Source organism: Cinclus cinclus, chromosome 1, assembly GCF_963662255.1.
Source record: "Cinclus cinclus chromosome 1, bCinCin1.1, whole genome shotgun sequence".
Classification (NCBI taxonomy): Eukaryota; Metazoa; Chordata; class Aves; order Passeriformes; family Cinclidae; genus Cinclus; species Cinclus cinclus.
Window position 1 is genome coordinate 26986758 of NC_085046.1, and position 72089 is coordinate 27058846.

Here is a 72089-nt window from a genome sequence, read left to right on the forward strand (position 1 = left end):
CCACATGGCACTTTTACAATACCATTTTCTTTCTTAACTGTTCCCTTTTCCTTTTGTTCACTTACAACCCATTGCAGATGAAATTATATGCCTGTCTTCTGCAGTTTAAACCTTCGTTTGTGCACTAATGAATCTAACTAGGTGTCATAGCAGGCTCTAATGAGCATCACTCGCTTTCATTTAACTCTGCAGCTTGCCATTACATACTTTAGATGATGTGTTGGTTTATTCATAGCAATCACTAGATATTCTTTTTCATTAGATAGATACTAGTTTTCCCTGTTGTGCCTTTCATTATTAAGGAAACTATGAAATGTTAATACTGGCCTCAAAACCCAGGGCAAAAAATGTGCCCCCAATCCTATTTGAAATGCAATCGCTTGTATTGCAAATGATCTTACAGATCTGAGCACAAACAGCTTGAATTTTTCTTCATTTATTTATGGAAGAATGAAAGAAAGAAAAATCAAGAAGGTGGCTCTGTATGACCCACTTGTCAGATTTACCTTGTTAACTGAATTTCTTGCAGTTAATTTAAGCAGCAGGACTGCAATTATAAAAGCATCCATAAACAACTATTAAGAATTACCATATTCCCACCCAGCTCCTCAGCTCAGATTTTAAACCCAGAAATGCTTATGCTTTTCAGTTTAACTCTGAATCAGTTTTGAGAAGGTTTTTCCCTGCAATCTGTTATTGTAAGTGCTTGGCTCTGAGAACAAGAATATTGCAGAGTAGCCCACAGCAACCACATTTTTGACAATATGTCAAATAGCGTCTATTAGACTTGACATAAAGCTTTTAAAAATATTAAAAACTATCTACTATCTATGCAGCTCTAGGTTTAGTAGAGCTGTTTAGCTCTGTTCTGATCAAACATATAATTGGTATTTAAATAAGTATCCTTCAGACAAAAAAAAGGCAAATAGATCATATTCCAGAGTTTACAGAACAACTATCATTTTTCAGACTATTTTATCTCATATCTACACTTGATTTAGGGTGCAGACCCTAAATTAAGATAAATGAAATCATTATTTGCATTTAAATTTCATTATTCTGTCACTTCACAAATGGAGATGATTCATTTAATTTGCCTGACAGGCACATCATCTTTGTATATAATCTGCCACTGATATTGTAATCCAAAACATGTCGCAGAGCACTAATGGACTTCAACAGATTTATGTTACTTCCTAAATCCTGCCAATAAACATTTGGCTAAATGATATTTTGGTTCATCGGTGCTTTAGTTCTACTACATATCCATACTCTGAGTGCAAAAAGACTCTTAAAAGCACAGTAATTTTTTTTTCTGTAAGATTAGTGAATCCAAAGGGTAATAATGGAGATTATCTTCAGTCCTGTTTAAAAATTCCTAAAATAAAGAATATAACAAATTTCTCACGTCTCTGAGTAGTAAAAGATGCAATCTTTCATTTCCCTTCCAGCCACATCGCCTGACTGGTTTAGACAGCCACAGTTATTCCTGAAACTTTTTCTTCTTCTTTGCTTGTCTGGTGGAATATGAACATAAAGCATACTGAGTATCAGTGCCCTTTAGATAACGAATTATAACAAGTAACCAGCCCATGCCTTCTGCTCACTGGAACACACATAAGGACTCTGCTCCAGCAAGATGAATCGCTTAAGGAGAAAGATCTAATTCCTGAGGAAGATGCAATTCCTAGTGAAGCATCTGTTGATATATTAGATAAACACAGATGTTAAATATGTCACTGGTTTCTCACAGTGGAAATGAGCAATAAGAAAAGACATACTTGTTGAAGAATTCAGTTCACAACAATTTGAATATGAAATGCAAGAATTCATCTCCATAACTATAAAACATTCAGAAATATTTTTCAAAACTTACTTCACAAACTTCATCTGTGCATGCATGTGCATTACAGAACTACAGATAGGTAGAACTTTGCAGAAGGCATTCCCCAGAAAATTCACACTCTGAGCAGGTTTAAAAAAAATATCAGCTGGTTTCTCAGGTAGGTTAAAGATTTGCAAAATCCATAAGAAAAACCTTTCCAACTTGAGTTGGACATCATATTTTTTCCTTTTTTTTTTTACCACTATCTGATCTAAGACTACCTTTCATTCAGACCAGAGTTCAGTTCTTAAAAGTTCATAAGGTTTCTTTTTTCCATAAATAAAAACCATTTAGGTGGAAAAAAGTCTCAAATTATAAGAGCACTTGCTAACATGAGGTTTGATTGCCCTTTTGCCAACACTAGGAAAAGTCAAATCTTCCATTTACAATCTCCTTTCCATTTTCTCTTCATCTTTTTAAGCATGTTTTCCTTGCTGTTCAGAAACTGTTAGCCTTTAAATTTAATATGTAATCAAAAATCCAATTTCAACTCAGAGTAACACACACAAAAAAAAAAGAGTAAATTTGTTACAGACTAGGGAGAAATAGGAAGGAAAATGCACTTCACTGGTAAAGCCTTGGTTATTTATATAACCTTGCACAAACAATCTGTGATAAGACTCTGAGATCAAGCTGTGACTCATCCAAGGTTGAAGAACCTAAGAAGTCTCTCAGTGTTTTTTTCTTTTTCCTGAAAAACAATTGAGAATTAGAAAGCAACTCCACAATTTCTGTGATTCCTTCTTGTTTGCCACAGAGCAGGAACTTATTTCTTTGATAGAAAATTGCTGTCAGAAGAACTCATTAATTCACTGGGTTTTTTATTAACTCCATATTACTTTCTCTGTATTTTCTTTTTCTTCCCCCTATAATAATAGTTACACCATTTTTTTTCTGATAACATGGTTAAAAGTTCAGCCATTTTTTCAATTATACAAAAAATAAAATGCCCCCAAAAGTCCCACTCATATTGTCTGTGTATATATTTTGTTAGTAAAGCCATATGCCAATAGAGAATTACAGATTCATGCAAATTGTTTGTTCTCAGGGTAGTTTACCTTTAAAGGGAGTAGGAGAATGATCACATCTTTACTGTGATCAGTTACAAAATAAAACTAGGGGAATTATGAAGAAGATTACAGAACAGATACAGCGTCACTTTGCTGACAGCACAAGTGGTTTTTAAAAGCTTGGCAGCATAACTTCAAATATTGAATAAAGCTGTAAATATTAAATTATTTTAACTATTCTAGAAATTAATTCATTTCTAAATCACATTAGCATGCAAAGATACAAAGGGTTTTTTTCCCCCAGTAACCTTTTTCATGTGTTCATTACTACTTTGCCCTTGGGCTCCTCTGTCTCTGGAGCGATTGGAGTTCTGCATTTTAGGTTAAATAAGAATACCAACATTGAAGAGTTAACTTAAAGTTACAGACAAACAAGAGGAATATTCCTTCTTATATGCAGGAAACAGAATTTTGCAAGAAATTATTGTAGAAAAACTTCTGAGCAACAAAGAATTCTGAAAATATTTTACATAGATAATTTTATGATGCATTTCCGACTTCCTTTTACAATGCTTTTGCCCCCACCACACCTGCTTCCTCATCTACATTCCATTACTCTAGTTCCCCTGCACAAAGAGGTAAAATATTATCCTGCACTAGAGGATAAAAGATTATCCATTGACAGTGGATCAATGAAGAATAGTGGAAATACAGTCTTAATAAAGATAGCTATATTATACACATTCTTAATTTAAAGAGACACCAAAAATTCACTGTTCCCCCAAATTGGATGTAGAAGGCTAATATAACTACAAAACTGCCAAATTACTGTATGTCTAAATTGGTGCCATTAAAAGAAAGAGCCCCTGCAGATAGAATCACACAAACACCAACAAACCAGTCTTTGTTCTCGCACAGCTGCTTCACTGTCACCCACCCTGCCACACAGAATCCATCACAGCTCGGGAGCTGGAAATCCATCAGCATTTAAAGGTAAAATAACAAGTCTGGGAAGGGAAGGGGTGGGAGGGGAGAGATAAATCACCCCCAGGCTTACACCTGGGATCTAAGCCTGCTTCTGCAGGTGCTGGTGTACCCCAGGGGGCTGATATCTAATTAGGCTCCCTGCTTATTTAGTGAGGGGGTTCTAATGAAACAAGATTTGCTAATTTAGCTGAATTATACATTGAGATTATTATGTTTTCTCAAAGGAATAAACTGGAGACCAAAAGTCACTTACTGGCCCTTCAGGAAAGAAAAGCCACACACATGCAAAAAATAGCCTTGTAGTCCTAACATAAATTATACTCTCCCACTGAGGAAGGAGGAAGGTTTGTGTAACATAGGAGAACCTGAAAACCTCTTTCAAAAAAGTGAGAATAAACAAAACACAAAAACAAACAAAAAAAATAGCCCAAAAGAAAATGAAAAATTTAAACCTGAACCATGCTAACTCAGGCCAGAGGAAAACTACAGTGAATTAGACCATGAAAATATCCAAATATTTATTTAGTTCAATTATCCTTATTTTGTGTTTCATAAGAATGTATAATAAAAGGAATAGCAGCCAGAGCATGACTTTCAAATTAATTTCAATTAAGTCTATAAACAAATAATGTATTAGCATTTCATAATTTTGGAAAGAGAAATTGGTCCATTAAGAGGTCAAATCCCATTCCACCATTTCCAGTTCAGCTCAGATCAGAAGTAAACTACAGCTGATACGAAACGTTACTCACTGACCAACATAAAATGAGTTGTTGGTCTCAGGCCAGGCCCTAACAGACAGTTATGTACCACACAAAACCATCTGTGCTAATTGCTCCCCTGAGCCTTGATCTTGCAGATGTTGGCACAATTTTATGCACATGAACATCGCTGACTCTAAGCCTTTCAGGTTTTGGCCTTATATTCAAAGTACCATCTCACATATATGCAGATCAGTACAAGTGTAAGCATTTCAGTATCAGAATACAGGCTGAGAACCTGGGCAGAGCTGTCCAAAAGGGAAAGAAGATAAAAAATTAAACTATACATTCTCCTATTTATGTGGGACTTCTAAATCTTAATAAGGGAGCTCTGATGAGTCTGAATCTGGCTGCTTATCAGCACTGTCCCTGTTCTGTGGATAAAATTGAAATCAGATTATGTAAATTCTTATTTAAAAAGAAAAAAAAACACAAAAAAACAAACAACGAAAACTCCCAAAACCAACCAAGCAAAATGTATAAAAATATAAATAATTGCATTACTAGAAAGGTTTCATTAAAAAAAAAATAAAGAAACCAACAGTGAATTGCTCAATGCAAGTTTCAGTGCTTTATCTCACCCAATTCTTTGGCTTTCCTTTCCAAAACACGTGACAGAAGCATTTACCACTTCATTAAGTCGTGGAGACTGTAATAATGATGCCTCTAATCAAAGTCAGATTGGCCAATAAATGAAAACTCCACACATATATATGAATAATGATTAATGTCCAATGCAGTGAACAGATTGCATTGCTCTGTGCAAACCACAGGAACAAAAAGACCATTTTGTCGCTGTGTCTGTAGGTACATGGGCAGATAAAAGTCCATGTAAGTGATCCTCTGGAGACTGCAGCATATTCTAATGCAACTGGTCTGCTTTTGTAGCTTATAGAAAGTTAGCTAGATTACACCTGTTACAATCTATTGGCAAATCAGTGATGGTTGTGTCTTGCTAATGCTAAGGAAAGAGCATTACTACCAGATCATATATTTCCTTCCTTCCCTCTGCATACAGGCATCTCTTACTCAAATTACAACAATGTACCAAACAAAGATAGTCCTAGCACAGGGCAGGTGAAGGGTGAGGCCCCTAAACAATTTGGTGCTGTGAGCTGTATGTCAGTCTGGGGCACCAGAACTGGCAGTCACCTCCTAAGCTTGAAAAACTGATGAGTCTACCTTATAAATGTATTTTAAAAATATGGCATTGAAAGTGGTTGAGTGATTCAGTGTTTATATAAATAAATAACTGGACTTCTATTTCCATCGGGAAGATGAGATTTCATATGCATTGGCCATTAAATGAATGAGGAAAAACTTATTCACACATCTTGGAAGCATAAGTGGAAGGAGCCCTTCTAGTGTATGAATCAAAGTTCCCATCACACATTTTAACTTGGCCATAATGTCACAGAGATGATACTTTCCTGTAATTATGCAATTGTCTTGAGGATTTTTTGAAATAGAGAAAATTCTTGAAATAACCACATAAATGTTGACAAATGGATGTTGTTAGTCACTTATTAGGAATAACAATTTATACAAGCAATGCAGATGCATCAGCACATAATGAGTTCATGCAGTATTGATTCCCCATTTGTTCCTAAGGGGGAATAGTGCTGTACTTGACAGCTCTCTATATTCACTGTTCAGTTGCAGTGTAGGATCACAGGTAGGGATGAAAATAAGCCACAGGAAACGTGGCCATGCAAATGGTAAAGGAAAAGAAAGAAGGGGCTTGATCTTCTTTATGGCTGAGGAAAACCACAGCTGTAAATTATTTTTAGTATTCTGAAGTGAAACTACCTTGTGTTTTATTCTGTGGTATTTCTGAACTTTCTGAGCTGTGGAGGCCACTGTGGTGAACCTTAATGTTCCCAGAAGCAGGGCTGTGGTACAGCTGCTGATAAGAATTGACTGCTATCTTGATATTCTCAGGAGGAGAATACCATGATGTTCATTCTGTAAGAGTTTCAGTTGATATTTAGTTCATCTAAGTCCATTACCTAAGTATCTTCTGTTTCAGTAGATGCAGTCAATCTCTCTCAAACAACCAATCTGACTCAGTCAATAGGATCATTACAATTGCATCATTCTTCATTGTTAGCTTCATGTTGCTTGTACTTGATAAAAGGTGAAATAACTGGCAGCAGCCAAACTGAGTAAATAAATATAGAACCAATTTTATCTGGCAGTCACATGTACATTTAATTGACATATATTGATTTACAATTGCCAGTAGGCTTTAAAGTGTTGTCCAAAGCCATAATCAGACTGCAAAGAAAACTCTTATCCATACACTTTACACAGATTACTTTAAGGGAGCTTTTTGTTACCCAAAACCAAACAAAATCAAGTTTAATCAATTTATGGCTAGAAAGTTAAAGAATAAATTGTTTATTTAGCCTTAACAGCTTAAAGAAACAAACAATAGAAAGATAAATTCACCCAACACATTCAATCTGAGGTATCAGTGATTATAAGCCACCAAAATGCTGAACTGAAAGAGGATTCACCAGGGCTAACTGGTACCACTGATGGCACTGATGGGATACTCAGACAGGGCACTGCAGAAGGATTCTCCCTCTGTTGAAGTCACCCTAACCCCAGGCAGCAGAAGTATTCTGCTATTGCTCAGCCTGAATTCGTACAGGCAGACAGCAGAGTTAGTGAATGCAAAGGGGAGAGACGGTTGTAATGATATAAACCTGTAACTCTTTATTATTAAGTTACATAAAACAAATAAATAAATAAATACATAAATAATTTGAGCAAACTTGGTCTTACATCCTTCATGAATATCTCCAAGTTTAAAAAACAAATTTCAGATTGTGATTTCAATGTCTTCATGCTTGCTTAGCTTCTCCTGAGATTTTCAAAACAAACTTAAACTCTGAATTTAAAATGTGCTTAGAATATCATCCATATCTAAAAGAAGACTTAGGCTTCATAATACATTTTATGTGCAGAGCCAGGAAGGCCCCCTGAGCATCACCTGCTACAGCTCTGAGTGGTGCCTGGTGCTCACCAAACATCACGTGTTTGGAGCAAACTCCAAACTACTCTTCTTGGGCGTTCAGAATTTACCCTTAATTGTAACACTTAGTAAGACCTATAAATGCAATGAAATAACTTAAACCTAAGAACAGGTGTGTGCTCAGCACACCTGGCACTCAGCTGCAGTACTGAACTTTCCACAAAATACTTTAGTAGGTTCCATATTTTAAAAACATGATTTTAAATTAGTATTTTTCACTACCGAATTCTAAACTTCAGTGAGATTGACACTATCCCAATGGTATCATAAAACATCTCCGTTTCCTGACCTGGATTCTAGTGAGCCAAACAACCTGGCTTCTCTTTAGTAGGTCAAAATGGAAAATAGTAATGGAAGCAAGCCTTTTCCAGACACTGTGGTGTCTTTTGATTCTAGTTTAAACCTTCTTAGAAGAAACAAAACATTCAGAGTATATTTATGTCTCTTTCTACTGAAACCTGTTTATCGATCTGGTTTTGGGAGAAATGACACATCTTCCTTCTGATCCTTGATGCATGAGGCAGCTAATTACCAGAAGTGAGGATAATGCCCAGACAGAGATTGGTGACAAGTGCTGCTCAGGAGCCCCTAATGGGACTAGTACTGTTTAATGTCTTCAGCAGCAGCTTGGACAGCGGGATTGAGAGCACCCTTGGCAGACAGCACAGGGCAGTGTGGTGCCATTGACATGTCTGAGGGATGGGATGGGATGGGATGGGATGGGATGGGATGGGATGGGATGGGATGGGATGGGATGGGATGGGATGGGATGGGATGGGATGGGATGGGATGGGATGGGATGGGATGGGATGGGATGGGATGCGATGGGATGCGATGGGATGGGATGGGATGCGATGGGATGCGATGGGATGCGATGCAATGTGATGCGATGCGATGCCGTCCAGAGGAACCTGGACAAGCTTGAGAAGTGGGTCCATCTGAACCTAATGAGTTCTGCACGTGGGCCAGCACAGCCCCGGTATCAAAACTGGGGATGAAGAGACTGGGAGAACCACTGCAGAGAAAGACTTGGGGATGCTGGTGGATGAAAAGTTGACATGACCCATCAGTGTGCACTCACAGCCCAGAAAGGCAAACATGTCCCGGTCTGCACCAAAAGCAGCGTGGGTAGCAGGGCAAGGGAGAGATTCTGCTCTGCTCTGCTCTGCTCTGCTCTGCTGAGACCCCACCTGCAGGGCTGCATCAGCTGTGGGGTCCCAGCACAGGAAGGACAGGGACCTGTTGGAGTGAATTCAAGGAGGGCCAACTAAGTTGATCAGAGGGATGCAGCACCTCTCCTATGATGACAGCTGAGACAGTTGGAGTCATTCAGCCTGGAGAAGAGAAGGCTCCAGTGGAGACCTTTCAATATGTAAAGAGGCCTATAAGAACGATGGGGACAAATTTTTAGTAGAGCCTATTGCAATACAACATGGGGTAAAGATTTTAAACTAAATTAGAGTAGATTTAGACTAGATATAAGGCAGAATTTTTTTTATTATGAGGGTAGTGAGACTGACACAGGTTGCTTTGACAGATGGTGGATGCCCCATCCCTGGAAATATTCAAAGTCCTTCTGGACTGGGCTCTGAGCAACCTGATGGAGTTGAAGATGACCCTGATCACTGCTGGGGGGTTGAACTACAGGACCTTTAAAGGTCCATTCTAACCTAAACTATTCTATGATTAAGTGTCTACAGTTCTGTGAAATTTGGCTTCTTTGAAAGGCCTTCTGACTTTGTGACAAAATAGTCCTTTCAGTGTCAGGGAATCACTTTCATGCATTACTGCAAATTTCCTAGTTCAAGGAGGTTGAAATAGCCTTTCCCATGCACTCAGGTTTCACTCTCCAAATTGTGATTGTTACTATTCTCAAAACATATTTAGCTGATCATATACTGAGACTGGAAATTATGTATTTGTCTTTTCTTCTAATCCTCTTACCCATGTAACCCATGACTATTTTTAGTGATCATCAGTTACACTTTATCTACAAAATCTGTTCCATCATTTGTTTTCTTGGAGGAATGCAGCCATTCTCACCCAAACTCCAATCTGATCAATACTAAGGCACTAAAAACATCATCTATATATAATCACACTTAGTAGTGGAATTAAATACTTCCAAACCTTCAAACTCAGCTTTTGGGTTTTTTGTGATACAAAACATGTTTCTTCACATCAGGAAAAATACAACTTTACAGCAAACTGATATAAACAGATATAAAAGTTTGGTACAGTAACCTGGGATGTAGCAACTTCAGGGTTTTTTTTCCTGATAAAAAAGCCTGATAAATTCTGCCTTCATTTCAACTATCTTTTTCCAGACAAATACAGAAAACAAAGTCTGTCTTTGTAGTTTAGTTGTCCCTTCTTCTAGCACCACACTGAAAATCCAGAAACCTGCTGGGAAAGACTTTGACCCTTTCCCTTCCCTTCCCTTCCCTTCCCTTCCCTTCCCTTCCCTTCCCTTCCCTTCCCTTCCCTTCCCTTCCCTTCCCTTCCCTTCCCTTCCCTTCCCTTCCCTTCCCTTCCCTTCCCTTCCCTTCCCTTCCCTTCCCTTCCCTTCCCTTCCCTTCCCTTCCCTTCCCTTCCCTTCCCTTCCCTTCCCTCATCAACAAGGACATGTGAGTGGATTTCAAATACAGGAATAAAATTTTCATTACTATATCCTTGAAAAGAAAGAGGATGAAAATAGATATGCCAGGCAGTTTAAAAGTGTAACATTCTCTAAATCAAAACTCTAGTAATTTTCTACTTAATTTTAGTGTTTTATCTATATGACACTATTTACAAGCTGATGATTTTCACACTTGATGTCAGACAGTATTGTATGTTTGAGGGATTACAGCTAGCTCATTCTGTCTGGCCCTGTGCTGCTTAACTCTTGAGCCATATATAAGCTTTGAGGTGTCAGCTGTCACAAATCAAGTGTCAAAAGTGTACATTTGGGAATAAAAATGGAGACAGAAAAACAACTTTTCAGTCTGATCATATTGATGGCAAAAGCTATGTCATTCCCAGAGATCCACAAGGTGGACTTGAAATAAGACATTAAATCAATGTGCTACTGTAATATATGAATAGGGCCCCTATAAACACACCTACATTTCAGACAGACACTTCAGACTTCCCTGCTGATCTTCCTTGCTGATCTAACTAACTTCAATTATCTCCAGAAAGTTTTCAAATTCTGGGACATATGTATGTTTATAAAATCATGATCACCACCTCTGAGAAGGACCTAAAAAGCAAGACCACAAATTACCCACATACTGACTTCATATAGACAAGTGCATCTGCCAACATGCAGCTCTTATGCTTGTGCACAGCAAAGACACGGTGTAGTCTCACAGACACAAGGGCATGGAGCTGGCTGTTAAGGTAAGCTAAGTCAGGTGTGGGCTCTAAGATCCCAGGGCTTTTTCCTGCTGCTGAATATGCTGCTGTTACCTTTCCCAGGTCCAGAAGTTTGGCTAGGCAGGTATCCCAGATGTGTGCTGACTGGCAAATGTGCACATCTGGCAGCACAGAGCAACCCAAGGAGGTGGCAGTGGCTTCACTGGCCCCTGCACACCCACAGGATTACACCACTGTAAAGCACTAACATGAACATGAACAAAACTGGTGACTTGATCATGCCTTACTTGCCAGCTAACCAGGCCCAGTACTTGATATCACACATACACAAGATTCAGGTCTGTGGTCCCTTCAGTCACCAACTAGCAGACCCCCCAGCCCCTCCAGAGCCAAGCTCACATCTTCTTACTCCACTCACTGGCTATTCCAGCAGCGCTGCTCACACACACACACACACACACACACACACACACGACCCCCCTGCCAGCTGACCCTTCTCTCCAGTCACTGCCCCTGGAACTGTGGGCCCCTTCAACTTGTGGCTTCGGTGTTCATGTGTCAGCATCCTGAATGCTCATCCCAGCCACCAGCTAGTATGTTGTAAAGCTCACTGTTGTTCAGACAAATCCACATGGGAACAATAGTTTAACTGCATGATAAGCTACGCTGAGGTAATGAAGCCCAAAGGTTTAGCCAGGGAACAGTACTGGCCAGCAGCTTGTTTCACTCGTGATTGATTCATTTTATTCTCCTCTCCCTTTTTCCACTCATTCCTCTTTGGTTCTTCACCATCTCTCGCTTTCCCTGCATTTGGCCCCATTTCTATATGTGATAGAATATTTTTTTTTCATCCTCTTAATCTGCCTCAGTAAGTTTTACAAGACTTCTGAATTCCCTTCAAGCATTCCATTAGAAGCTTGCACCTTCCCATGAGATCTATGATTATCTTGTTTCTTGCTTTCTTTGTTCTTTCAGCAACAAATTTCTGTTTGAACCTGTTCAAGGCCATGCTTCAGAGGTTCCTTCAGCAGCCATCAGTCAGTGTCCAAAGGACCCCTGTATTTCTCACTGCCTCACTCTCCTGTTCCTCAGTGTTTCTGTGCCAGTGTTTAATGCTCCTCTTGCTCCTTGTCCTTGTTTTTTAAGGAGACTAGTTGTTGGCTAGATATCTTTGCCCACCACAGTCCACCTGTCTTCACACTGGCATATCCTCCCTGAAGAGCATTATTCTTCTCACAGAGCATGAAATTGCATGAAAGAAAATCAAATCAGCAGACTGGGAAAATGTAAGCCAACTTTTTCCATATGTTTAATTTAAATTGAGAGATAAATTTTGTTGCTCTTCACGCTTGCTAACAGAAATGTCCAAACACTCTACTTTGCACATAAACATTCCCAGAAACACAGATTTCAGTGGCTGTGTTACATCAGTGAAATCTTCACACCTCCAAAATAAGCTGTGAACTTCTCAATTCACAAAATCTGTCCCTCAAGTATTTCGTTTCCCCTCCATTTTTCAAACAACATAATCAGTAATTATATGTGGTTTCAAACATCATCTCTAGGTTTTATTTTCTCATAATCTTATTTATTTACAATTAATGTAATCCACTCTGCTGTTTGCCTTAAGCACAAACATAAATGTAAATTTTCCTCTGAATGTTCAGGCTACTTGTATTACAACTCTAGTTCTAATTTCCAATAAATCAGTTATTAACTGAACTGCTTGTAATTAGTCAAAGGAGTATTTCTACCACTTTTTAAACCTTCCTCAGACTTCATACAAATGTTACACAGATGTCTTTCCATTCACAATTGGCATAAAATTATTTCTGACTATTTTAGATTATTTCCCAGTTATGGTCACATAATTTAGGATATGCATGCACATAGGAAACTGATTATTAAAAGATTATAGGACACACAACATACTAAACATCTAGAAATGAAGAGCACAGTTAGATCTACTTATTCTTAATGATTGTTGCTTTATCTGAGACACTAAACGTTTACCTGCAGGATTATAATTCTGTTACTGGATCCTCTGCTGAGACAATACTTAAGGTCAGCCAAAGCTCAGTGAGGCTCATAGGTGAAAAGAAAAAATGGAAATTCTCTAATCTATTTAGCAACAAATTCATATTATTTGTGGTATCCACTACTCAAAAAAAAAGGACAGAAAATGTAGAGGTTAATTTTTGAAATTGAAAGCCATAGCAACAGAGAAGCAATCAATTATGAATGAATAACACTCTATCTAGAATCAGACATCTGTGAGCGCTATGTACATATTGAAATAAGGATGATTAATTGAGGAAAAAAAAAAGTTTCATCTTTAAGAAACTAAAGTCTGTATTCTTCAAATCTCCACTGTGCCATTCAACAATTAAAGCTCTCTCCTGTATTGCAGAACAAAAAATGCATGGATATTTTTATACGGTATTACCATGATTAGAAATGGTATTACTCTTTGTTGGAATGGAATTCTCTGCTTCCGTTAAAATTAATTAAATTAAGTTGGGTATTACAGGAATGAATACATTGTCACTGTGTGCTGACTAAAGGCACTATTCTGTAGGAATGTATGCTTTGTAAAAAGTTCATCTAGGCTGTATTGCGTTACAGTAGCAAGGTTTTGGTAGTGGAAGAGGCTACAGGGGTGGCTTCTGCGAGAAGCTGACAAAGTTTTCCCCATCTTAACCAGACCCAGTGCCAGGCAGCTCCGGTAAAACCTGCTGTTGGTCAAGGCCGAACCAATCAGTAATGATAGTATTGCTTCTGTAATAAGGAAAAAGTTATTGTGCAGATGTAATTGCCACCAGGGAAGAGAGGTGTGAGAATATGTGAGAAGAACAGCTCTGCAGACAGCAGGGTCAGTGCAGAAGGAAGGCAGGAGCTCCAGGCATCAGAGCTGATGCTCGCCTGCAGCCCATGGTGCAGCCCATGGTGCAGCCCATGGTGAGGCAGCTGTGTCCCCCAGCCCATGGAGAGCCACGGGGATGCAGAGATCCACCCCCAGCCCATGGAGAGCCATGGGGAAGCAGAGATCCACCCCCAGCCCATGGAGGGCCATGGGGATGCAGAGATCCACCCCCAGCCCATGGAGGGCCATGGGGATGCAGAGATCCACCTGCAGCCCTTGGAGGAGCCCTACACCAGAACAGGTGGATGCCTGAGAGGCAAACCCATAGGAGACCTGTGCTGGAGAAGGCTCCTGGCAGGGACCTGCAGACCTGTGCAGAGAGGAGCCCATACTGGAACATGTCTCCTAGTGGGACTTGTGATACCATGGGGGACCCATCCTGGAGCAGGCTGTGCCTGATGGAAAGCACCCTATGGAAGAGGGACCCACATGGGATGGACTTACACTTGAGAAGTTCATGGAGGACACTCTCCTGTGGGAAGAACCCCATGGTGGAGCAGAGGAAGGATCCCTTTCCCTGACCAATGAACAACATGTGATGCACTGACTATAACCATCATTCCCCGTCTCCTTTCACTGCTGGGGGGTAGGAGGTAGAGCTGGAAAGGAGGCAGAGGTGGAAAGGAGAGAGGGGTGGGGGAAAGTTTAAAAATTTATTTCTCATTATCCTGCTCTCATTTTGTTAGCAATACATTCAATTAACATCCCCAAGTTCCGTTTGTTTTGCCTGTGACAGTAATTGGTGAGAAAACTCTCCCTCTCCTTATCTCAACTCATGAAACTTTTGCTGTATTTTCACTCCCCAGTCCAGTTGTGGAGAGGACTAAGAGAAAGGCTTTGGCATCCAGCCAGAGTCAACCCACCACACAGGCTGAACTACTTTTGCAGTAAGATGTTATAAGCAATAATAGCTTGATTAAATTATCAGTAAAATATTTCAATGCAGTTCTCATGACAGTAATGAAAAACATTTTAATAGGATTCTATTTTGCAGAAGTGAAAAAGTGGACAAAAAAGAAAACATAACAAAATTAACAAAAAAGACATAACAGATTATACTTATTAAGATAATCACAGGACAATTATATGATCATCTTTTCCATGACAAATTATTTTGATGGTCATGATAGGTTAGAATATTAATTTCTAGTTCCATCTCTTCTATATGTATCCCACTAAAATACTACAGAGCACATTACAACAGAAACATGAACACTGTCTCTGATATCAATTTGGCACAGTAAATATACCAACTAAAAATTATTATCAAAGTATTTTTCTAAAGAAATAAAATGAACTTTAGAGTATAAACTGAATAGTTGCTTAAAACAGATTTATTTTCATTTGCCTTCACAAATTATGATGCAGGTTTTTTTAAAATAAAAAAATGTTTTCTAATATAAAACTATAAAAGATGGACAAAGGGAAAAAAAGAGCTTTTGTTTATTAAATGAAGTATTAAAGCTGAAGACCACTTGAGTGAGCAAGACTGAAAAAATTACCATGGTCATTATGTGGTAGATGCTGTTAAGAAGTAAGGGAATTCAGGGTGTTCCATTTCTAAGACACAAATTTCTAAATCCCTTGCAAAGCTTCTGACTCTGGTTCAGTCAGTAAAAAGTAAAAATTGTAACTAATGGAAAGCTAAACCTCTAGAAGCATAATTAACCTCTGTGAACTGGTTGCCTCTATCTATTTTCCAAGAAATAAAAACTTGCATCTTCTGGCACCTTCACCTGGCAAACTTGCAGAACAGGCTGCGAGGGGCTAGACATGACCACAATGACAAAACCATTACATTGGTAGCGTTTTGAACAGCACTCCCAAAATACCTGTGTGTTTGCAGATTGGTTAGCTGGCAGGCTAACACAATGTGATTTTAACAGTTGACCAAACAGTTTATCATATACAATAGGTAGATTATCAAAGATGTCTTGACATATGCTACTGATAAACATGGTATTTACTGCTGCAATGCATACAATAAAGCACACTTAAGATAAAATGCCAGGAACAGGCTTTATGCTGTATGTGAAATATTTTCCTCAATGTTATCTGTTCACGTTTTTGCTCCTGATGCTGCACCTTCTGCTATCTCTGACTTATCTGTTACGGGTATAATTTCTCATATTTTTTGGCTCAGAAAAGTACTTCCTGTATCTGTAAGACTGACGCCATCATCAATATCTTTACATAAATAATGGAATAAACTGCACAGAAGGTTGCACAGATTGACTCTTGAGTCACCACGTGGGAAAGTCCTAAATGAAAGACAGAGAACTCAAGCCAGATTTCTCCCAAGGTGTTTTAGAAGAATGATATGGGAACTTTTTAAGTAAAAGTGGATTTTCTTGATGCTGATCAACTTAAATAATTTTTTTAAGAAATAGCACAACCTATGTATTGCATTGTGACATACTGATTTTGTTGTTAGTAAAGTGAGAGGCAGTCATCATCACATCACTTTCCAAATACATGAAACTAGATCTTATCAGAGATTTATGTAACTGTTGAGGGTTAGTTCTTTCTTTTTTTTTTCCCTCTGTGGAATTTTCCCCATTGTCATGCTAAGATACCTGTTGACTGGGCCCTGGTGACAAGGGGGAGGGGACAAGAGGGAAGAAGCAAGCCCCGCGAGATTCAAACAGCCAGAAGAGGAAGCGGAAGGCTGGGCCTCGGTCCATTTCCCCCGCGGAGTTCGGACGAGAAGGACGATCGCTGCCTCTCCTCCATCCCAGCGTCAGGAAACCACCATCGGACCCTGCCCGGCTGTCTTCTCGCTGTGAACTACCACCATCCAGCACTCTACTGAGCACCGGGACCCACACCGTGAGCGGAGAGCTCTCTCCATCTCTCTCTCCCCCTGGGACAGCGCTGCCATCACCCCCAGCCCTCCTGCGGCTCTGCGGGACCTGCCCACCCCCAGCACCGGGAACTGCAGCTCAGGGAAAAGGTGCCTGCAGCCAAAAAACACTGGGACTGAGTTACTGTTCTGTTTGTGGGTAATTTCAAAGCTGTTGTTGTTCTTGTTTGTCTTGTTAAATATACTAGTAAAGAACTGTTATTCCTACCCCCATATCTTTGCCTGAGAGCTCTCTTAATTCCAAAATTATAATAAGCGGAAGAATCATATTTTCTTTCAGTCCAAGGGGAAGCTTCTGCTTTCCTTGGCAAACACCTGTCCTTCAAACCAGGACAGATTTTGGCGCCCAACGTGGGGCCCGAGGGCATTGAGAGAAAAGGGTGAAAAAGGAATAACAGTTCTTGAGTTACCTCAGTTTTGTGTTAGGTGGCATCATGTTGTTCAGCTTACCGTGGTTTGGGCTCCATGTGGCCACAGCTCTATCTCTCCCATTTGCAATCCCTTACTTGAACATGGGTTCTATAACTCAGGCTGCTGTAACTATTATCCAGTTCCTTTTGTGGGCTGATAACGTGAGAAATTCATGGATTTTTAACTTCCTCTGGAAGGTGGGCACATGGATTCGGAGCTATCACACTCTAACTGTATGTTTTTGGGGCTACTTTAATAATGCTACATACTGTGAGGATATGACACCAGGGAAAATTTTGTCCCAACCCCTTACACAGTTTTTTGGGTCTGCTCCACCAGCTTTTGAGGGGTTCAAATCTCTTCTAAGCAGTAATGACATCATACAGTGGCTGACATTGCTAATAGGCCTTGTAAACCTGTTCTATTTAACATTCCGAGATGAGGGGAGATTGACTTGGATGACAACCCTGATACGTCCCCCAAGGAATAGGGATCCTGCCCCAGAGCCTGGCCCTGCCCCAGAGCCTGGCTCTGCCCCAGAGACTAAGGACTCTGCCCCAGAGCCTGACCCTGCCCCAGAGACTAAGGATTCTCCCCCAGAGACTAAGGATTCTGTCCCAGAGCCTGACTCTGCCCCTGCCCCAGAGACTAAGGATTCTGCCCCAGAGACTAAGGATTCTGCCCCAGAGGTTAAGGATGTTGCCCCTGAGCCTGATTCTGCCCCAGAGCTCACCTCAGAAAGGAACCATCCAGAGTGGGTGGGGTTTCTAGTGAAGGAGATGGGCCAAATGCTGAAGGAGTACCTTTCCCCAGCTCTTGAGAAACTCTCCCTCTGCCTTAAAGAGGGAGAACCTGATGGTGCAGCAGTGGAACCCACAAATGTTACATCTCTCCAGGCTCCAGCTGAACTGCAAGGGCACTCACAGCCAGCAGCAGTTGCCCCCGTGGAAACTAGAAAGTCTAAGGTGAAAACAAAGCACCTAGATAATAATGATCAGAAAGCAGGGCCCTCACAACCAGCAGGGGAGCCAGAGGTTGAGATCGTCACAGAGTCCCTGTCATACGAGAGTCTCCGTAATCTGCGTAAAGATGTTGTACGAAGGGGCCGTGAGGCTTTTACAACGTGGTTACTGCGGGTCTGGGACCTTATGGGTACAGGTGTGCAGCTGGATGGTACTGAGGCAAGGAATTTGGGACCCCTAACCCAGGACTCAGGTGTGGATCACATATTCGTAAGGGAACGAGGCCCCCTTTCCCTCTGGGAGCGGCTTTTAATGAGTGTAAGAGAGAGGTTTGTCCATAGAGAGAGAATGCAGGAGCACCACCATAGAATGCGCTGGAAAACCGCTGAGGAGGGGATCCAACAGCTGAGAGAAGTGGCAGTACTGGAGATACTCTTTGGGAGGGGTGGACAACATGACAATGACCCCAACAAGGTCAGGTGCACAGGGCAGATGTTGTGGAATCTGGCACACCTGGGGCCATCTCAATACACCACATTCACTGCAGCCATTAATGCTGACACCAACCACGAGACAGTGGGTTCTGTTGCCGATAAGCTCAGAAATTTTGAGAGTATAATGAATGGCCCAATGCAGGCTCAGGTCTCTGCCGTGATTAGGGAACTCAGAGAGGAGTTCAAGGAGGAGATAAGAGGGGTGAGGGAGGAGATGAGGAAGGTCAATGCAGCACCAGTGCAAGTCACAGATCCCAGAGTTAGAGCCCAACGTCCCCCAGCTAAGGAGAGAGGATACACCCCACGAGCTGACCTGTGGTTCTTTCTGCGTGACCATGGGGAAGACATGAGGAGGTGGGATGGGAAACCCACTTCTGCCCTGGCAGCGCGGGTGCGTCAACTCAAGGAGGGAAACACTAACCAAAGGAGCTCCACTAAAGTGAAGGTAGCCTCAACTTCCCATAACCAAGATGCAGGGTATTACAAAAGGGAGGATGATTTGTCAGATCCCCTTGAGGGAACCTCCAACATGTATGCCCAGGAAGGAAATAATAACCAGTGCTAGAGGGGCCCTGCCTCTAGCCAGGGAGAGGCACGGGAAAACCGGGTCTTTTGGACGGTGTGGATCCGATGGCCTGGCACATCAGAGCCACAAAAACATAGGGCATTAGTTGACACTGGTTCACAGGTCACCCTAATACCATCAGAACATGTGGGGGAAGAACCTGTTTCTATTGCTGGGGTGACAGGGGGATCACAGGAATTGACTTTGCTGGAGGCTGAGGTGAGCCTGACTGGGAAGGAGTGGTGGAAGCATCCAATTGTGACTGGCCCAGAGGCACTGTGTATTCTAGGCATAGACTTCCTGAGGAATGGCTATTACAAAGACCCAAAGGGACTCAGGTGGGCTTTTGGAATAGCTGCTGTAGAGGCAGAAAACATTAAGCAATTGAACACCTTGCTTGGACTGTCAGAGAACCCATCTGTAGTGGGACTCCTGAAGGTGAAGGAGCAGCAAGTGCCAATTGCCACCTCCACAGTGCACCACCGGCAGTACAGGACAAATCGAGATGCCGTGATCCCCATCCACAAGATGATCCGTGAGCTGGAGGGCCAAGGGGTGGTCAGCAGAACCCACTCACCCTTCAACAGCCCCATCTGGCCTGTGCGCAAGTCTGATGGAGAATGGAGATTGACTGTGGACTATCGTGCATTGAATGAAGTGACTCCACCGCTGAGCGCTGCCGTGCCGGACATGCTGGAACTCCAGTACGAGCTGGAGTCCAAGGCAGCAAAGTGATACGCCACCATTGACATTGCCAATGCATTTTTCTCCATTCCTCTGGCAGCAGAGTGCAGGCCTCAGTTTGCTTTCACCTGGAGGGGCGTGCAGTACACCTGGAACCGACTGCCCCAGGGGTGGAAACACAGCCCCACCATCTGCCATGGACTGATCCAGGCTGCACTGGAAAAGGGTGAAGCTCCAGAACATCTGCAATACATTGATGACATCATTGTGTGGGGGAACACGGCAATGGAAGTATTTGAGAAAGGAGAGAAGATCATCCAGATTCTGCTGGGAGCCGGTTTTGCCATCAAGAGGAGCAAAGTCAAAGGTCCTGCCCGAGAGATCCAGTTCCTGGGAGTAAAGTGGCAAGACGGGCGGCGCCAAATCCCCACTGAGGTCATCAATAAGATCACCGCGATGTCTCCACCAACCAACAAGAAGGAAACACAAGCTTTCCTAGGTGCCATAGGCTTTTGGAGAATGCACATTCCTGAGTACAGCCAGATCATGAGCCCTCTCTACCTGGTCACCCGGAAGAAGAACGAATTCCACTGGGGCCCTGAGCAGCAGCAAGCCTTTGCCCAGATCAAGCAGGAGATCGCTCATGCTGTAGCGCTCGGCCCAGTCAGGACGGGACCAGAGGTGAAGAATGTGCTCTACTCTGCAGCCGGGAACAAGGGCTTGTCCTGGAGCCTTTGGCAGAAGGTACCTGGTGAGACCCGAGGCCGACCTCTGGGATTCTGGAGCCGAAGTTACAGAGGGTCTGAAGCCAACTACACCCCAACAGAGAAGGAGATCTTGGCTGCTTATGAAGGAGTTCAAGCTGCCTCAGAGGTGATTGGCACAGAAGCACAGCTCCTCCTGGCACCCCGACTACCACTGCTGGGGTGGATGTTTAAAGGGAAGGTCCCCTCTACCCACCACGCCACCGATGCCACATGGAGCAAGTGGATTGCCCTCATCACACAGCGCACCCGTATCGGAAACCCAAATCGCCCTGGGATTTTGGAAATAATTACAAACTGGCCAGAAGGTGAAAATTTTGGTCTTGCCGATGAAGAGGAGCAAGAACAAGTGACCCGGGCTGATGAAGCCCCGCCATACAACCAACTGCCAGCAGATGAAACTCGTTACGCTCTTTTCACTGACGGTTCCTGTCGCATCGTGGGGATGAACCGGAAGTGGAAAGCAGCCGTATGGAGCCCCACACGACAGGTTGCACAAGCTACTGAAGGAGAAGGTGGATCAAGTCAACTTGCTGAACTCAAAGCCGTTCAGCTGGCCCTGGACATTGCTGAAAGAGAGAAGTGGCCAAAGCTTTACCTTTACACTGATTCATGGATGGTAGCCAATGCTCTGTGGGGCTGGCTGGAAAGATGGAAAAAAAGCTAACTGGCAACGTAGGGGAAAACCAATCTGGGCTGCTGATGAGTGGAAAGACATTGCCAGTCGGGTAGAGAAGCTACCCGTAAAGGTCCGTCATGTAGATGCCCATGTCCCCAAGAGTCGGGCTAATGAGGAGCACCAACACAATGAGCAAGTAGATCAGGCTGCAAGGATAGAGGTGTCACAGATAGACTTAGACTGGCAACACAAGGGAGAGTTGTTCCTGGCTCGATGGGCCCACAATGCCTCAGGTCACCAAGGCAGAGATGCTACCTATAAGTGGGCATGAGACCGAGGGGTGGATCTCACCATGGACAGTATTTCCCAGGTTATCCATGACTGTGAGACGTGTGCTGCCATCAAGCAAGCCAAGCGAGTGAAGCCCCTCTGGTATGGGGGGCGGTGGTCCAAATATAAGTATGGGGAGGCCTGGCAGATTGACTACATCACACTGCCTCAGACACGCCAAGGCAAGCGCTACGTGCTGACCATGGTGGAAGCCACCACTGGATGGTTGGAGACCTACCCTGTGCCTCACGCCACTGCCCGCAACACCATCCTGGGCCTGGAAAAAACAAGTCCTTTGGAGACATGGTACCCCTGAGAGAATTGAGTCAGACAATGGGACTCATTTCAAGAACAGCCTCATAAGCACCTGGGTCAGAGAACACGGCATCGAGTGGGTGTACCACATTCCTTATCATGCACCAGTAGCTGGGAAAGTGGAACGGTGCAATGGGCTGCTTAAAACCACCTTGAAGGCACTGGGTGGGGGGACTTTCAAAAACTGGGAGATTAATCTACCAAAGGCCACATGGTTAGTGAACACCCGAGGTTCCACTAATCGAGCAGGCCCTGCCCAGTCTGAGCCCTTGAGAACACCAGATGGGGACAAGGTTCCAGTGGTGCATATGAGAGGTATGCTAGGAAAAACTGTTTGGGTGAACCCTGCCTCCAGCAAAGAAAATCCAATTCGGGGGGTGGTTTTTGGGCCAGGGTGTACCTGGTGGATCATGCAAAGGGATGGAAAGACCAGATGCATACCCCAAGGAGACCTTGTTTTAGGGTGAACTACCTACAATATTGTGCCTGTATCTGTAACTGTATGGATGTCTATAATTTGAAGATTTTTAATTTGATTTGGCATGATGGTAGGGGAAAATTCGGGGTGGATAATGTTTAGGGTTAGTTCTTTCTTTTTTTTTCCCTCTGTGGAATTTTCCCCATTGTCATGCTAAGATACCTGTTGACTGGGCCCTGGTGACAAGGGGGAGGGGACAGGAGGGAAGAGGTAAGCCCCGCGAGATTCAAACAGCCAGAAGAGGAAGCGGAAGGCTGGGCCTCGGTCCATTTCCCCCGCGGAGTTCGGACGAGAAGGACGATCGCCGTCTGTGTCCCATCCCTGCATCGGGAAACCACCATCGGACCCTGCCCGGCTGTCTTCTCGCTGTGAACTACCACCATCCAGCACTCTACTGAGCACCGGGACCCACACCGTGAGCGGAGGGCTCTCTCTCCATCTCTCTCTCCCCCTGGGACAGCGCTGCCATCACCCCCAGCCCTCCTGCGGCTCTGCGGGACCCGCCCGCCCCCAGCACCGGGAACTGCAGCTCAGGGAAAAGGTGCCTGCAGCCAAAAAACACTGGGACTGAGTTACTGTTCTGTTTGTGGGTAATTTCAAAGCTGTTGCTGTTCTTGTTTGTCTTGTTAAATATACTAGTAAAGAACTGTTATTCCTACCCCCATATCTTTGCCTGAGAGGTCTCTTAATTCCGAAATTATAATAATCGGAAGAATCACATTTTCTTTCAGTCCAAGGGGAAGCTTCTGCTTTCCTTGGCAAACACCTGTCCTTCAAACCAGGACAGTAACTCATGTACATGCCATTACTTTTTGCAAATATGTGTTAACAACATATTATTTTAAGAAGTTAAATAACTGAATACTTAAATGCCAAATATTCTATTGGTAGTTGAAGTCTTCCCCTGAGGAGCTACACAATTTTAAAAGCCTCTCAGTAATATGTTTAGCTCTGCAGCCAATTTGAATAAAGCTAGACAAGTCATGCATTAGAAATAATAAAGAGAGAATATAATTTTTTTGTGCTTTCCTCCATCAGAAACTGCAGCACAGAACACATGTAAATTAGATGAGCCTCAGATCAACAGGACTGCTCACAAAAGTATTATTCTATGCCCATATGCATAGAAGGTGGCCACATCTGCCACCCAGTGCCACTCCTCTAAGGTAAAGACAAATGGTTCTGCACATTAATTTATAAAAACCTTGTTCTGAAAGAAGCTATTCAAAAGCATTAAAAGTATAATCACAAGAACATTCACCCAGTCAATCCAAAGATTTACTCTTTGTCCAGATCTGTGGATTGTTGTCAGTTTTAGTTTTTCCTAGTCAATATTCACCTAATGCTTTTTCAAAAAGAAAGGTGAGAATATGTAAACAGGAGAAATAAGGGCCATTTTCCCCAGGTGTAGGAAGCATGTATTGCAGCAAGTACAACACAGTTATACAGCATCAGAGCTGTGTAGGAATGGGCAAAGCCCGTGTTCTTACAGAATATAATCATCCCATTCATTTGTCAGCTAATGTAGAATTTAAGGTTTGTGCACACAGGATGAACAAAGAGCAGCTATAAAGTATACACACCAGAAGACCATAGAGTGTTGCAACAATGACAGCTACTTGTAGCCATGCAATATATCAGAAACACATCAGGTATAAAATACTGCTTATGTTTTATTCATGCTAAATAACTCAGGGCCCAGGCCACACCATTAGAAATTACAGAGCATCAAAAGTATCTGTGACAAACTACGTTCAAGTATTGTGTCTAAAATATTTAGCATAGCATACCATTAAAAGCAGCAATTCTCAAGTACAGATAATACTTTAGGTGGGAAAAAAATGACATTTCAAAACTGAACTTTTAAAAGTCCAAAATAAGACAGTGGAATTTGTTTTTAATACACATTAGTATAATATTTAATACACATTAATATTAGGGGAATTTTTTTGTTTTGTTTTTGCCTGAGTGACTTTACCTTCAATGATGAAACTTAGCATAGTTTGCAAAACTGCAATTAAGTCACCATTGCAAACCCTTATAAATCAGTCTAATGTATCCTGGGACTAGGGTGAGTTGCAAAAATAAAAAAGGGTAAATTCACTAAAAATTAGGGGGTTTTATAAATATATGTTCCAAAGTTTCTTGATATGCAAACTGTAGCAGAGGAAATCAACATTTTCATTTCAGGTGTCCTCATAAGCTAGAGAGAAATTGAGAGAAATACATGGTCTTTACAATATGGCAGCATAAGTAGTTCCCTGGACTACTTAAGGTGGAGGAGGAACCCAATCCACATAAGCAATTGTAATGGTTCTGCAAAGCCTGCTTTTCCATATATACAAAACTCCTAGTAAAGTAATGATGAACTTAAAGTAATTACAGGAAATTGTAAGTATCTTCTTTACCACCAGCAACAGAGAAATGGACACAATCTCTCTCTCCTTTAGATGAAATAGGAATTACAGTTTCCACATTCTTTTGTTTGTTTTGTTGTTTGTTTTTGTTTGTCTGTTTGTTTCTCTAGATTTGGAGACTGCTTGCAGATAAAAAAGGGTTCTGTTCCCAGCTCAGCTTTCAGGTAGGATGCCATTCAATTACAGCCTGGTAGGCTATATGAAAACAAGGTTTATGCAATCTCTGTCTCTGTCTGTCCCAAGTTCCAATAACCTTGAAAGTGTTATCCAGCTTCAGTGGAGCTTGAGAGATAACATAGTTCACAGATATTTCATAGGGATAGATAGCCAGGCAGGAGACACAAGGAACTGTACATTCAGGAGCCAACATTAAAAAACTTTCTATCCAGTCAGCAAATTTCTGCAAATTTCCACTTCTGAGCATGGCAGTCCGCTTGTTGCTGTCAAAATGCTCTGCAGTAAATTTTAGGTATATGCAGTTATAACAGAAAATATAATTGAGGTAAATAATAGCCAACCAAGAAGAAACTGAAGAAAAATGGGCTTCATTACCTTCAATATTTACAGAATTAGTGGATAATATTCATAAAAGATGAAATAAATGTGGACAGTCTGAAGTTTTTCAGATAACCAATGTTACTGGATTGCTATTGATCTTAGGAGAAAATTAGAAGTAATTACAATTCTGCACTGGTAGTTCTAGGGTCTAAGTCTCATGCTCTCAGGACCTGGGAGGCTGCACACTGGTGCAATCAGCTCCTTTATGGATTGCTATCTCCAGCCCTTTCAAGGCTTTGACTCACTTATCATATCCCAGCCACAAAACTCTACTTGAAAGCAGATTCATTGCTTGGATTTCTTTACTGATGTACTATCAGAAGTATAAACTGCACTCCTTTGGTGATCTATGAGAACTAAGAGCTCATATTACTTGCAGCTGTCCCATAACTCAGTCCAAAGGTGATGATTTCAGCTTCTCTCCTGCTATCTGAGTATTTCTGCTTCATACCCCTCCTACTAGCAGTAGTATTGCATATCACCACTCTACCATGTATTTCTGAACTGATTAATTTCTGTGTCTCTGTTTAAGCATGCAATCTTCATCTAGACATAATCTATTCAGTTCATACAATATTGGATGTTGTGCATTCTATATCTCTTTACTGCAAAATACTCTTTCATAATCATAGGAACTCTGTCTTGTTTATCCAACCCTCAGTGTCTCATTTTAGTAATATTTTAAGTACACTTTTAAGCACTGCTTCTAAGTTTTACATCTTCTTGCACATATTTTTTCTTTTTTTTTCAAGACTATACAGTTGGTGTGATATTTTATATTGTTTATTCTGTTTTCCTTGAATTATTTTAGCTTACGCCAAATAAATTATATTTAAAGTGACCTTGAGGATTTATGGCTGAGCTTGATCACAGTGTTTCCATTTCTCTTTATACAATGCTGTCTTTAGCTTGTACTTTCAAAGTGAAAATATCACAAAGCAAACAGATAGTCAGAGATATGTTCCCTGTCATTGTGACAGCTGTAAAGAGATAAAACCCCAAACCATTCTGTTTGTGTCAAAGCTATGGAGGAAGGACTCTGCCAATTAGTAAGTCTTTAAACAAAAACATGTCTATTTACTGCAGTAATGGAGAACTGTCTCTAAAGCCCTTACTGATTTCAACTGTTGCTTCTATCATGGCTGGGGAAAAAACTCTGTCTAGCAGTTTTATAATATTCTTGCCTGCATGGAGCCTTATAAGTTAGTTTGAGGGCTGGAAACATTGGATAAAAATTGCTGCAATTCAAGGTGCAAAATTCTGATTTGATAAAAATCTCCATGCTAATTAAAATATACTAGTAATATTTATCTTGAAAAAAATTTGTATTGAGAGAATTTAATTGCCAGAACTCAGTGGGATCTCCCAAAGCTACTCCAAAACTTTTTCTTGACCTTTTCTGGCACATTCCCTGTTGCATGATGATTCAGCTCGATGTGACTGGCTGCCACTATTATTTAAAACAATGTGAAAGGCAAACATTTGGTGTTCCTTTTGTACAGCTGAAAGCTGTGAGTATTTTTCACAGTGCATTTTGTGCTCCCTGGATCAATGTAAAGTTGAGCCAGACCAAAAGGCTAACAGCCAGTGAAATTACTAGTTAGACCTGAGCCTTCCAAATTTGGGATTTGCTGATGTTTTAAAGAAAGATAGAAACTCCATATTGATCCCGAGCATGCCGGGCACCTGTTCAAAGTATCTGACACATACCATTTTGTAGTTAAGAACTCACAAAATAGCATGGTTGTAGAGATCTTTATATGGGTACCTCAGGAACCTTGAACAGTGATGGGCCAAAGATTCAGGAGGAGATCTACCAGAAGGACATGGAACATGCCAGCTTTTGCCAATGCTGCCAGGAGCTTGACTATGCCTGGCTGGATAACTAGAGTCAAACCAGCAGCGATACAGGACTCACCATGACTTGAACTGGATAATGAAAGCTAGAGACTACTGCAAGCCAAGACTTCTCAAACTCCCACAAAACACCAAGAAGTTCCAAGGATAAAGAGAATAAATGGGCTGCCATTGGTCTGGTTAAAGATAAATGATGATTTTATTTTTTTTTCTCTAAGCAGATGCTTGGTTGGGGAAAAGTTCTTTTGTGTGCCAATCATATGCTAGTCCCACTACCAGGTGCTGTGCACACTGCAGATGGCTGTACTGCAGATGATCTCAGAGCTGCACTTGCTCTGGGTTGCCTGCTAAGGCAGGTTGTCTCCTGCCAGCCTCTGGAGCAGCCTGGCACCCTGCCCCAGCCTCGTCATCACCCCAAGTAGTCTTAATGAGGTCTTCGTCATTCTCTTGAACCCTGACCCTATGCTTGTCCTTGCACAGCAATATATGGCGTGAATCACAGAACTACCTGCAGCCTGATTCATCCCTGCAGCTGGGTCAAGGTTCCTAAGCCACGCAGAGCTTCTTCTTGCTTTCCTTCTGAGCTGTGTTCCCCCCTGCACAGATCTCATCCCTTTGGTGCTCACTTATCCCCACAGAGTCGTCTCGAGCATTTCCAAAGACAACGGGTAATAGTTTTCGTGAACAAGAGGCAGACCCACGAAGAGAAGCCATCACAACTTAACTCACTTCATCTTGCTCCGGCAAATTGTTGGCGGAACGTCTCATTCCCACGGCCTGGATAAACATCCTCTGTACAAACAACATTGTATAATGTGCCGCGAGTGATGAAAACGCACTGCTCTCATTTCTGGCACCTCTTTTCGGTGCCACCGCTTGGCTCTCAAGAGGATCTCCTTTCCCCCGGAGCACAAGGGGGCGAGGAACTCCCTCCAGAGCTACCAAGGAGGACACAGAAAATACCTTACGAGGTACCCTCCTCGAAACTGGGGACAGAAGGAGGGAGCGCTCTTAGCTGCGGGAAAAGCGGTAAACTAGCAATAGGATGAGAGGACATGGGTTTAACCTGCACCGGTTAAACCGAGGGAGATTCGGTTGGACTTGAGGGAGAATTTCTTCACAGAACGGGTGATTACACATTAGACTGGACTGCCCTGGGAGGTGGTGGAGACACCGTCCCTGGAGGTGTTTAAGAAAAAACTGGACGTGCCCTTGGTGCCGTGGTCTAGTTGACGTGGTGGTTCGGTCATAGGTTGGACTCGACGATCTTAGATGATTCTGTTAATAGGATTCTGTCAGGGAAGCCCCGGATAGAATCCCGCTCTATCCCCTTTAGTCCCTCTGCCGCAAAGCGGGGCTGCGCCACCTCCCTATTCCCCTTTCCCTGCCCCTGATTCCACTCCAGGACACGGGATCGCGCTCCCCCCCTCGGACCTGCGATTTATGGTTTATGGGCCACTCCCGAGCCTCGGCCACCGGGGCTGCGGCCCGGCCCGGCCGTGAGAACAGCGCACAGCCGGCTCCGCCCCGCGGCTGCGCACACGCTCGATCCGGGGCTCAGCGCCGGCAGCTGCGTCGCTCCCGGAGCCTCCGGTTCTGTCCCTGTGCCGTGCCCGGCCCGGCCCGGTCCGACCCGGCCCGCGGAGCCCGCGCCGCAGGTGGGGACGGAGGGGCGCTCCCGCGGCGGGCGGGGGCTGCGGGGCGCTGGCGGAGCTGCGCGCCGGGCGGGGGTCGCTGCGGCCCCCCTGGGCCTCGATGGGCCCGGGCAGGCCGGCGGCGGAGCGGGGGGGGCTGGCCTGGCCTTGCCCTGGTCTGGCCTGGCCCGGCCCTGCCACGGGACGGCTCCCGCGCCGAGACCACCCCAGGCCGAGCGGGGAGCGGGGGCCGGCCGGGCAGCCCAGCAGCTGCCGAGCTCGCCGGGCCTTGGTCCAAGTCTGCCGGCTGTAAACTTCGCCATGTTTGTGAGAGTAGCTGGCGATGACGGACGAGAAAATCTCTAAACCCCAGCATTTTTCACTCCTTTATTTATTTGGGCGGCGCCCGCCTTACCGCCCAGGCAGTGTCCGAGACGTGGGTCTGTAAAGGGGCCGTGAAAGGCAGCGCTGGTCGTGCCCGCCCGAGCTGGCTGAGCCTGTCGCTGCCGAGTCACTGCTTTAGCCTGCTGTGGAGGAGCTTGTGATGTTCGCGGTTAAGGGACTGCTGGTGGGGCAGACGGTGGTTGCGATTCGAAAGCTTTTACTGTATTGAAAAAGAAGTAGGTTTGTAATTTCAAGTTTTTATGTTTGTATATAAAGGGTAAGAACACTAGCCTAACTTGGTGGAGAAGTATAACAATTTAGTTTGACTCTATGAAGTTTCACTGAGTTTATAAACAAAGTTTTTTTCCCCTAGTCTTACATGTAGCTCAGGATGTGGCAGTTCAGTCTGTCTTGTGACACTGTCTGGGTTTTGTACCATTGTGCTGCATTGCATAGCAAGTTGAAGGGTGCAGTTGTAAACAAAAGCCACTTGTCGCAACATTTTTAATTTACCAAACTCATTTTAACAAACTGAATTCACAGAAACCTCAGATGAGTCCAAGGCGAATGGAGTGTAACATTAGTTCCAAGGGAGACTGGACCAAAGCAGAGCTGTTCATGAAGTAAGATTTCTGACTTTAGTGATAATATAGAAACTGTGACATACAGAGTTGTTATATTGTCAGAGTTGCTACTGTTTAGCCTATGAGTGCTGGATAAAAGATCAACATGTTCTTGATTTGTGGTCAGCTGTAATAAGGTTCAGGCTTGGCTAGGAGAAAAAGCATATTGGTGAATCCAGTTTTGCTTGAAAGTGGTTCTGTGTTTTCCTGTTTCTGAACTGAGACGTTTCTCTGTCTGGCACCAGAGATTAATTATTGAAGCTCAGGTACAGTTGGCGTTGGAGGATGCACCTGCATTAGTACTTTAATTCAAGTGAAGGATGTGCTCTTGAAAGGAGTTCCCAATCATCCTTGCTTGCTGCAATTTGGTTCATGTCACAGTGTGATCAGGGAGCGTGTGAGCTTTTCCTTCTGGTAAAAGCTAAAACTAGAAGGTGCACTTCAGTTGTCAGTGGGAGTTGGATGAAGTGGTAGCAGAACAGCACGATCCCTGAGCTGTCAGATCTGTAATTGTGACAGCTATTGCTTATGCTGCAAGACTCAAGTTCCATAGCTTGAAGGCTGCAGGTCAGCTGCAAGGAGAAAAGTAAACAAAAACCCCATGTGAAACAATTGTCAACAATGTTAGCAGCTTTTTCAGGATTTTTTTTCCACTAGCTCCATAGTTTTAATTTTCAATTCAACAATTTCCATTATTGAATGGCTCCCAAACTTAGAATGTTTAAAAAGTGCTGTAGCACTTTTTGAACTGAAGGGTAAGAAAGGTAAATAGCTTTCCTGTTTGTAAGGGTTTAATGACATAAATGAAAAAAGTAATCCTGCGTATTTGCTGGCACAGTAACTGGGACTACTTAGCATTTGTTTACTTACTTTCCTTCTCCCACAATCACCTAGCTTTTGTCGCAGTTTAATAAATTAATGTTGTGTTTCCATTGCCCTCACTATATTTAAGATATTTCTGTTCTGTCTTGAGTAGTTGGTTTAAAATATTCTGACTTATTTTCCTCTTCTAATCTTCCTTGTAAGACCTACTTTTAGTGAACCAGCATAATTCTTAGCTGCCACTCTAAAAATGCCTCTTAATGGAAAAAAAAACATGCAGTTCCTCAAAACACTGATGAATTGAGTGACTGCTGTCTCTGTGTGTTAACTAACTAAAATGGGTTATGTAGATAAACTGGACAACTAATTGCCATTGCTGTAGAGGTTTGGTTTTTTTATCTTGGAGGTTTTTTCCAACATGTTGCAAACTGGGGAGGTTTCTGCTTACTGCATTTTTTTAAAGACTTTAGTTTTAAATGCTCTGTGTTTCAAGGTAGATATTTTCAGTGTCATTGCTGAAAAGCCACAGTAATGAGAAAAAAATTAAAATACATGTAAATAACAAAAAAGCTTTTGTGAGTAATACTCTTTTTTAAACAAGTCTTTATAAGTGCTATATATTGGCAGCTGCTATGTTCAAGTAACACCCATTTTTTGCTTGACTCCCCTGTGAATTAGTCCTTACTTGAATTAAAGGGAATCATCAGTTTAAATACCAGGCAATGTATATTTCTAGCTTGGAAACTATTAGCTAATCCTGTACTCTCAAAACAAGCCCAGGCTAAAAAATTTATTGAAATTAGGTCTGTCACGTATGTAGAATTTACTCAAAATTGCTTTCTATGGCCCAGTCTTGATACTTTTTTTATTTTAATGCCAAGATGAGTGTATTGTGTTAAAGCCTGTACAATAACAATACTTTGAAAAGCCATTGCAACTTTCACCAGCAGTTGTACTGTTCTAACTTCAAAGCCTCTCACTGATCCCCTTTCAACCTGTGCATCTGAACAAAGCTCCCAGTAAATTCAGGTTCTTTGCAGTTTGGGATTGACTCCAGCTTGACAGAGCCTTAGTGCTTTGCAGGTCTTAAGGGATCTGAGCAAAGGAGAGCTGAGTCTTGTTAGACTGTGGCCACAGACTAATCGTTACCTGCTGCAGAGGAATAAATGCAAGCCAATGTTTGAATCATTCTCCCTGAAAATTTCCTTCTGACTTTTTTTTAGACATGGGAAAATCACTTTCTCACCTGCCTATGCATACATGCAAGGAAGATGGCTATGATGGAAGCTCAGTGTCTGATAACGTGAGGAATGGTTTAGTTCATTCAGAAGTGCACAATGAAGACAGCAGATGTGGGGATGTGTCACAGTTTCCCTATGTGGAATTTACAGGAAGAGACAGTGTCACCTGCCCAACTTGCCAGGGCACAGGAAGAATTCCACGAGGTAAGTTTCTGTGTTTATTATTTTTATTTCTTTTTTTTAACCTATAAATTTGCATAATAACAATATGCAGTTATAATAATTCATAGCAAATAGCTTTTCTCATATTTTTACTTTTTTTTTAGCACTAAGCATTTTGTTACACTAAATGAGTGTAACAAATGGGGTCAGCTGTTACACCTTGGCTGTTACAACCTGGATCTCCTCTTGTCTGTACAATGCAACTGTTTCTTTCTCCTGAGCCCTGAATCCACACATAACCATAACCTTTAGGTTCACGGCATTTTATTGCATCTTTTTTTAACGACCTATTTTAAATTATTTGAATCAATACATAACTGCAAAAATGGCTGCAAATACAGAGATGGAAAAGTAGATCTAGGATGCAACACCTCTTCCCTGATTTATAGTGATTTTTTTTTTTTTTTTTTTGCCCTCACTGCTGCCAGTGTCCTTTGTTTTCCTTTATCCTGCTTTTGTCTCACTCATGCTTGGTAGGTGGATAACTCCAGCCTGGAATTGAAAACATATACGTTCTTTGGCTGCCTAGGGAAGGAGTAGGCTACGCAGCATTAGTCTCCATACCTAACTGTTTTGTTTGCTTTTCCTCTTGGTAAAACATGCTGCTTTGTTATGCTCCTGTCCTAAATGATAAGCTACCTAAATATTTATGAAGAGACCTGTGGAAGGAGAATGCAGGATATCTGAAACCAGGCAGAAGGAGACAGTGACAAATGCAGTGGGCCAAGGCACAGCCTTTTGCTTCAGCTGTGAGATTTTGCCTTTGACTGAGGAAGAGGTGATGAGGTGATTTCGTGTTTGAGTTTGCTTTTGCCAGACCTCTTATCCAAAACAGATTATTGGGTGTAAAAGCTCTTGGAACTGATACTGACCTGCAGATCGGGAAACTTGAGTGATGTCTGTGCCATGTTGTCCTTCTACATGTGCTTCATTGAGATTAGGTTATGATACAGTTCACAAACACTTGCATCTCATCTTTGTAGAAGGACCAGGGAGCATAGAGTATTTCAGTGGTTGCAAATACCATAGGAGATTTGTGTTTTAGCTGTTAAACTTTCTACTACAATGTATTCTTGGAGTACCACTGAATTCTGCAAATTTGACACCTGGAAAAACTCTGAAACTAAAAATTACCTTAGCCAGCAAGGGTAAAGAAGTTTGTTCTGTTAACTTGTTAACTTGAAATACTTGTATATATCAGTAACATGTTTTACTCAAAATGCAGAAATAATAGGATTTCTCTGTTCAAAAGCATGCTATTTTCACTGTAGAATCCTTAGATATAATGCTTAAATAAATGTAAGTTAACTATTTTATTAAAGATTTTGCAGTAACTATAAAAACATGCACATTGTCTATACATTCTAATGAAATAATGTGGTTAAATTTAGAACTTAAAATGAGTTATTAGAGATAAGAGGATTGTCTTTCTAATTATTCTTTAGTATTTTAGAGAGAAAAAATGTCATGTTTGGAGGTCATTTCCAGGGAGAGGGGAAAAATTAAGAATGACAGCATTACTAGTAAGACTATAATTTAGTGATACGATGGCTAAACTATAATAAATCTATGAATTTATGTTTTGTTACTTGGACAGCTTTAGTTTTTTAGTGTGATGTGTGACAGCAGGACTGTGCTATGTTCTTCAAAGGTTGAAGACTTCATCGACGTAGACATGAAAATGTGTTTTAAATTGGTACAGGCTTTTTAGAAAGATACAGTGGCATGCAAAACATCAACCTTCGTTAGCATGTTTTGCTTATCGTAGTTATTCAGCATGGAATCATTGCCAAGTGCTTGAACAGCTAAGTGATTATTTGATAAAATTTTGCATTTGGCTTAAAAATTGCAGATCCAACTTGGCTTTGAGGCCTCTGTTCTCATACAGTTCCACAACAAATGGTAAAAGTTCTACTGGAAGATGTAGTACATATATATTCAACAACTACTTGTCTGTGCACGTGCTTTTTTACTTCTGCTGTTAAGATAACCCATTTAAAAATGCTGTCTAGTGACATAACTTTCCTGGAGAAATTCCAGTAGATACTTATTTTGACTTCCAGGGTGCTAGAGCTCAGCAGCACCATGATAAATATGGTTTTCTATACTCCTGGTTTCCAGAATGCAGTGTATGCATAGCTTGTGTTGCCCAGATCACCTGTATTGATAGCTTTGGTTGTTTCAGTTTGGGCTTGTTTGTTGGGGTTTTTGTTAACCAAACCTGAGCTCTGCTTTTCAGAAGACTACATGCAGAATGCCTTCTGGATCAGTTCTTACTGCCCAAGCTTCTGGATATTTTGTCCCATGAGTTCACGTGTTCTGGCATAGAGAGCTTGGAGCTGTTCTACATCTCTTCTCCAGGAAGTGGTGCAAGAGGCAGTACTGCCTCTGGTCATGTGTGCAGCACAGAGACAGAATTTATTGCTGTTTTGGTCCTTGTGGACTTGGTGTTTTTTCATCTTGATGTTGCGTAAGCCATGCTCTATTTCAGAAAGTGACATCAGCTATAGTAGCATTTGACCCGGTCCTTATCTGGAATTTAAATGTTTATCTTTAGTGTTTATTCTTTGGTACCACTAAGTTGTAACGGGTACTCTTTGTTTAAAAGTGCTGCAACAACACTTATTCTTTGTTTAAATTCTGAAAGGGTGTTTTTGTTTCCAGGGCAGGAAAATCAGCTGGTGGCCTTAATTCCATATAGTGATCAAAGACTGAGGCCAAGAAGAACGTAAGTCGATAGCTGTTTGTGATACTTGAATCTTCATTTAATTATTCTCTTCTAGTTAAAATTCAACAATTCAAATGAGATAACAGTAAGAAGAATCAAGCAGAAATCACTGGAATGCTTTCTTGCATTCATTATTGGAAGAACAGGGCTTGTGGGTAATACCAGCCTTAACCTCTAACTCTTGGAGAGTTATTTATTAACAGGTGTGCATATTTCCATCACAGTACATCTTAGCTAAGTACAAGGGTAAGGAATTACCTACTCATCTACATGTTTACAGTAATGATGTGAATATATCTCAATCTCTGTAGCATCCTAATTGATCTAAGCAGACACATCTTCACTATTAGAGTTTGAGTTAATCAGTAATGTCTTTGAGCCACTGCTACAAAATAAGTCACCTAAAATTAATTTGTAATATTATGATCTTTGTAGCTAGAAAAATCTACAATTTACGATGCAGTATATTTATTTTTTTTTTCCAGTATCTACTTAGGGGATTCACTACAATGTTCAGGGCTTTTTGTTCTGACATGTTTTGGTTTTTACTTCCTTTTTTTAAATGTTTTGATATTTTTGTAGCAAACAGAAATGAGTGCCAGGAAAAATAAATATATTAGCTTCACATAATACTATTCTGGATAATATATCTGATGTAATGGTAGTACAGATTTGAAATGTATTACTCTAGTGTTCAAATCTTGACAAAATTGGAGGTGAAGTACATATTTTTATTTGTGGAGAGTTTTCTTATTATCTCTCACACCACTACTACCACCCACCCTCCTGTGCACAGAGCCACACCCACACAAATATACCCTTTTGTATTAGCTTGATTGTGAATTTCCTGCTCCTTAGTTCTAACACTTTCCCTGGAAGTCGGGTTTCTAGGTCATAAGAGCTTTGTTTTGTGTTCTGGGTGTTTTTGAGGGGCTTCCACAAAATAGCAGAAGTTGTGCTATAAATAAATGAAAAAGGAAGTGGATTTGTTTCAAAGCGCATAAATATTTACCTTTTCCATTTTCCTTTGCAAGTTACAAATGCTGGGATAACCACATGATTTGAAATGTGATTTCTGGTGTATATGCAAGAGTAAGAGGTGTTTAAGACATAGCTGTGAAGTGCAGCATAGGTTTTTTCTCTTTTTAGAAGCTAATGGAAGCTAGAAATAGACTGAATTAGTTGTATTGACTACTCCTGCTCCTTATGATTTAAAGAAAATAGCATGTCACTGTTTTTTAATGTGCTTTTGACTCTGAAATGTGCTTTTTTTCCTCCAGAAAGCTCTATGTGACTGCTTCTGTAACTGTGTGTTTACTACTTTCTGGACTGGCTGTATTTTTCTTGTTTCCTCGCTCAATTGACGTTCAGTACGTTGGTGTGAAGTCAGTGTATGTCACTTATGAACCAGACAGGCGGATAATCTATCTAAATATTACGGTAAGTCTGACTGTTTGGGTGTCTGTAAGGCATAAATGCACCAGGAGATGCTGCTTTGAGAGTTTAATGTACATAGAAAATGTGGTCTGGCTGAAAAGCTTAGCTGGTGCCTTAAGAACTAGAATCAATGACGAGTTTGAAAAACGTAGCTGAGCTTGCTGTGGCTGGTTCTTGTAGTTATAGTTAATAGAGGTGTAGTTGCAAGCTGGCACTGGGTCTTCTGTTTTCAAGGGAACAGTAAATTTGGAGTTCTCAGTGTTGCTTTTGGAATATGTCCAAAATATAGTGTGTGTATGTAGGAATGCTGTTTGTTACTGCCCTGGTATTATGCCTCTGTCAAAATTGGTGTTGAGGAAAAATACTTTCTTATCCACCTTAAAACTCAAAGGAGCTCTTCCCACATAGTTCTTGATCTCTTTGTAATGACCTTGATAAAGGATTGCCTGAAGACTTTTGGTAGTATTCTTAATTTTAAACAAGGCAAAGCTGCCATGGGAGAAAGACGTCCTTTGACAGCTAAATTTCCTGGAATGAATAATTGAGGATAGGAAGAAATGCAGTATTGTTACCAGGAAGGCTGTGCAGAAGTTTGTGTCACTCAATATGTTCACTAAACAAACTCAGAAAGGAGTTAAGTGATGGTTGGTAACCCCACTCCTCCCTGCAATCCTCACAGGAAGGAGAATTTACTTGCAGAATTTCTGATATTACTGTCTCATGCACTAGATTCAACATGCTTGCTCATCAAGATACACCGAATGGATAGCTGTTACTGGTTTGTGTTTTGTTTTTTTCAGAACACACTTAATATAACGAATAACAACTATTACTCTGTTGAAGTGGCAAATATCACAGCCCAAGTTCAGTTTTCAAAAACAGTTATTGGCAAAGCACGGTTAAATAACATCACCAACATTGGTCCACTGGATATGAAGCAGGTTAGTAGCTTAGGCTTTCAAGGTTAAACATATGTTAATCCTCATATATAGATTTATTTATTTGTGTTTTCATTGCTTTTTTTATTGTGGTTTTTTTTTTAGATTGATTATATGGTGCCCACAGTCATACAAGATGAAATGAGCTACATGTAGTAAGTGTACTCACCTATAAATATCATGTGGATCTTACTAAAAGTTGCAGTGGTGTTGAAAACAACTTATTGCAAAGTTAGCAGGAATTTGTTTGAGAAGTTGCTGGGGCATTTTCTTTAATTTTAATAGTACTGAAAGATAGGTAAACCACAATTGCTTGATTAGTTTCGTATAGTGGCTTGCTTTACCTGGCTATAAACCCTTTAAATGGTATTTCTGTTACAGTATTTTTGGCCTTGACACTAGTAAGGACTGCTGGTTTAGGGGGTGAAAGTGCAGGTGTGTTCCCCTAACAAGTTCTTTAGTAACTTTCCCACAACTTTCTCTGTAGTAGAAGGAAATTTGTATTTAGTGGTATGCAAATTAGAGACTTGTCTTACACATTGTGTATACAATGGTAAGCAGCCTGCCCTTTGAGCAGTTTTATTCTCTAAGTTCGTTGTTCCAACAGACTGTTAGCTCATTATATCATGGTCACAAACCCGAGTTTTAGTTCTCTTACACTGAAATCCAGACTGAACAGAAAGAGTTAACTATTGAGACTTCAGGTCTGTGTGCAGTTCTCATGGGTACCAGCCCCTTTGGGGTGGGAGAAAACTTTATTGCTTTGGAGTGTTGAAATAAAATTACATAGGTGTGAAATGCCATGAGAGGCACAAACTTCAAATCAACAGAAAATGTTGAATCTCTGTCACCTTTTAAAATTATGGAAGTTAGCTTTATGTAAACATTGAATCTTGTGAATCTGCTCACTCTTTGGATGCCTGAGGAATAAATAAATGTCATAAATAGCCTTCATGGAACTCATGGTAATGCTGTAATTTTTTACAATTTGGATGAGCTGAGTTCACTGACTGTTTATATTTTAAATGTGTTGGTGCAGGGGGAAAGAATGACAAAAGACAAATACTGTAGGTGGCTGCCAAGCAATCTTACTGAACTGACCACGTGCTTTTATTCTAGAGCTGATAAGTTTGTGACCAAGAGCAATGATTAAGAAGCAGGGGTTAAAAGTATGCACATACATGGTGCTCTTTATGACTGGCATGTAGGTGTGTTTCAGAAAATGTAAATCTGAAAAGGTTGTCTTGCAAGAGAACAATAACCTTGACTTTGGAATCTCTGTATGTTGGTTAAAGGTTACTTTACATAATATAGAAGTGGATGAAAAAAAAGGTGACGAAAGTGATACTGACAAGCTTTAAATGTAGTGGCTCAGGTTAAGTTTGGTTTGCTTCCAGAAGATGGAATGAACACTTTCTGAGGGCGTTGCTGTTAGCAAACATTACATGAAAGCAAACACACATGAAGACAGTACCTGTGAAAGTAAGACTGTATGTAAGGTGAGCATACAGTCACTGGCAAATGATTCTGTTACCACTGCCAGCAACTCTGTAGTCTCTGTATATACAGACAGCAGAATTTCCAGTTGAAGCCAGAAATTATTTTAGATAATTACCCTGAAAAAGTTTGATGTAAATCTAACAGTTGTTCTTCTTTTTTGCAGTGACTTCTGTACTTTACCATCTATCAAAGTACATAACATAGTAGTGATGATGCAGTAAGTATGGTACCTTCCTATGTGTGAGAAACAACTTCAGCAGCCATGTAATTCTCATTAAAATGATACTCAAATACTGGAGTCTTTGCATCATAAATAAAAGGAAGTCAACTTGCTTTCTAGTGCAGTAGCTTTTTAGTTAGAGAAAGTGAACTGTCTTTTGACAGTTTCTGGTGGTGTAAAGACTGGATTGAGAATTTTTGTTACTGTATCTGTTCTGCAGCTGGGCTGTAGCCATGGAGCTACTGAGTTCTCAAAAACTTTAAAATTACTTTGTGTATCACCCACTGCTCAAAACTTGCTGAGATCTTTGATCTTGAAGGAGTTCCTGGCTTTAGTACTCTTGTCAGAGACTGCTTTTTGTGACATTGCATAAATTTCAACATGGTAGGGTCTTTAGTTGGTGAGGGACTAGGTTGTGTCTTTAGATTTGATATGGCATGGCTTGTAGCTTGCTTAATCATTTGCTTTCTTGTCACAAACGTGAAATATTACTTAGAGTAGTAAATATTACGAGTAAACCTCAGCTTTAGCATCTTTAGGAAAAGGAACCAAATGTCTTTCATGGAGAAAATTTGTAGTGGTAAATCAGTAATGTTCTTAAATGTATTTAAAACATATTTTGTTCCAAAACTTTTTCCTTAATAATACTAGTAATATAATCACACTGATTTTTTAGAATAGGAAACTCAAAATCTCTTCTCTTCTGTCTTTTTAAGAGTGACAGTGACCACCTCATACTTAGGCCACCCAGAGCAAATATCCCAGGAGAGATACCAGTATGTGGACTGTGGAGGAAACACAACCTACCAGCTGGGCCAGTCAGAATATTTAAATGTCCTTCAGCCTCCACAGTAAAAGCACCTGTTGGCTGTTGTGGAATGACTGCTGTTGGTGCTTGCAGAGATCCTTTGGATAGAGCTGGTGTTACAGGGAGTGGAGAGTACATGTGATGTACAGCATAGCAAACATGGAGATCTGTACACTTTAGATGCAAGGAGGGAAAGGTGCAAATTGTAAATAGGTGCACTTGTTAAATGTTGTGTTTTCCCCTTCTGTTTGCTTTCTGTTACTGTAAGCACTTCTGTCAAGTTGTGTGGTGGGGGGGAGAGGGGGAATATCAGATTCTTGAACAGAACTGGGACTTTTCCTTACAGTGTGGTACATCAGCTTAGAATAACTGTGTGTGTCTGTGTTTAGGTGAAATGTGTCACTAATGAGCGTTTTTTAAAAATAATACTCATAAATTTATAAGTTTGTATTTCAGTTCTTGATATTTGACTGTTGAAAACGCAGTGTTACTACTTAAATAACAAGATTACTTTGAGGTGTCTGGGTATGAAATTTCTATTAGTAACCCAATGACATAGTTCTTTATTTTGGGATTCTACACTTTATTTGCTATCCATGATTAGAGGTGACATGCAGTCTATGAAAGCCAGGAGAGCTCTCTTGGATGAAACTATAGTTGAATGTGCAGTTTCTAGAATCTGGCATCTTTTCATTCATATTTCCTCTTGCTACCTCTGGGATGTTATAAGGAGAATATATAGTGTTAGATTGAAAGCTGTGTTTAAAATTAAACAAGAAACAACTCCCACAACAATTACTGACAAAAAAAAATTACAAGACTCTAGAAAATGAAAAAGACTTTACCAATCTATTTTTAGTAAACTTTTTAGAATAGGTATTAAAATCAAGATTGTGCAGTTGGAACTAGGTGGGAAACTTTGATCATGGGTTTGGAGAGCTTGATGTAAATTTTTGTAATTTTTTTTTTTTTTACTGTTTTAATATATTATGTACCTAAGCAACTTTTAAGTGTTAATATGTTGGGTTGTGTTTATTTCTTGCACAGGCTCAGTAAGCAAATGCAGTAGTTTTCTGTACCTCCAGAGCACTCAACAGTCACATCAGTTATGTAAGGGAAGATGAAGCAATTCTTTCTGTAGGAGTAAGTGCTGATATAATTGTGAGGTTACTGACTGACAACACAAAATAATTTCTGTAGCACAGTTTGCACTTACAAATTTCTGGGGTAAGTGTCAATCATGATGATTTTAAACTTTGGGTCCAAAGTTGTTTGACTTCTGAAGACTGACTGTTCCGAGGGTTAACGTTTTAATTAGCTAGGTCAGGATTGTTTTATTTCTGAATTAGGTGAGATGCAGCTGTAAGAAAGTACTATTAAGACTGTTGCATTATAATGAATAATGTTTTCTTTTAAATAGATATTACTGGTTTTATGCTGCCAATCTCCTGGAAATAAGCTACACAAAATCAATGGCAATAAACACAATAGAAAAAAGCTTCAGAGTAACTTGCCACTAACCATTTCTGATGGGCCAATACTTCAGTGAAGATACATGTCTACAGTATTCCTTTCTTTGCTGGCCTCTCTTAGATGGACCTAAGGGTGTGGGTGGGGAAAAAATGTGGGTGGTGTAAGACTGATTTAAAAGACATTAAGTAACCATAATACCCCCCCCCCCCCCCCCTTTCTCTATTTGAATTGCTATGAGTGCTTATTCCAAGAGTCTGTGAAAACTTCGGGAACCTCAACTGTCAATTTCGGAAAGTTGTTGATAAGGTGAAGACTCCATCTTTTGCCTTTAGAGAACTTCTGTAACTGGAGTAGTCAATTGAGATGACTTACCATGGCTATATTCTGAAGATTATTCTTGATTTTGGGCCCTTGAAAGTAAACATTCTTTATTACAGCTCACAGTCGTGAGGGAGGCTAGTTCACAACTGACTCATCTTTCTACTGTTTAGATGGGGTTCAGTCCTGTAGCTGCTAAAGTGCATTCATAAGCTTATCTGATAGCCTGAAAAGATACAGGTAGTAATAACTAAAGACCAGGAGAGTGGGGAGCTGGCTAGAATCAGAGAGGTGAACTCATCATACCAGTTGTAGAAAGATAAGCTGATAATGGAGAGTAGAGAGAGAGAGAGAGAGTTCTGGTTTAAACCATATCAGAGCTGAAGTCTGCCAGCAAGTGACACAGGGTCTTTTATTTTAGGCTTAAATACTTATACACTAGAGTGTTGTTTTTGTTTGGGGGTTTTGTTGTTTATGGTTTCTTGAAGTAGAAGAAGAAAGCTGTAGGCAGATAGCTATATTGATTAAAAAAAATTCTTCTAAGGATGAAAAGTAATTAAAATAACTGGAATGGCACAATGATCAAATTATTTGGTGACAGTAGTGAATCCTGCTTTTGAGCAAGCATGGCAGGGGGGAAGTTACACTTCATGCAACGTTGATACTCAAACTGGCTTTTGAAATTTTGGTGGACATGCTGAGCAAAATCAATACTTACATCTGTGGTTCTTAACCTTGCATGAAGTGCTTGGGATTCGCTGATTTAAATTAAGGAATTGAGCAGAGTTATTCTTTCCATATATGTGTCGGGAGAAGATAAAACTCCGTTTTTTTCATCTAGGGTATCTAAACATCAATTTGTGATAGATTTACTGAATGGAGTTCTCATCTTAAAAAACAGACTGTGGGTTAAAGATACTACTGAATTCTCAAATTAAGAGAATCCTCAGTAGTGGGAGAATGAAAGGCTTAAGGTTCCAAGTGCTAATATTCCCTTGCACAACTGTCAGCATATTACTAACCAAATAAGGCAAATAAATTTAAATTTATGTACTGATTTTAATATAACATCTCATCAGATAAGCTGGTAAACATCTGTGTGAATATTTAACTTGTACTTGCTTTATGTGACCAAGCTTGGAAACATGCTAAGGGAGCAAGAGAACTCACTATTAACTTGTTTAACTTTGTAAACAAGGTATCAGTATAGATCCAAGTGCCAGACCTTTCATTTTTCACATTCATTTTATCTTGATCTTAAAATAAAGAAGGCGAGTCTTTCAGTTCAGTTGTAAATCAATAAATGTAATTCTCTCCAGAAAGTTGGCTTGAAACATTACAATTTCTTTCCTGGTTTATATTATGTGTGTCTTCTGAAGTGTTTCATATTTCACTTGTAACTGCCTTTGGTCTTCAGACACTATCAAATACATTTATACTGGTGTGTTTATTTCTAGTAGAATTCTTTTCACTTGAATAGTTTGTAGCAATTCCTTTATCAAAACCTATTGCACTTTAAAATGGAAGCTCTGTTAGTTATTTCTTTAAGCAGTAAGAAATATAGTCCAGATGTTGCACTGTAATGGCACTATTGAAAATCAGCTTAATGTATTCTGTTTAAAATAACTGTAAAATTTCAAAATTTTAACATAAGTAACTATGGAACATTTAAATGCATAATAGTGTTGACTATTTGGCCATTGGAGAGCAAAGTTATTGTACATTTCAAATACACTGCTTTAAAAATAAAAGAATGAATAAATAACCATCCAAGATCCAAACCATTAAAGATCTAACCATCAAATGTCTATTTTGAGAGATGTAAAGGGAAGCACTCTTATTAAAAGATGAAATACCTGACATTCTTGAATTCCTGGTGTGGGAAAAAGCCTGTAGAAGTTCATTCATAATTTCTTATCTCGCTGTCATAGGGATGTTTGCCTAATTCCTAATCTTTTGTGAAGACAAACCATAAATATCTTTTTCCTCTCTGGTATAACTTTGAAGTTCTTAATGCACTTCTGATGTGTGCATGACCTTGATATTAACATTGTAGTGTTTATATTAAGCAGCCTGTTGTTGGCAGATTTGAGCACATTTTAGTTGACTTAGCTTCAAATTGTCCTTGAAGTTCTGCAAATGAATATTTTTTTTCATAGTAGTGCATTGTAAACATGCCTAGGCTTTTTAGCATGTGGTTTATAAAGGGAACCATTTAAATGCTGAAACTCTTCTTGGATTGAACCATGAGGGTCTTTAACTTAAGTGTTGTGTCTTCATCATAGAAAAGATGGTGCTTGGAGTGGTATGAGAGAAATTTCTATATTCAGAAAATGTTAAAAGAGAAATAGTGTTGTTTCTTATTCAGCATTTGAGGTTTCCTTTTTTTTCCCCTCTGTTTTTTGAAGGCTGGTAGTTGTGGTTTTGTTTTTCTTCTCACCCCCTAATCTATAGCAAAACATCTGTCTGTTCCCAGACAGCACCTGCTGAAATAGGTGACTTGTTCCAGAGTTGTGCAGCTGCAGGAAGCTTTATGTCAGCTGAACTGCACTTGTAAAGTTAAGAGATGAGAAAGACTAGCAATGGTACCTCTAAGAACTAAGTTTTTTACTTGCCTGTCTAACAAAATGCCACAGCCCTAGTAATGCTTTCAGGCTTTCCACTACTGAAAGGGCAGGACAAATAATGCAAGTGCAACCAATATGCTTCAACAATGGACTACTTGCAACCAGCAAAATACTTGTTAGTGATGGCCCTGGTCATGCTGAAAAGTCTTTTTTTTTTTTTTTTTTTTTTTTTTCTTTTGGCCCAGGGAAGGAGAAATAGATCCCAGCCAACAGATGCTGAAAACAATTATTTGGCTCTGGCAAACACCCAGTGTTTGTTCCACTTCCGAAGTCATCTTCCTATTTTATGTTTAGCTTGGGAATTCTGATCATTACCAGAGGGATATTTTGAGGTAGTTCTGCTACCTACAGCATTTGCCATGTAAACCTACTTTTCCATGGGTAGGCAGGTCTGTTGGCCAGGAAGAAGTCTGTGTGGAATCTGCACACTTTGTGTGGAGAGCCCTGCAGTCTAGTGGGAGACTGTTCAGTGGGAATAACATCCTGATCCTCATACTCTCCTCCTCCAGCCATCACAGCGATCCTACAGCTTGGATGCCTGTGTTTCCTGGGTACTGAAACTGCTTTTGCTTTGCATGGGCAGGGATGTTTAGTACCACACATGTAAGTGTATTATGGTGCCTGAGTATTTTGGGTCTGATTGTGACTTAGTTCTTTTGTTTGTTTTAAGGAAGCAAATTTAACTGCTGTTAACATCCACTGTACAGAGTGTGCATATAATAGCTTGAGATATGTATAGAGATACTAATGAGTGATAACTATTTTTGTAACTTAAGATGTTCTTGTAACGGTGTAGCAAACAATCTATCCAGTAAAGCATGATATACACTCTAGAAATCAAAGAGTATTTTGGAATGACTTGTAGGACACAGAAGCTATGTTAATGTAAGCTAACAGGGGTGCAAGGAATCTTGTTATTCAGTGGTTCAAAATCTGGACCACTAACTTCATTATGTTTCTAGACAGGATTGTTTGACTCAAAGAATGATATTAAATTTTCTATTTAAAAAGCTTGGATCATGTATATTTTTTTTAACTGACTTAGTATTTTTCTCCCCTTCTTCCTGTCTCCCACAAGTTTTCCCTCTATCTCACCATATTTTCCCACTAGCTTTCATGTATTTTCAAGGATATTACTTCATGTTTTGTAACTTGGCATTCCATGATGTGAACACTTTGCAATCTACTTTTTTTTATACTGTGTTTCATTGTGTTAAGTCTGTAATAAACTTGAGTATCTGAAAGCTGAACACCGTTATGTGAATGAATTAGTGTTGTCTGACTGAACTAGTGAAGTAACTGAGTTCAAACTTGGGCTGTTGTTGTGGGTTGGCCTCTGCCACCAGGTGAGCCCTGATGCTATTGCTCATACACTCTTCCCTCCCAGTAGGATGGTGGAGAGAACTAGGACAAAAGCAAGAAAATTTGGGTCAGGATGAAGACATTCTAATACGAGAAGCAAAGCTGCATGCACAAGCTAAACAAGATAAATTTATTTCCTAGCAGTGGGCAGCTATTTACAACAGGAAGATAAACTCCATAGCTCTGATTAGCCTTCCTTTCTCTTTTTCCTGAGCTTTTATTGCCAGGCATGATCCCATATGGGGATATAGCATCTGTCCTGGCTTTGTCTCCTCCCAGCTTCTTGACCACTCAGTCTAGGCCCTGCAGATTTGGGTGGATGCAAAGGGGGAAGAGGCAATGAAAAAGGAAAACCTCTGGTGCTGTGTGAACACTACTCAGCACTAGCCAAAACAAACCCAAAGAACAGAGCAGTGTGGCTGGGATGCTGCAAGGAAAATTTACTCTGTCCCAGACACAGTTCTACCTATCTGCAAAGTTACTTTAAGGAGCCATTGTTGCTGAAAAACCTGCATCTCTAGAAACTGGGCAACAAAAACCATTACTTTGGACCATTGGCACATTCTTAGTATTCAAATGTTACGAATAGCTTTAGACTGATGTTTTGGAATAGCTTAGTGGGATTTTTTTAATGTTTGTCCTGGAGAAACCTGTTGTCTGTTCACAAGTGCTACACCAGTTTTCTGGTTTGGATAACAAATGGGGGTCTTTGTATGTACAGGGTTTTTGTTCCAGCTTGTGAATCTCTTTAGAAAGTTTAAAAAAAACAGTCTACGTTTAGATGGGAGAACAACTACAGTCATGCTTGCTATGTTCTTTTTGATAGAGTCGTTTTTCCATCCCAGAGTTGTCACAATCCTTGTTACAGTTGTCTAAGACCTGTAGGGGACACTGCAAATGGGAGAGCAACCTTTAAGCACTACTTCCCTTTGTTTAGATAAGAGCTTGAAGAGCTGGGAAGAACTACTTATATCTTGTTTTACTAGTCTGGAGATGGATTGACAGAAATATATCTTTAATGGTGAACAGTTTTATTTGATCCAAAAACTTCAAACTATATTATTTGGGTTCTTCTCCTGTGTTTTTTTTTTTCCCATTTAAAGTAGGTAGGGGACTACAAAGGTGAAATTTTACCAGGTAAATTTCAAACTCCACTTTGCATGTCTGGAGAGTATAAAGAGCATTAATAGTGAATAAATGCATTGACAGATGAGAATGCATAATCAAAATTAATTTGGACAAATTTAAAGACCCAGTAATTGTTATTCTGGAACACCCAAAGCAGATGATATTGAGATCTAACTACTGAAAGGTCTGACACCTTGAAATAGACTAGTTTCAAAGACCTAATTGACAGAAACTTCTGAGAGATTTTGAAGTTTCTCTGGCTGTCTGTATATTGCTTTCCTTTTGCTTCTCAAAATTTCATACAGATCTCAGTATAACTGTATAACTGAGTGCATACTTGGGATGTGGTTTTGGGATATGTTCACCTGAAAGTACTCTGGGTACACTGATTATGAATGACGCTAATTGGCTTCCAATGTAAAGGTGATGTCCATCTGGCAACTTAAGGAATACCAAATCACACATTTAATCTTGCTAGAAATCTCTTGATGTCAGGTTAAATAAAGATCCTGCTACATTTCTGTTGTGATTTTTTTTCTTTTTGTTTTTCTTCAGGAATCCTTGCTTCGTAAGCCTCAGAGCTGAGGTGTTTTTTCCTGTGGATGGGTAGCAGGTGTCACACATTTTAATGAGCTGTCATGGGCACTGTGGAGCTGACCTTGTTCCATAATGGAGCTGATTTTTCATGAACCAATGAATCACCTAATGCAGGAAAAGTAGAACTTGATTAGGGAGCTTTGGCATCACCATAATGTAACATTTCACTGACTGCACTTATGGATACCTGGAAGATAATGATGTATGTCATACTTGAGAGGTTTTTAGGAAGTAATGCTTCCTCATAGCCCTAGCAATATAGTTGAGGTTGAGAAATGAGTGTAATTTGCCTCAATCTGTCTTTTCTCATGACAATGTTGTTCTGGTACTAGTCAGAGAAGTGGTATAAGAGTTACCTATACAGATGGTAATATCTAAAAAAAGCAGGTAAAGACCTACTATGTTTTTCATGAGTTTTAGAGGCTTATATCCTACTAATATTTATTCTATCTCAAATCATTTACGTTTGTGGAATGTTAGTGGCTGTCCACATTGAGATCCATACCCACAATATACCTGTGACCAGATTTTATATTCAGCATGTTTAAATATGTTGAGACAATCAATGCAACTATTTCACTTTCCACACTGACACTAAATTTGTGAGCTTGTCATAAAATATGCAACAAAAGATTAAAATAAGATTTAAAAGCACAAAATATTGCTGCAGAATGTAGATCCTAAAACTCATACAGTCTACAGCCACTTTTCCTTGCTGTCAATCCAGAGATGGGGCAGAGTTGCTATTTCCATGTCCCTTTTAATATACTATGTGACCTGGCATGTCCCCTGGACAATTTATGACCAGAAGAGAATCCTGTCTTCTTTAATGTCTCTAACATCCTCTGTGGCTTTCTGGGATCCAGCTCTTCTCTGCGGGTAAATGTGTTCAGGGGTCAGGGCTGAAATGTTGTTGCCTAGTAGACTTCTCAAAGGCCAGCAGTGTTCATGGGGGACCCAGCAGATTACAGCCACACTTTTGAGTCCTGAAAGCAAATTAAGCTGTTGTGTAAAATATACCTGGTGTCTTGCTCCTGCAGATGGCTACCAAGCTTGCCTTTGGTTTGCTCTCACTAAAAATGCAAAATAGCAGGACAGAAGGAAGCTAAGACTTAGAAAAAAAATAAAATGTGCTAATCTTATATTGCATGCTGTCAGCTATACTGTTTGATATGCTAATACTTGAAAAATCCTATTTAAACTGTAAAATAGACATCTCAAACATGGGAGTTATTCAATTTCCTTCTCAACAGAACAGTAGAAAAGCTGAATACAACTCAAGGTTACTAAGTAACCTTGATGAGACCAGCTAAGCCCAGGGGAAGGTGTGTGCAGGGTCTTTGATTTAAAAACAGAAAGAACCCCCCTGCCACCTAAGACACCCCCTAAAAAACCCTAACAAACAAAAAACTCCCCACCACAATTATTAACAATTTTTTGTATATATAATTATATGTATAATTTATAGTGCAGTCTGAGGCATCCTAGTTTTTATTGCAGGGGGAGGGATGGGATGTAGGTTTTTTTTAATATGGAAAACTAGTGTGCCAAGGTGATGGAGTGTTGCTGCCTTCCCTCCATCAGTGATGCCAGTAGCCTGCAGCATGTGCCAGTGGCAGCAGCGTCCTTAGTGAGATGTGTGTAGTTCAGGTGATGATTGAGGAGCTGGAAAGTGCTCTCTGAAGGAGAAAAGAGGGTTAGAAGTGTGTTTCTGCTTCCCAACCCCTCACTGCCCAGCCCACTCCAGTATTTAAGTGCAGCCAGAAGCAAAAATAACCTCCCAGAAAAGAGCAGGGCTGTCCTGGTTGAACTGTACAGATGGAATGGACTTTCCATCTAATAAATCCAACACATGACTTTCTGAATGTGTGAAATACTCTCACTCAGAGATCTATTTCAGATTTTAAAATATAAGAGGTCTGAATATGTGGTAAGTGAATAGTGGAGAGAATCATGTTGATTCTGGTGCTGAGACATTTTATCTAGTGAAAGATCTTGAGCAGCTCCTGTTTGTGTCTGTGTAGCTGGATTTCCACAGACTCAGAAATGGCAGATTGGCCTTGCAAGGGCATCAGCCTCTTCTCCCAGTACCCCTTGATGCAGAATTGCAGGAGGTGAGTCCACAACTCTGGAATGGCAGCGAGGGTCCCAGCATGAGAAGAACAATGTGGTGGATTTAAGACTCCAGGCGGAAGGAAAGTTTTTGAATAAGCTTTTCTACTACTGAGAAACATGTTCTAGCTATATAGTTATGAATTTCAAGATTATTCTAAAAGAGAGTAATATTTTAATTTCCTGTTAATCAACAATACCTTATATTCTACTGAAACTGTGACCCTTGGCTGCCTCTGATTTCACTCACTTTGAATTGTTCCTAAATCTAGACCTCTGCAAGGTCACTATAAATCTATGGGAGAGGATGGTACTGGCACAGCAACTGATACCATTATACCAACATGAATGTAGGTAGAATTGTATAAATGTGTGTTAGACACAGAGGTACTCTGTGAGATACTCTCTTCCCCCTCTGGACTAGGAACACACCATTAAGAGACAATCTTGGTTAAAAACTATAGCTGTAGGCTCTGTCCCAAGGCACATATGCTATTACTGAGACAGCTCCATGACCTTCCTCCTCTGCATGCTTCCCTCAACAGTGTCAGAGAGATGACTTTAAATACATATTCTGTTAGAGAGTACTAATATGTAAATAATCTCTTTTTCATTGTGCAAATGTGCTTTCTGGGTTTAAATCTCTGATCCTGTTCTTCATTAGATGCCTTCATCAGTTATTTAAAGTACAAAAAAATCAATATTTAACATCAAAATGTACTTCTTGCTCCTACCTAGGGAAGGAAATAAAATTGTATCTGTTCAGACTGTTAAGAGTTTTACCTCATAATCATCATTAGATAGTGAGTTGTTAACATTGAAAAACCTATCCCAAATTTAGTCTCTAACATAGGACTGAGAAAATCTCATTTCTCAGACAAACATTCCTGTGTCATTTTTAGCACACTCACATAGTAAACTTGAATTTTGTATGTAGTAATTTATTTAAAGTCAGTCAGATCATATTGATTAATGTCTTGGACCCAGCCTTCACAGCTAAGAAATTCCTGAATTCCTTCCCAGGCTCTTGAATTGTGACCTTTAAAAAGCAGACTGCCTTATTGTGGAAATTTGGATATTCTTACTCCTTCATTACAGAGAGACTTATTAGGATGCAATATTATCAGGATCTTTACGTTAATCATCATTATTAATGCAAAGCAGAATATGAAAAGCAATTTTCCTATTGTGTGAATAAGACCATATTTGAGAATTATATGTACCAGTATATCTGGAGTGTCATCTATTTTCTGTAGACACTTAATTTTGTAAAAAAATTGATATCTGCTCCAAAAAAGTAGCTGGGGGTGAATGAGTTATCTCTTCATAGTTAAGGGAGGGAAAAATTACTGGACGGTTGTAAAAGTGTAGTGTAAGAACAAATGCAGTGACCAGGTTTGTTAATGTGCCACATATTCCCCCCTAGTTTTTACATCTCTAAGGCCCTGCAGAATATATCTGCTGCTGCAGAATATATTTGTTGTAGTGGCCATGCAACAGACAAACTGGTCTGGGATTTTAGGTTGACAAGAATAGCATTTTGTTTAATTTTATTTCTTTTCTTAGTCTCCTGAACTATTTGAATAATAAATATTACCCTTGCAGGGTAATCAGGGGAGGCTTCATCTGGCATTGTAACACATTTAAGATTAGCTTCACTAAATAAATTTCTGGCATTCCTCTTTTATTTTGGGAAAGTCTTCTGGAGAGCCTTTCTGAGCTACTGATGATGTGATACTGAAACTGAAACATAGGTGGGTGGAATCTTATGCATTACTGCATCTGGATAATTGTCCAGCACCAGCAGTCCATGTATGTATGATTAAATATATCCAGCAATCCAGACTCCAATTCTTTGCCATTATATCTTCAGGAAAGTTTGGATCTGGGTCAGCAGCTTCCATTGTGAGACTCCAGCAGATGTGGTCACGTTTCCAGATGCTGTGGCCATGACCACTGGTGAATTGCTGTAGTGCACCACTGCAGGGCTTTTTGTTGGTTTTGTTTCCCCAAGCTTGCCCATTTGAACTGACTACTGTAGAGATTTACAAGGCAATGTACCCTGGGTTCCTGGGGTTTGAGCTCCTGTGGGAGAGCATCCTGTAAAGGGCTTGGCTGCCTTGCAGCAAGAGCAGTCGCTCCGTTCCAGCAGCTGATGGATAGCCCTGGGTGTGCAGAGCACAGACATCTGCAAGGAGCTGTCAGGAGAGGTAAGCTGGGGCTGCGCTGAATCTGACCCAAATCTCATCTCAAGTGCCAAGAAGAGCAACTGCTTTATTAGAGAGGCATACCAGATGAGGTGATTCAGCCTGCATGCCTGTGTGCCTGTGCCACATGTACACTTTCACTTGAGGGCTTCTGATTCATTGTATTTGCAGCTTTCCCTTCACGTTTGAGAATTCTATGCTAAAAACTCATGGCAATGAATTTTATCACTACCATAAGACTGTTTGCAAAAGGATGCTTTCAAGTCTGTAATTTGAAGGCTAAACAATACTTTGTGTTTTCTGCGTGATTGTCCTTTAGCTCAAATATACAAGTTCTACTCTAAAAAACATTCATGTTGCACAAATGCTAAATAGTGATGTCATCAGGGTAGTTTAGAGCTGATTTTACAGTTGGTGATGTCACAGAAGATTTCTATTTCTGCTCATCACCACTTGTCATGTAGTGTTGCAACTTTAGCTTGAGATTAGTGAGCACTTTCTCTGAATAACATCAAGTGTCCCTGTGAAAAAAAAGCATAAAAATGACAAATATTGAATCCTTGTGAAACTAGCAAAGCACAGTCATAATCAGGAAGGATCTGGACATATAAGTATGTGCAAAGTTACGAAAATGTTCAGTTTTTATAAACAAAATCCTCTTAAATGACAAATTAACTTCTTAGGAGTTGATGCAATACATTGTGTAATAAGTGTGTTGGTGAATCCTATTGGAAAACAGAAAGTTAAAAAAGTGAATTTTATATATATAATAAATATACCATAAAATGTGTGATATATAACATATAAATAATGTTCACATACTTTATATATTTTTGGTAATACATGCAATACATACAGACTCAAAAGAACCCAAATATTTATGTTTATATATAACTCTGTGTGTGTGTGTGTGTGTGTGTGTGTGTGTGTGTGTGTGTGTGTGTGTGTGTCTCCATAGAAATAACCAGGCAAGAAGCACAAATGTGTTACTTTTGCTAGTATTTACACTGAAATGCTGAATCTGTATTTGATACATTGATAAAGTGGGTGGGTTTTTAAATATACCCTGAACAGCTAATGAGATTTGCACTAGTGTTGTACCTTCCAAAATGAAATTTTTTATTTCAAAGATGGAATAATACAAATCTTGATAGACTTCTGGCTTTTGTGCTTTGCTCTTGGGCAGGAATATTACTTCTTATTTAATAGATTTAGATTCTGTACTTCTCAATTTAGCAGATAGTGGCAGGGAACAGCAGAACCTGGAGAAATTAAATTGTTCAAAGAATCTCTGTCAATGAACTAACTAAAAAAATCCTCAAAAGGAAAATGAGCTCCCTCATAACAAAACTATCTATATGTAGCTATCAGAGGGAGGAATACTGAAGTAGATATTAAAAAGTAAACTTTACAGCATTGTTTAGCTGTTGTTTTCTCAGATTGAAAAGAATATTTCCAATTGTTTTTCCTTTTTTTAAATAGAAATAATTATCATATAGTAGGTTTTTATGTCATTGCCTTTTACAAATACACTGATGTTTTCCTTTGTCATCTTAATCATTAAATTAAAAACCAAATAATTTTAAGTAATTTTAAAATTAAACATCCTTCTAATGAAATATTAAATGTGCCACGTATAAGGAAAGCAGTAATTTAAAAGCAGCAAGAAATGAAATTAAGATAATGTTAGTAAAATTCTAAGCAGTTGGATAGAAAGCTACACTGCTCTTTCTGAGTGGGGTTAAAATACGATTTATCCCTTGCACACTTAATTCTATTAAAAAGTAATATAAAACAATCAAGAAGGAATAGCTGGTTTAATTATGTAGTACAACACACAAAGTCCAAAGCAATTTTCCAGAGACACATTTGTCTTTTGTAATTTTAGTATCTTGATATTTCTTTTTATAGACTCTGTAATCTATAGATGTTTGCAAATTATCACTCAAATGCCTGAGTCTTAGCACTAAACTACCAGTGCTGACTGAAATTTGGTATCCATGGAAAAAAATGTATTTTATTATGAATCAGAAGAAAAATCAGGAGTTTTCCAGGAAGCCTGGAAAATGCTGATTAAAATATATTTTGGAAATTCAAACTGTAAGGATGCTATCAGGTAATGTATTTTACTCTGCTGTAGGAGCAGGGTCCCACAGGCAGCTTCAGTCCCTGTTGTGGATTTTGTTCTCCAGATCTGGGTTACAGAAAAACACTGGAGAATCTATGGAATCTTGTAGGTAGAGCTAAACCCAGGATTTTGAAGACCTAAAATTGGTTAAAGCAGGAATAGAGACACTTGAATATGGTAAAGACTTCAATATGAGAGCAGTGACTAGTATTCAGCAAACCATTTTCAGTTTATTTACTAGAAAACTATTAAAAACTACGAAGTAGACATTAGCAGTACCAGTACCACTGCTATTCTGACAGCCTCCACCCATCAGGTTTTTTCCCCTTCTGGCATAAAACTGCACTGTAATTTTCACCTCCAGCACATGAAGAGGTGTGTATAAGTGTATGTATACACATATATGGATGAACATTTTTGTTAGTAAGCTCTGAAGGCCCATGATAGAGGACATAAACATTGATGGGGTCATTGAGTGTAGAAGTTCTGTTTTTTTGCTGATGAATAGGCTATTAGGCTTTAATATCACATTGTTTAAACTACATTTTTGTAGAAGAATTATTATATAATAACTATCTCTGCCATCTTTGTAATATACTGATGGTCTTGACAGATTTTCAGGATCTATTTGTTAACAGTCCCGGGAGGGGTGTCATGATGATAAATAATGACTGTATCATCCAGTGTTGTCTCTAGAGAGATGTTCCCTCCAGAACAGGGTGGCTGGGGGAAAATGGCTAATGGCTCAAACAGAATTGACATACAGACTGGAGGTTTCACATGACAGTGTTTCAAGCTAAAGGCAGATTCTGTATATTAGTATACATCACCTCTCCTCAGTGTGTTGTTACCCAATTTCCTGGCATAGTTTATTCAACAGCCTTTCCTGCTTTCCTCTGACCGAAGTTCTGCTTTCAAATGGTGCAACATCCATTCATAACGTGTCTGAAGGAAGTGTCTGGCTTGTAGGCTCTTTCTGAGAGCGTATTAAGCAAAAACACAATAGTGCCTGGAAGCCATAAGCCTGGACATGTCAGGTGGTTGATGCTGGAAATACAGTTTCTAGTTTAACTGTAATTTGAGATGCACTGAAAGGGAATGGTAAAGTTAATGTTTATACAAATAACCCAAGTGTGTTTTCCTGGGTTATCCGGGACAAAACTTTCCATTTGTTCATGTATAAAATCAGTCTTACAGCCTCACAGTCCTTACACTCTCATATCTAGGTACAATTTTTGTGTCTAGCTCACAAAGGTGTATTAGCTGATAGTAGCTCTTCAGTGGCTGCCCAGGCCAGCAACTGGAGTGGGACTGTGGAAGAGGGAAGAACAAACATTAAAACCGTTTACATTCTGAGTATTCATGAGTATTTCACTAATTCAGAGTGAAATACTTGATATCCACAAAACACATTCACAGACGTGAAGAAAGGAAATTAGAATACAAGCCCATCTCTCCTTAAGTGTTTCTAACCTCCCATTTCCCCTCTGTGCTGGGGTGTTTTCCCAACAAAGCCATCTCAGGATTAATTTTCTTAGATTAAATTTTTCCTATTCCCAGCAAAAATAATTATACCTTTTTACTGGCTGGAGATTGCTTAACACATTGTTTTCCATATTGTCTGTTTCTATTTACTCTCATGAATGCATATGCCTGTGCACATATCCCAAATACATGACTTATCAGATTGTAGTGGAACCTGTAGCAAGAAACAGGAAGAGTATGAGGCCAATAATATTTAAAAATTGTTAGCAAAGCTTATTTTTACACCTCTGGCAAACCTAAAGCATTCAGTTGGAAGTATCCTTTTGTGTCACATTCTGCAAGTACCAAGGTAAGCAGTCAATGCAGAATAAAATGCTCATTGCTCTACTAGAAAATAGCTATGGATTAAGTGTAAGCCCTGATACAGTCAGAAGAAGATTAACTGAACTGGGATTTTGGAGCACAATTTAGCTGAATCAAATAAATTATTTTTTTCTAAATTTTGTTCATGTGCTTGGTTACATATTTGAAGATATTTTTATTAGTTATTAATTTTATTTTATTATTTTATTATTTATCTGATTTTTTAAAAATTAAGAGTTTTGTGAAGTTAATGAAATTTTGTTGAGATCTTTGGTCAAACATATGTTATGTTATGTTATGTTATGTTATGTTATGTTATGTTATGTATGTTATGTTATGTTATGTTATGTATGTTATGTTATGTTATATGTTACTGAAACTTCTAATGTAATTTAAATAAGACAAGGAGCTACTTTTTTTTCTTTTAAAGCCAAAAAGAATGTTGTAGACTAGATAATGAGCTTATTTAAATTTTTTGTTTGGGCAGTTATCACTCTGCCAAAGAGTTTAATGTAGTCTGGAAAGGCTGGCACGTCAAGAGCTGTGATAACATTTTCTTCCTGCTCAGAAGCAGCACAGAATTGGGACTGGGGAGGAGTTAAACAGGAGAGGCTGCTGGATCCAAATAACATCCAGAGGTTGTAATGTAATGTGATGTACTGTCTGGACACTCTCACCCATTCCATTTGCTCGTGCACTGGATGTGACATTCCTGTTGGACAGCTGGAAAATAGCCCTTAGCTTTGTGGGTGATGTACCTTCAAGCTGCTCTTCTGGTGAACTTGCCAGTCACATTCCCCATTGGAAATGCAGGGACAGAAGGCCAGGGTGGCAGTGCTGGGGTGGCACATTTCAGTTTCAGGTGCAGACAGAGTGAGGGGGGTGCCCTGGTACATCTTACACCACTTCATGCCTTCTGCCCGAGTCCCTGTGGCTTCCCACACTCTTCTGCCTTTTCCCAGCAGGTGCTCTGCATGTGCCTGCAGGTGCTCCTCCATGGACATGGGGTGGCAGGAGAGATGTGCTCTCTTGCACATCCTGAATGCATCCTGCAACAAAGTCCCTTGAGCCTTTCCTCAGGAAACCTCCATACCCAGTGTCACAAACTCTGCTTGCCAGACCCCATCAGTGTGGGGATTTCATGTCCACAGACACAAGTTGGTTTTTTTTTTTTTTCAGTCCTGATTTCATTCCTGCATTCAAGTCAATGGCTTTGTGCACATGTTTACTCCCTCAGATATGCACATTCACATTCTTGCACCCTTGGGACATTGTACATTTAGCTGGAAAAAAAACTATGTATGGCTAATATGCTGTTAATATTTAATCAAACCCTATTGAGATTTCCACCAAACTAATGTTCAGAAAACTGAACAGATTAAAAAAAGAGGGCAACCATCATTATTTTTTAATGTCTGAGGTGAGCTAGGTTTATATAATATTATATATGATGGATAAAATACTGTACAGAAGATAATATTTACCATGTATCTACAGTTTCAGAAATGACAAATGAAAGAGCTGTGGGGACTTCATACTGCCGATATGGTTCCCATGCTGTTTTATAATATTAAACAACATGTGCTTGGATGAGTTTGTGCCCCATAATAAATTCAAGCCTTCAAGCAAATTCTGACAAGTCCTACACAGAATTTAATTACCTTAGGAGGAAGAAACAAAGTTGTTTCTTAGACTAAGGGTTTGCAGAGAAATGCGAGTTCCATCCCTCCTTGGGCTAGCTTGATGGAATGTACTGACTGCAGCCAGCTTGAAACAAGCCCTAGAATTGCCAATGGGCATTTTATCCCAGGTTCTTTTGTGGAAAAAGTTACTTTTCTTGGGGTTATGATTGAACTGTGAATTAACATTGCAAAAGACTGTCTATAGTCTCTGGTTCCTGACTGTGCAATTCCTGTTTGCACAAAGTCTCCTCTGAACTGTGGAAGAGCAGGTTGAATCTATCCCACACTTGAACAAAAAAAACCTGCTATTTTTAATTTTGTGTGAACAAACACTTTAAAGCACTTGGTTACAGCTGATAAAAATGAAAGGAGATTTTCTCATGTAGATGAGTTTACATGTCATGTGAGTGACTACCTTGACAGAACTTAAGATTTCCATTTTCTTAGCCTCATCTTCAGTCTCTCAGGCTACAGATCTCTTCAGACTACCAAGTCTCAGCCATGGAGTTGAGCTCAATGCCCAAGTTAATATTTTGTATTTGTCAATGCTCTCTGGAGAGAGACGAGTTTGTTCTGCCTCCAGCTCCCAGGAACTGGGGAGGTTTCTGTGGGGGTCGCATTACTGGTCCTGTTCTCAGCCTGCTGCTTGGCTCACAGGCTCTGCACAGAGCATCCTTTTCCTGAAAAAGGTCTAGCAGAGAGATGAGTCCATCCCTGGCACATCTTCAGGGCACCCAATCCCACTTGAGTGTTAACAACGAGGGGGGGCTGTGCCCGAGCTCCTCCTGATGGGAAACTGTCTAGACAAGCACATTTATCCTTTCTCAGAAAGGATAAATTACTTTTAGACATTTACCATATAGTTCCTCTGCACCCTAATGACCATACTTCCTTCAAATCCCCTGCTGCTGTGCCCCAGAATACTCTGTGCTCTAATGGTTAGAACAGATCATTGCAATGCTGGTCTTGGTGTGTTTGTACTTCAGATTAAAGGATGTGGTTTTGACAAGGCATCTGCTGAGCAAACCACTTTTTCCTTAATCAGCATGCTCTGCCCCTATCTGTTTAATCTCTTCTAAGTCTCCTGACAAAAATAATTGAGCCCACAACCTCAGAAGCATGGGCTCTTAGGGGATTATTTATGGCACTGACTAATTTGGGATTTATTTCTTAGAGGGATGCTGTGTCTGGAAATCTAGGCACCCCTAATTTTCCTGCCTTTAAAACTTTTATTACACCATCACTTTCTCTTTCCCATTTTTTTAATGATCATTACAGTGTCAGATAAATCAGTAAATCTTTTAGATTAGATATTTTGCAACTGGACCGTTTCTATGTGGAGTTTTCTATGGTCCATAAAAGGTGGATTTTCCTGCAATGGAAGTAGCTTTGACATCTCTCTTTTGCATTAATATTAATTTTTGCAGCAATTGCAAAGTCCTGATATCTCAGTTGTCTTCACTTCTGTATTTGGTTGGTGGTGTTGAGCAGGTTCAAAGACAATAGGCAAGCTGGGGTCAGGCAGATAGACTTTGTGTATTCTTATTTGGTTCTCTAGAACCAAGCAAAAATCTTATCAACCCTGTTCCATTATGACTGTACTTGTTAGCTACTTCACCCACAGATTTGATTCATGTGATTTTGATTTGGAGATGCCTTGCAAAGCTCCTTATGTAAATGGAACGCTGCATGATGCTGGAGTCAAATGAGTACCAGGTGAATGTGAAAAACCTGACAATCTCTCTGCACCACACCCTGCATTTGAGGCACATGGTCATGAAGAGAGTAAGAATAAACAAGCTTAGTCATGAGATACACAGGCATCTTTCATCAGCTCATGTGACTTTAAAATACTAGATTTGGAGCTGATTTCTGAAGTTGGCTTCACTGCTGAGTCACTGTGTGCTGGTGGCAGAGGATGGTATAAACAAGCCCCAGCTCCTGTGTCTTGCTCCACAGGTGAGTGACTTCAGTGTAGTTATTTGCTCTCTTGATGTTGTAGTCTTCCTATATCTGAAAAAGGAGGAGTGAAAATGAACCCACCTTTTCTGGTGCCTGGACATTAAGGAAGAGCCCTGTGTAAATGCAAGTTATGAATACTTTTTCTTCTGTAATGTCCTGTCTCTTATGGGAAGTGCTGAAACTTTTTATTCTCTTGGTTTTTTGAGCAACAGATCCATGGGGTTGCTAATAACATCACACAGGCAAGCAGATAGTCACACAGACAAAATTAAAGCTAACTTTTCCCGTTTGTCACTGCAGTGAGAAAATATTCACATGCTGAACGAACTTGAGCTCTGAGATGAGGAGGAGGTAACTGGTATTTTGTGAATCTCTGGGAAGACAGTGGAAACTGTAGGGTCGAAAACCTACAAAGGGTCAAAGGGATTGAAATCTCTGCCCTTGATGCATGTTCTCAGTTGTGGAGAGCAGGAAGGAACTGCAGTGGTGCCAGGAGTATGGTTGCTGTCTTTAAAGATATATTTGGGGATTTCTGCATTCCTGGTTCATTTCAGGAAAGGGTGAGCCCCCTGACCTACTGTGCACACCCTCTGAGCCAGGGGCAGCAGCTGGGGCAGAGCACACCCAGCTCATGGCACCAGGTGTCTCAGAAGACACTTCTCGTGATGCCCTCTGCTTTTCCTTTCTTCTTCCCAGCTGTTTCTATTAAGCATATTTAACCTCTGGACAATGTTGCATTGGATGAAGCCTGCTCTTCATCTTGGCCATGCAAAAGTGAAGTCGTGCTGGTCCTGGCGTGCTCATCTGTGCCTTTGTGACTGCTCAGTTTATGGTGTAAGTCTGTAGAAGTCAGTCGGTGCTGCGGGCACCACGTCATTGTCTGGCTTTACCTATTTTCCTGACTCTGAGGAGAGCCTATCACCTTTCCCAGAGTAGAAAGGAAAATCATGCTCCTTGCCACTTTCTACACTCTATAGAAGAATTATTTCTTGTAAAAGGGAGGAAAAAAATGTTTCTCAGCTTCTGAAGTGCTCTTACCTCTTAGAAATATGCTCATGACATGCTCCAAATGAAAAACTTTTGTCTACATATTTTATCATTTAGCCAGAAGTGCCACTGTTGTGGAGAGGCTTCATTAATTACTTTGCTTAAGTGTCAAGTCCTCATTTCTGGTTTAATCTGAAGACTATTTCAGACTCAAGCTCTTTGAGGAAAGGAAATTAAAGTGGGCTCAAGAGTCCTTTGTTTCTGAGCCCCTGGTTACCACTTAGGAAAATGCTTTTATGCTACAAATGGATAAAAAATACAAGGGTTCATTCAGGAATGCAACATCCATTTAATTGATCCATTCACAATCCCAAAATTAAAGACAGGATTTATTAGGCTTTGACATATGGGTTGAGTATGGTCCTCTTGTTCTAGATGACGTTTTCCTCCTCTCAAATTTAGCTAAAAATGTAATAGCCCCTCAGTTCAACAGATTCACAAACCTCCTTTGTCTCCTCTTGGTCAACCATTGACTCTTTGTAAAGCCCAACAAGGAATCACAGTCCCAATGGACAGTCCCACTATGCTGTGGAGCAAGAAAACCAAAAAAGAAAACCATGAATTACTTATAGATTTCACTGAGATACAGCCACTGACAAGAAGAGTAATGACTAGCTTCTAGGCTTAGCTATTCTAGGATTTATTTTTTTTCCTTCACAAAAGACTTTCATTACCGAGCCACAAAGGTGTAAATGGGCTGAAAATGTTTCCTGCATTCATGGAGTGATGGAAAATCTAACAAGTAGTGTGGGACATAGACATTTTTTGTGGCATCATGTTTTATTTTTAAGCTCAGAAATACCAGCTTCTTCAGCTAAACATACAGTCTCTCTCAAACATGAAAGATACCTCCTGCCTTCTTGACTATGCAAGTTTCAGCTGCTGGGCCTGTTTTGAATCCACCTGGTGCAGGTTAATCAGATCCCGTCACAATTTCAGCATTAAGAGGAGAAGCACTAACTAGATTGCTTGGAATGTGTGTGGGATTGAAGGAAATGAGAGGTAAAGTGGCTTTAGGGCATAGCCATGCTTTTCCAATCTGTGCTGTGCTGGAGGCTGAAGCAGTGAGCAGCCCTGAGTAGAACTAGGTTTCTGAAATACACTGCTTACTGTCACCTCTGTCACTTGGACCCTGCTGGAGTCACAAGGACTCTTTCTGCGATGTCATGAGCTGATGACAGCCATAAACTACATCAGCCAAACCAAAATACATTATTCATTTATTTAAGTTAACCAGACACAAAAAATCCCAGTTTCACCACCTTACATATGTCGCATTTTCTTGCACATCTTTCAAGATATCTGAGTCCCCTCAGACTAAACTGCTTATGTGGATTAAGTTAAAGTCCAACCCTCTAGGCTATGATGCTGATGAACCCTCTGAGAAACATCCTGCCACTCTGCCCAAGAGCTCTTGGAAAGGCTTTGAGGTGTTTCTCACCAGTTCTGCCCTCACCCTACAGCAACTCCAGCTCCTCTAGCAGGTTTCCCTTGCCTCACTGTGAGACTACATCAAAGTCTCATCCAAAGAGATGCTGCAGGGGCAGTAACTGCCTGTGGGGAGGTAATATGAATCCTTTTGCAGACAGAACTGGGAAACTCATTTCCTAATCTTTCATTCATATTTGCATGGCCCTCCCATTGTTTTGTGCCCCAGGGCATTGATATGGACAAGGTGCATTTTGTGGACGGTACTTTGCTTCCTATTACATGCTGGGGTATAAGAGCCTCTGCTCCACATGTGAGAAGCTGTAGCCATTTCACAGGCATGCTGATTCCCAAAGTCACCATCTCAATTCCTGCTGGCCTCCTAGACAGCAGAGAAGTGCTTTACTCATCAGTCAGGGACAGCTCTGAGTCTCCTTCCTATTACCTGTCCCTCTTGCCCTTGGTACCAAGTACCAAAATGGCACATTCTCTGGCTGAAACCTCCGTTTTGAAAGCTGTTTGCAGCAGAGCTACACCAGGGGCTTCTACTTCTTGCTCTATTTAATGCCCAGCCCTGAAAGTTTTGTTTAATTAACAATGTATCTTTTAGAAACCGGAGCGATTCTTGCGGGCAGACACCTTGACTTCAAAGGCCAGATGTAAGTCACCTGGTTAATTGAGAAGGAGCTTTGCCTAGGACAGCAGAGATAATTTGCCGAGAGAAAATCAGATTTTTCCATCCCTTGCAGCATTATAGATAGCAACTTTTAATGAAATGGGCAAACTTTCCATTGTAGCTTTAAAGTTATTTAACTTCTCCCCTTTTTGCCATCTGATTCTCTTAATTTAATATGGCTTGCAATGAGCTTCTACAGGCTTCACTCAGAGGAGCTTGTTCAAAATCACTTACCAAAACCAGTCTTTTGGCACCATTACAGGGAAATGTTTGAAGATCTGAAAACCCCCCACATACATAAGGAGGGTGAATTTTTTTCTATAGTGTGTGCTTGTTTCTTGTGCTAAAAATGAAGCCATTTTTTGCTGCGTTTACTTCAGAGGAGGTAAATAGCCTTTTCCTAGAACAAGTAAGGTAAGTGTGGATGTGAGGTTTCCTTTTGATCATGGTTTTTTAAACTGTGTCTGAGATGGCACCACTATTTCTTTCTTAGCACTTTGCAGGACTGAAGTCTACAACCCTTTCTTGTCAGATGTTGTTGGAACAGATATAAAACATTTTAAAATATATCCATTTTCTTTATGGTTTGTGTTAAATCTAAGGTGCCAAGCTAAAAGTATCACCCTCTCTTTGTCTTCTAACTCATGCTGAGGCTCTCTGAGTTGCAGAGCAATAGAAAGTATAGCTGGAGCTTTACATTTATTTCTAAGTGAATTGCATATATATGTGAACCCTCATATGCAGGCAATTTAGAGGGACATTTGCTGCCTCCAGGATGTATTCAAATTGCTTGTTTTACCCAGCTATCTTGGTTATAAACAGTTTTCACAATGTTTGGTTTTGTTTTCTCATTTCTTTGCTTTTTAGCAATATTGAACCTGATGGAGAAACAGATTTGTTTTCATTTTTTAATGATTATTGTCTATGCTGATGTGTTTTCCTCAGTAAAATGTAAGACAATTGATTAATGCTGTGAAAAGTAATTTGTGTTGTTTTGTAAAGCTTGCAACTATTTCTGTTTTGCTTTTATGTTAGGCTGCAGACTGTAAGCCTGCTTTTAGTAGCAAAACATAAGTGGAATGAATATATATTACTCTGAGAAAAGAGTGGGAATTAAAAGGCTGTGATAGACAGTCCAATGGTGCTTTCCTTCTGCCTCTATTTTCAGGTTTAATAGCTGGTCTCTCTGAATGACAGGTCTCTAGTTCTTTCACAAGCTTTCTTGTGAATATCTTCTTCCCAAATCATGTTAAGCTGTAGTGTCCCTCTAAAAGTAGTCATAGTAATAAAGAAATGTGCTCTGAACATTTTTGCTACTGTCTAGTCTGAAATGTTTAATTTTTGCTACCAAAACAAAAAGTGTGAGAAGGATATTGTGGCAAATAAATAACACTATAAATAATAACTATACAAGTATCCATTTAGATGATGTACCATACAAATTGGTCTAAACAGTTTTCTATTAATCTGTTTATGTCACTTTCTCTCACACTTCTTATCCTAAACCTTTTAAATCTGATATTGTACACAATATCAAATGAATGCTAACATCATAATGTGGAGTTAATACATTACACATCTAACCCAGTATATACAAATATAATAGCATTTGGCACAAAATTGAACTGCTGGCTGCTGTTCCACTGAACTGAAAGACTCTTATGGCCGAAAATGGAACACAGTTCAGATTTTCCCTGTGTCCAAATCTCAACACAGTGACATATTAGATAATAGTGAATCTAGGGTAGATACCCCTACGGTACATTAGGGGATGGTAGGGCTGTAAAGCTACATCTAGTTTAGGGTATTAAAAATATTAAGGTTTGTTTACTGGTAAAAGAGACCAAGAGGTATGATCTCCCCTGCCCATGCAAGCAGGCTATAAAATAACATGGTGGGGCACACACAGCCTGCTGGCAATGATCCCCAAGGAGTTCATCCCTCTAAGTGTTCTTGGGGGTTGCCTGTGAGATCACTGGCTCATATGGCCAGGGACCAGCCTGAGCATGTGAACGGTGTCCTGCAACACAGAATTGATCATTTTCACAGTAACAGTCCCTGGCCCTCTTTAATGCAAATCTGTATGTTTAGCATGGTCTTCGTGCTGGTTTCATATCTGTTCTTGCTGTTCACCTAAAGACTTAATTCACCACGTCCCAAATTCATCATGTCAGACCCATTTGTGGTTTGAAGGATTAGAGCTGCCACTTTGCCAAGCAGAGAATGGAGGGGAAGGATGACTGCACAGAGAGGGGGATTCAAAGCTGAGCACTGAGAGGCCTGGGCACACTTTGTCATTGAAACAGATCAGGAAATACTAGAATGCTGAAGGACCACTTGCAATATGTACAGTCAACAAACAATCATCCAATTGCACGGTCTGGAAATACAATGGACAGAAAACAGTAAAGGGAATAATTAAGTAGGCCAGAACGTGAGATTATGAGGGATAGACAGGCTTCTGTTGCCTCCATGCTTTTACTGCCTTTTATCCTGACTCCAGCTGTTTGTTTCTTGGATTTTTTTTTTGTTTGTTTGTTTTTTTCCAGAGTTTGGATTTATTTTGCTTTCAGTTAATTGTTAGGCATTCGCAATTCCCCACCAGTTTCATCAGAAACTCCAGGATAGCTATGTGTGATGCCCAAAAACAGACAAAAGATATTTTCTATAACCAGTGCTTAATGAAGATTGAATTTTAAAAATCGATACAATTGTTATTTTTCTTCTGATAATTGGAAATAGCACAGACAGGAGTGATTTTCAGTGAGCATTATTTTTAGCTGATTCTAAGCTAATTAAATTAAACACTCATTCTTTTTCACAAAACCAAACTAAAACCTCGGCCAAGGAAGTTTATAGCATTATTGTACATATGTTAATATGAAATTGTATTTTGGAGTCAATAACTACAATCCAAGGTGATGAACAACAATGACCAAAAAATCATAATCCTAAATTCCAAGTAATTTTTCTATGGGTGTCTTTTTTGACCATGTCAGATAGCATATTGTATGCTGCTTGGATTTGGTACTTTGAAAATACCTCTTAACTGTTACTCTAGAAGATTATTTTTTACTAAGCAAGTATAGTAGCCATATGGTGGATGTGAACAGAACCTAAACAGAACAGAAACTGAGGAATTTACTGACAATGCAGAATAATAATGCTTCTGGCCAGCAAAAAATCAAGTATGTTTTGGAGGGGAAACAAAACCTCAGGGGGGAAGGAAAGGCAGCTTGTTGCCATCAGCAAATAAGTGGCAGGAAGTCATACTTCATATTGAACTAGAATAACACAAATGACACAGTGAAGCACAAGCTAATAACTGTAGCCATTTTGCTGGGGGCAAGTAATTGAGAGACATGGGAAGCAGTTTTAGGAATGCCAAAAAAACATCATTATTGACTATTTGATGGGACATGTCAAAAAGGCACAGTCAGCTGAATATTAAGACACATTTGAATAGACATATCTGTATCAGCTCAGACAGTATTCTACAGATGGAGAGCTAATGCTCAGGAATGACATAAACAAGGAAGACATTAAGGTATTTGCACTCCACTTTAGCTCTTCTGTATCCATGATCTGTGAACAGCTCACCAAGCCTCAGTGAAACAATGTGATGCACTTGGTGGGCTGTGCAGATTGCTGGGTCACCTCCTGCTCTTGCAAATCCATCATGGCCAGTAGCTAGTGTGAGCATTGCAAAGAAGACAAAGGTTCTTACAGTCTCATATTAACACCATTTACTGCACTAGACTGTACTGTGTGTTGACTTCCATGTCAGCTTACAGATAATAGCAGTAGAGGAGCAACAGCTATGAATATGGAATTAGTCCATGTAGGTGTTCTTAGCACTGAAAATAGGAAATGAAACCTCCCTTTTTCAGACTACTATTTTTATTCTTATTATGAAACAGAAATATAACACATGCTTCTGCAATTTTAATTTTTACAGCTTTCCTTGTTTGACACTACTTTAAAATCAGCCTTGCTTGGCTTTGACTGTATACTGCTTATTTTGTTTCTGTGTTTGGGACAATTGACAGTAGCTCATGAAAACTATATCCACAAGCATACCCAGGAATAGTAGCATTGGCCTGCTCTTGGACAGTGCCTGGGCCATAGTGCACTGGGGAGACTCCAGTGTGTTTTTTGAGTGATTTTTGAGTAGGCAGAGTGACTGCTACCTGGTTTTGATTGTGCTGCTCTAAAGGAGCTGGTATCCTCCTTTCCTTCTCACAGACCCAGCTGGCAGGGAGCCACTGGTGGGATATTTCTTTATGATGGGGAACATTCCTTTCTTAGAGTTATTTGGCTCCTCTAATTTTTCACTAAGATAATTCCATGCAGGTTTAAGCAAACAGGGCTTTAGCAATGTCTTTCATATATTTCTGGTTTCTTTCTGAGGAAAACCACAATTTTCTCAAGGAGTTGATTTTATGTACTGGGAGTTTTTGATTGTGTAGGGTGCTGGTACTGGATGGCTTGGAGAGTCCTTGGAGCCAGTGTGATAGCAGAGGTTCCCATTAGCCTTATCGTCTTTTGGCCATGTCAAAAACACTTCCAAAGGTGAGTCAAACATTAGTGATATTTTGTATTGATTACTAAGTATAAAGGGCAGTTTGGACTGCATCTGGAACACTTGAATGCCACCCTTGAGCTGTCTGGGGATGGAAGTGATGGCCTTCCATTTGTGACCTGCTGCCCGTGTGCTACTCTGAGTGCCATTAAAAAGAAAGAGAATTATAGGATGCATGATTTATAGAAAAGAGCATCCCTGTTTCATCACTTTCTTCCTTGCAAATATGTATGAACTTGCACATGCAGGGCCATTTTAATTTAAGGTGCCAGGGCAGCAGGACACCAAGTTTCTCAAAATAAGTGACCAACTCTAGACATTTTACTAGACAGCAAAAAAAAAGTTTCATCTTTACTCCATCAGCCATATGGCTTCTTTTAGCCCATAAGCTAATGCAGTATAAAGCATGAAAACATCAGCCCCATAAAAATTAAGTCAAGCACTTTCTAATAATGACTTGTCTTATAACAGGGTCCTGAAACCAACATTAATTCTGCAATCCACCTTAACAGGCCCTTAAAATAACTTCACAGAGCAACATTTGACATCCTTTACTGTAGTATTTTTGTCAGCCTCTGTAGTCACCAATACAGGGTCTTAAGACAGAACTATATGTCTCTAAAAATGAGCAAATATGTATGAGAATATTACGCAATTTCTTTATGCAGATATTCTACCTTTTGAAAGATTTTGCTTGTAAATCCTATTGGTAGCATGTTGGTTACTAGTTTTAATTGTGACAAAATAAAAATATAGGTTCAAAACTGTTTTTAGAAATGAAAACTGCTGACACTGGGCAACATTCTAAAGAGAGGATGGAGATATCATAATCAGACAGTATTAAATAAATTGTATTTATGCTGTTTTATTATGTTTTGCCACAGAAAAATTGCTAAGACTCTTAATGAAAGTATGTAAAAAAAAAAAACAAATTAAAAAGGGGGAAGGCCTATTGGGTATTGTCTGGTTGTTTTGTTTAAGGCACAGAAGAGGCTAAGTAATGCAGGACTGGGCTTTTTCATCACTGAAATCAGTAAAAATGAAAGATTTTGACATTAATATTAATCAATGCAGAGAGGAGGATGCTACCTTAAGGTCTGTTTGGTTTATTGAGGCTGGTTTTCAGACTTCATGTTCTAAACTTTGGTTATTCTTTTCTCCTAAAAGAAGACAGCAAGCATATGTTCAGCTTACCTATTAATCTCCAGCGAGCAACATTGAATTTGGAACCAAAATCATCTTGCATACAAGCAGTGTGAGCTGAAAGTCAAAAGTGCCAGCAGCTGGGCTTTTATTAGTCTCATCTTCATCAAGTGTACTCAGTTCAATTTGTACAGTCAGTGTTTTGGGTTAAATTGTCTGAAACATTTTTTTATCAGCTTTCTTCTACTGTGTTTCAAGCCAGACCTGTGTTTGCCACTGCTCTGTGCTCTTCTGCTCATCATCTAGGTTTTTATACACATGGTGCCACTTCCATTGTACAGCTCTGGGTAGGATCAGCCCAGAGATGTGTGATCATTTTGTGCTCGTGGGATGCATTTCACCCAAGAACTTCTAAGTCTCCCAGTGGATGGTAATTAGGTGCACAAAGATATCTCTTTTATTTAGACTGAATTGCCAGTTGTGGGGACCAGGATCCCAGACTTTGGTATTTGGAGCTGGTTTTAAACCACTTAAGAATAATCACAAGTAAAATGAGAAGCTGTGAAATGATCAGATGATTAAAAATTATTAAGTAATAGATAAATAAAATAAATCTTAGATAAAATTGTCCTCTCTCCACACTGGAGATTCACATATAACTTGCAGTTGTAATTTTGTAATAAAGAGAAAGAAGCTTCCCAGAAGAGATGCAGCCTAAGAAATTGATTTGAAAAAATGTCAAATGTCAAAATCACCTTAGGTAATTCAAGGGATTGCACCACTAGTGCTTGTAGATGGGATGTCTAAACCAGCAAATGGAGAAGCTTATGTCTTGGAAGTCTGATTTTCAGGATTTTTGGACTCAGACTGTGCTAGAATGCCAGACCACCTCAGGCTCTGTTTCATGAGCACGTGCTCCCAGCTGTGCATGTATGTACAAAGTTGCTATTTTGCATTTATAAAAAGTGAAATTAAGAACATTGTTACATACCCTGGGAGTTCAAAAGATACACACATACAAATAAATAAATCTAACAAATAGAAACCGTAGTTTTAAGGTTATCTGATAGAGTTTTCTAGAATTACATTCTTAACTCTTCATCACACGTTTTAAAATTCAGTCAGTGCAGACAAGAGTGTCCATCAGAGTTAGTGTCTATCAAGGAGTTGAGTTTAAATGGAGCACAGTGGTGCATAAATGGCAGAGAGAGCTGAGCTGAGTAACTGGAGATCACCTACGTAATGTGACCTTTAAAGGGGGACAATGACAAAGATGGAGTTATTTTCTACAAATGTTAATTTTTATATATATATTAATTTCCTCCACCTGTTACCTATACATATGAGTCAGAGTAGATTTGAGACATTTTAATTGGTATTAATGATCATTTTCCCCTTTTTTGTTTGTTGCCTAACATGAATTTTAATTCACTATCAACCCCTTTGCTCTGTAGTCACTAAGGATTTATGTTTAGGAATTCTCACTTTCTAAGTTTCTAGGGCTCAAATTCAGCTCTGTTGAAGTTAGAGGTGTGCTCCCTTGACATGCTCATATCTATGCAGTTAGGAAAAAAGGTGATGCATGCCAGTGGTTTTAAAATGAATGACAGAGCTATTTAGAAATAAATTATCTGACTTCCTTCTTTTCTCATATTCATTTCCTGGCCAGACAACCCCAGATCACATGAAGGCACACTTGCATTAGTCATGCTGTCATGTTTCAATTGTGGACCAAACAATACCACATGTACTTCAGCTTTGGTATTAGTTCTAAACATGAGTTACCAAAACACTTTTTGTTGTCTTACCATTTGTAAAGCTGTTCTGCTGTTTAATTTTCCCTCAGAAGTGCTGAAAATGAATACAAGCTGGAAATGCTTACAATGAATTTTAAACTTGCAGAAGACTTCTAAACTTCTAAGTATTCTTTAATTGAGCTACCACCTTCTTGGTTCAGATGTAGATTTGAAGCATAACAAACATAATAATGACAGGAAAAACAGAGAAATATGTTTTGAACCAATTTTTTAACAATCAGCTGCCAAACGTAAGTCTTCTCTGTTGGCAGACAGTAAAGAACTGATTGCACTTTTTTTTCTTCCTTTCTTTCAAATAAGGGAGCATTCAGAGTCCCAGTGCTTTGAATGAATTCCAGCGTGAGTAATTACATCCTACCACATTTAAATATCAGTTAGATGTGGGGTTTTTTTTTTTTTATTCATTTCCTGTTTCACACTGCTGGATAAGGTTGCTGTGCCCTGCTGAACAGTAGCCACATTCACCCGAAAGCTGGCAGTGATTCTGTGGCAGACAAAGTGATATCTTTATGTCTTAAGAATGATTCTCTGAATGCTTCCACTCAAGCTAGTTTTACTCTGGGACGACTCAGTAGTGTCTGCTCTGACTTACGGCAGCATAAGTGTGTATGGGAATTATGATACATTATCAACTATATATATATTAAATAATCAATATTACTTGATACTGCAGGAAGCTGATTGATATAAAGCTGAATTCTGTAAAATTCACTGCTCAATATTAGGAAAAAAACCCTATCATAGAATTAGTATTTAGCCTCTTGCTTTTCTTCCTGAAGTTAATCAGGATGAATTGTGAATATGGACTTTCCACTTCAACTAATTTACAGAACATTAATTAGGCCCCTCGTATTTATACTGTGCACAGTACTGTGGCATCTGAGTTATATCCAATAGTTACACCAAGTACTATTTAATAACTGTTTTCAATTAATATTATGCCAGATTTCTTTGAGGGAAAAATACAAGACTCCATGACCAAAAAAAAACCCCATATTTATTTCTGAGAGACATGGCTGAGAGCTCATGAGTGGTGAGAAAATCAAGATCTTTTCATTTATTTGCTAGTCAACTTCATGCAATACAGAAAGAAAAGCCAATGAGAAGAGGACTATTTCAGCTTGGCTTTGATGGTATTGTGAGATACTGAATCCTCTGAACTCCAGGCTGAATAGAAACTCAGAATAACCTTGACGGTAACCTTGCAGTATCATGACTTTTATTTGCCAGAATATAGGGTCTCATACTATAGTACTGTCAAAACCAAAGAGATTTTCCAGGTTTTTTTGCTTTTTAGATGGCTCTGAAAGAAGCTGGATGTGATACTTAAGTGTCTTGCAGTCTTGCTTTATCAGGGTTTTGTTCCTTAAGGGACATTTTTGAATATTAATCATAGGTTTGGGATTCCACTAATAGGTATCTGCTCAGCATGTTTCAGAGGGTGCATCTACAGAATGGGGCTGATCTCAACACCTTTAGCATGAGCAGAAAATTCCTTAATTATGGTGATACTGGCCTTAGCTTTCAAGTTAAAACACAAATTTTTCACCCCGGTTGCAGGGACTAATCAAGGTGGCCCACAGTGGAATATTAAGGCCTTGTTTTATAAAATTGTAATTTTTGAAGTAATGTTTTGTACTTGTGAATCAGATAAAGAGTTAATGCCTCAAGAGGAACAGAGTTAAAGGAATAAAGTAGGTATTTATTAAAAGGTCTTCAAAGGATACGTCTTGGGCAGTACAAGATGGACTCAAGATGGACAGTGTGTCACAAATTTTCACATTTTTTAAAGTTTTGGTCCATTTACTTGCTGGAGTTAATTGTCCAATTACAGCTTCAGGTTACAAAGTCCCATCTTCCCAGACTGCTCTCCTCAATGCGCTGTTGTTTATACTCTTAGGGCCTGAAGCTGCAATGGTGTCCTTGCTTCTCAGGCTGGAAAAGGATTATTTTATATAACTAAACTGTGAGGAGAACTTGCTAACGCTTTATATGAAGTTCAGAGTCACACACAAAGGCAATACAAATTCTGAAAAATATAAAACTCAAGGCATCAGAGTCACTGGGCTAGGAGCTCTGTAGAAATCGAAGGTTTCTTAGCTTAGACATCAC

General features: G+C 39.9%; 1 protein-coding gene across 2 annotated transcripts; it reads left to right on the top strand.

The window, feature by feature from the left end:
• Window positions 1-28908: 28908 nt before the first annotated feature.
• TMEM106B (transmembrane protein 106B) lies at window positions 28909-45508 on the top strand. Of its 2 annotated transcripts, none has more exons than XM_062508074.1 (8): window positions 28909-28941; window positions 31970-32191; window positions 34874-34937; window positions 36218-36377; window positions 37175-37315; window positions 37418-37467; window positions 38976-39029; window positions 39749-45508. In XM_062508074.1, the coding sequence occupies exons 2-8, from the start codon at window positions 31972-31974 to the stop codon at window positions 39885-39887; spliced, it is 828 nt and encodes a 275-aa protein (XP_062364058.1). In that variant the 5' UTR covers window positions 28909-28941; window positions 31970-31971; the 3' UTR covers window positions 39888-45508. The 2 variants fall into 2 exon arrangements, with proteins under 2 accessions (XP_062364058.1, XP_062364068.1); XM_062508084.1 differs by having other exon boundaries at window positions 44444-45508.
• The last annotated feature ends 26581 nt before the right edge of the window (window positions 45509-72089 follow it).

Bases quoted from the DNA above. Each gene is read 5' to 3' on its own strand.
- TMEM106B (XM_062508074.1), top strand. From the start codon at position 31,972: ATGGGAAAATCACTTTCTCACCTGCCTATGCATACATGCAAGGAAGAT. The intron at 37,468-38,975 runs GTAAGTGTACTC...TCTTTTTTGCAG, and splicing joins GATGAAATGAGCTACATGTA to TGACTTCTGTACTTTACCAT. The intron at 39,030-39,748 runs GTAAGTATGGTA...TGTCTTTTTAAG, and splicing joins AACATAGTAGTGATGATGCA to AGTGACAGTGACCACCTCAT.